We start from the raw sequence: 51,593 nt of genomic DNA, 5'->3' as shown, positions 1-51,593 counted from the left end.
TTTACTGAAATAGATTTTGTTTCTATCGATAAATACTTTTCTATAGATATAACCTAAAAGCAATTCTATAACTATATATTTAACAAACTCAATTATTTAACGATGATTTTAAACTTTGTTAATAATAGGATGTTAATGGATCGATTTTTTTAAAAATTCGAACTGAATTGAACTAAGTCGTTTTACAAAAGTGGACCAATTAACCGATCCATTTTTTATAAAGTGGATCAGTTTGATTTTTTTAAAACATGAATCGATTTTTTTAAAATTGAATCGATTCAGTACGGTGCAATTATTCACTTTTTATTCATATATAGTCGAGTTTTTTAAAAAATTAAACCAAACTGAACCGATCCACTTTGTAAAAGATCGAATAATTGAATTAATTTTATAAAATGATTCAGTTTAGATTTTTTTCAAAATAGATTAAATTTTTTAATACAAGTCGGATCGATTTGGATTAATTTGAATTTTTTGCACACTCTTAATTAATAATTATTTAAAAATCCAGACGATAGTCAATCTTTCCACGAAAAAGTGCATGTGTAAGGATTACAATATACATTTTTGTACGAGATTAAAACATAAAATTGAAACAGCTACGAGCACTTAGTGATCTAAAATTAATTAAATATTTCTTTTTACCCCTTTAAAATAAATAAAAATTAATTTGCTCTTGTACGCCAAAAAAAATGAAACAAGATTGAAAGAAATTTTTTTTTAAAAAAATTAAAAAAAAAAAAAAAGGAAAGGGCAAACCCCAAATCCATTTTCAAAATAATAAATAAAAAGACAAGGGCCTAAACCAGGATGGGCCGGAAAACTCAAATGAGTAGAAATGTAAAACAATTAGAAAGGGCCCTGAAACCATCATTCTCTACACACATAAAAACGGATTGGGCTGAGCTGACCAGACTTGAATGACGCCGAATAAAATGAAGAGCAAAATAAAAATGAAAAAAAAAAAAATATATATATATATATAGGTTCATGATATATACACCTCTTTTTTTCTATAAGTACACCTCCTTTTTTTAAAAAATAATTAAAATTTTAAAATATTTTAAATTTTTTATTTTAAATTTTTTAGTTTTACATCTACAACATTTAATTTAATATTTTTTTTTCACACATCTTTCTTCTTTTTTTCAATTTTTACATGCACCCCCTTATCTTTTCTTCACCCCGCTTATTTTGGTAGCATGTGAAAATTGAAAGAGAAAAAAAAAGTGTATGAATAAGAAGAAGAAAGTAGCAAATTAAAAATTGAAAGTGTAAAATTATTTTTTTTTTTAAATTATAATATTTTATAAATTTTTTTAAAAAATAAAGGAGATGTACTTATAAAAAAAGGAAATATATATATCATGAGCATATATATATATATATATATATTTGCCCTAGTCAACCATCAAATAAATCATAAAATTATACAATTAATAGAAACCTTTATTTAGAATGAAATGAATCATAAAATTTGTTCTAATCAGATCATGGAGTGGAGATTGAATGGGCTAGGCCAATTTATTTAATAATGGTTATTCTATGAAACCCATGGGCTGGTCTTGCGGGTTTTTACATGTGGACTTTTTGGCCCAAATTCATGTGGAATGACTGAGTAAGCTAAGGCTGAATTGACTCAGTTATGGATATATATTCACTGGTCAATATTACATCAAAGATGTGTAAATAATTGAGTTTTGTAACATTTCGAATCGGTATTAATATAATAATAATAATATCATAATTATATAATATTAAAAACTAACAACATAATTTTATAGGTTTTTAAAATTTAAGATATATACCAAAGTTTAAATCCAATATATATTATAATAGTTAAATGTAAATTTCAACAATAAACATCAATATTTATTATTAATAATAAATTTGTATTTATAATATAAAAGAAAATGACAGATAGTTTAGGTAGGTTAATTGCTTCTTTTAAAGGAAAAATATTTTTAAAATAATGTTGAATTAATAAAAAAATTATTGACTCACTCTAAATTAGTTTTTGACCAATATTTCAATTCTATGATCGATTTTTCTTTAAGGTAATTTCTTTATTTATTTAAACTGGTCAAGTTACCATTTCACTGTTTTTCCGATCCAATGGACTGATTTGGTCGATTTTTCAAAACAGATTATGAGACATTGGTTGTGTGTGTAGAAAGAGTGAGAGGCATGCAAATACTACTATATGGTATAAGAAAAGTTAGCTACCATTGGGATTAATGAAAAAACTAAAGACATGAACGATGATATCGAGAGGTGATTTGGGTATAGTTTTGGTTATTGTGTATAATATGTTTGAATAAAAGTTTTAATTTTTTTTTAAGGATTTCTTTGCTTATTTTTTTATTATTATTATTTTTAGTAGAAGTCGAAAGTCCCTTTAAACGGTATCTAAACATGCTTTTCATTAAAGTAGCGACTAGATTGGCACGGAATGTTAATTAAGAGAATTTGTAAAAGATGTGTACAAAAATATAGCGACTCATTTCTTTCTTAAGCTTTTACTTATTGACCAACATTCCGTGTCCTACATATCTAAGAATTTTCTATGGACATTCTTTTTACCTAGTGCTATATTTTGTCTTCCACGTGCATCTAAATTTTACTTTAACTTTTGCTTATTGCTTCCATCGTCCACTTTTGTCACTCACACATCGTGTTCCGTGCAAATCCTTTCTCAAGGGTAGTCATGATTGAACAGTAAAACAACTAGAAGTGTTTTTTTATTTTTTTACACAAGCATTTAAAACTTTGTCTTAAACTAATAGGGTTCGGTTGGTCGGTAAAGTCTAATAAATGAAATAACTAGAAATGGTAATAATAAGTTTTTGGTTTGAAGGGAATATTTTAACTTTATTTTTTTTAAAAGTTTTGTAGATGTCAAATTTTTTTTATTAAGTTAAAAGACTTTCATAAAAAGTTATCGATTAATTTTTTTATTTATATAGAAATTTGTTATCCACAAAATTAGTAAATATTTTACATATCAATAATATAATTTAAAAAATTTAATTTTTTATAACTTTTTTAATAGTTCCTTTTTTATTTTTATTTATTAAGTACTTTTAGGGGCAAAATAAACTTGAGTCATTCTTCTAATATCAATATTTTGACTATAGATTCATTGAGGCTTGTTAAGATCATCAAATTCAAAATTTTATCCTTAAAAAATGTATCTCAATGAATTAAAGGAGTAAGATGTTTATAAATTATGATTTAACTTAACTATTGATGATGTAAAACTTTTACACATATTAAAATAATTATCATTAATAATAAGTAGTGGTTAATATGACATTATTATATTTGGATCATCTTTTATATCATAGAAAAAGAAGTGTATATACATTGGAGATTTATATATATAGTTCCCTTTAATAAATGTACGTACACCTAACATTGTAATATATATATTCACTCTAAAGTCCTTGTGTAAAGCAAGAATGGAAAGATGATTGATTAATCGTGATACATATATGAACCTAGATTTTATTATATACAATAATATATATATATATATATATGAAATTTTGAATATATACTAAATTTTGGAACGATAAAAAATTAATTTCTTTACTTTTTTCTTCTCTTTTATTCTTATTGCATACACTACCTAGCTAAATCACTTTAAAGTAACCCTAGAGAAAATTCCTTTCTTTATAGCTCAGCATAATCGGTGACAAAATTATACTCAAAAGTTCTGCACCTTTCTAAAAACTTCCTATTCAGGGTGACATCTTGATTCATAAATTTAAAAATCATTTCATGATCAGTTGATTAATCTAGACTAAATCCTTTGTTGAAAAACAAACTAATATGGTAATGATGCATTGCATACAGTTTTATGCAGAGGTCATCCTAAAAATTGATCATTGAACTAATTAATTAAGGATACAATATTCAACTATGATCATATGATTAATATTCATATATCAATCTTCTATATATTTATTTAAATTAAAAACATCAACTAAAAGTAAGTATATTTCTTTAATCTTATATCTTATCATATATACAAATACATTTATATAAATACATTTAAAGATGTTTTTGGTACGAAATAACAAGTACAATTTTTTTTTTAGAAATAATAAATTTTTAGATGGATAAAATTATTAGGAACAATAGAATTCTCTCTACTTACTTAATATAGTTGCATTATATTTAAAACTTAAATTTATAAAGATGTTTGAGAATTATCCTATTTGGTCATACTTTTATATATATATATATATATATATATATATATATATATATATATATATATATATTTATTTATTTATTTATTTCTATAACCACCTTAAAACTATACTTTTCAAACTATTTTTACTCTGTCTACCTTTTATCAAAAAACTATCCTTATATTTATACTTATTTGATAACTTACGATTAATTATTCATTTTTTTTAAGTTACATGTTATGTTAGTGCTTTATAAACATAAATGTTACACAAATTAAAGAAATGTGCATGCTTTATATATTTGTTATCCTTTTATTAATAATTGAAATTTCTTATAATTTTCTTATCAGAAGTTCGACTTCTAGTTATATGTAAGAAAATAATTTATTAGAAGAAAGAAAAACATTTTAATAATTATTTAAGAATCAAAATTGATTATGATCGGTTGAGAAATATCATTGTTGAGAAAGAAAAAAAAACTGTGACATTATTAAAAAATAAATTGGGTCTTAAGGTTAGGTCGTCTTCTAAGACCAGCTTTAACTTAATGATAATTTATAAATTTTTTTTATAAAAACTTCATGATAATATTACATGGTTGTGTAGGATTTTGTGTCTTATGAGGAACTATGATGTTTTTATTTATTTATTTATTTATTTGTAAGAATTATGGAGAGCCAACAGTATGATGATGTTGGTCATTTAGGTGTCAGGCCAAACGTAAGAATCTTAAGAAGTGGTCCTAGTTCTCTTGTTAGAATTTAGGTGCCACGTGTCCTTTGTGCCCTCCACAAGGATCTGTCATGTTTATAAGTTGTAAATAAATGGTGATAGTTAAATTTTAAAAACTTCCTGGGATAGCCAGTGAGGATGATGACAAGAAGATGCCTTCTGTCTCGTCCGAAAAGGTAGCCTCTTCCTTTCCTTCTCACTAATAAATGATAGGCTAATCAAGATATAGACAGATACTGTTGCCTATGCACATGCACATGCACTGTCTTTCTGTTATGCCCTTTGTTTAAATACTTTCATAATGTCGTCTATATTAATTGTTATTTTTCTCGTGCCTAACTTTTTCTAAGCATTTTACGAATATGTTGGATTTTTTCGTTAGAGGTATTATTGTTACCGGAAACTACAGGTGTTCGGATGAGAGAATTCAGGTTCTCTTCACATGTTGACGGCGAGAGCTACATGTAATGATATTCTCATATTCAAGTTAAAGAGAAATTTACATCAAGTGTAGAATTAGGTTACAATGATATATAATATTTTATATATAGATGATTAAATTTTGGTTTAAGTATGTTGAAACTATCTTCAATTAGGTTGATTTTTTTAAAAAAAATTTAATTAACTTATTATTATTTTTTCAAATTAGTATATGATATTAGTCTCTCCTCATTAAATGATGACGTGACTAACAGACTATTACATCATCATCCATCTGCTACATTATCTAAAGAGTTGCCACTCTTCCACCGTCGTTAATCGCGACCTCTTTCACCTCAACCTCACTGTGGAAGATGCTCCCCATTCGTGGAAGCCTTGTGCAAATTCAACCCCTGTGTCTTCTCAACGAACACCTTCACGAACGCTGTGTTGTCGTAACTGTTCATCGCGGAGGACACGAGTCCTTGCAACATCGCCTCGCACGAGTCCTCTCCCGAAGGAGAAACCCTAGCCACGAGTTCCTTCGACTCTTCCTCGCTCAGGAAGGGGATCAATCTCACTACTCTCTTCTCCTCTTTGTTCATCCACAACACCGCTTCTAGGAAATCAACGCACCAACGCACGCACTCCCCAAAGAGAAGCTCCAGCGCCACTGGTAATAGATCTAGGGTCGTGGACGGGACAACAAAGTTGTTAATGTAGAGAAGCTCCAGGACGGTGAGGTGCAATTGGATCGAGGCAGTAGCAAGAGCGACAACGAGGTTGAGGCGGGAAGAGGTCGCGATCGATGGCGGTGGAGGAGTGACAACCTTTTAGATGATGTGACAGATACTGTTGGGTGATGACGTGGTAGTCAATCAGCCACGTCATCATTTAACGGAGGGAGACTAACATCATATACTAAATTGAAGAAAAAAAATAGTTAGATAATTAAAATATAAAAAAATTAATAAGTAGTAATTTGAAAACCGATCTAATTATAGGTAGTTTGCAACATATTTAAGCCTTGAATGTATCACTAAACTTAGAGATATATTTGCGTATTTTTCAGGGATATACTAGTGATTATATGAAGATATTGTTTTTGATAATGCATCTAATCCTTGAATTCTAAAAGATGTGGGTGGAGATAATCTTATAGTCGTTGAAATGTCATGTTTGACCTGTCTGAACAAGATACAAGGTCAATTCAACTTGATTGAATTAAGTTATCTAAGTATATATAATGTCAATATTAATTATGAGTATAATTATTAAAGAAGTGAAGATATTTCGTGTCTTTATATTTTATTTAATAAAATATTTAAAAATTATTAATATTTATTATATTAATTGATGTTGTGCTTATCCTCAAATATTAAAATTTTATATCCAAATCTTGAATTTGGAAAAGTAAATAATTTTTAATATTATCTTTTATTATTTAAAAATAAAATTATTTAAAAATATATATACAGAAATTCAAATTATTGTCTTTATATATTATAGATTATTGACATATAAATTTTTTAGTGTCTTAATATTATTAAAAAGAAAATGTGTGGTGGTTTTTAAACAATAAATTTCATCTATTTTTGTATTTAATAAGTTTGGAGAGAAAATGCTAATGAATGACGCTCCAACGAATCATCAAATCATGAACAGATTAAAAGATTTTATATTTATACATTGCATGGCAGATATACTACACTACATATGTATCTAGTCTGGACTAGTACTCTTGTCACCACAAGATTCCAACTATAAACTTTACTCTCATCTCATAAATTCAATTAATTCCACTTCAAATATTAGCTGTCTCAGCCGCGTTTCTCTCATAATTAATTCTTTTTCTAATTTATCACGGTTAATGCAAAATTAATTCTTCTGATTTCAATTAATATTATTAATTCTTCAAAAATACCATTTTTATCTTGACAGATTTTGTTTTCAGCTAAACAGATAAAAGTTATATAAATTATAGATAAATTAATGTTTAAAATCCATTAATAAAAAAATATAGATGCAGGTAAGACATAAGGGCAGTTTTCCTCTTCCCTTTTATTTAAAATTAAAATAAAAGAGCTTGAATAGGCATATTTATTTATTTATTTAGTGAGTTTCGTCTACATTTCATTGAAACCATTGAAAATGAAATGGCATTTATTCACAGTCATTGTCTTTCTCCAATTGAAATGACAACAAATACTGTAGGTCACCGTGTGGACCTACCAAATGATTCCGCGCAACTTTATCCTTACAACCTTATATATTATTTTTTTTAGGAAAAATAAAATATATTAAAAGCCAGTTCAAGGGTACTCCAACCCATATACAGTTAACTTAATAAAGATTAAGACATGCAATAGGTTTCCTTGAACAACAAGAGAACGGATAGTAAAAGTTAAGATATTTAACTTTTAGCCAGTTCCAAGAACGTAGTTTTATCAATTCGACCAGATCATTTGGAGATGTAAATTTATTAGTAAATACATCTTCATTTCTTGTCGATCAAATACAAATTAATAAAAAATACAGTAACTATAGGGAAATTTTATCGGTTATATTAAAACTAACACACATCATTGATCGGTTATGGTCAAATAATTAATAAAAATATATTTCGTCAAGAAAACTATTATTATTATTAATATTATTATATATTTATTTAGATGAAAGTATAGGTGTGGGTGTAAATGAGGGAGTCTTGGTCAGCCTCATCCAAACTACTATCATTCAATGAAATCCTCTTTCTCTCGCTTTCGGTATGGTTCCATTTTCAAACCTTTCAATAATTTAATTTAAAGTGACTTGATTCCCACGAAACTCATCCTATTCACTAATTACCACAATACCCATATTCAGATCTATGCTTGTAGTTTAAAGACTAAACATTTTGTTTACCATCACTATATTTTATTATATTAAAAAATAAGTGTGTTTAAATTAGTTATAAGAATGTATTGTTTTAATTATTTCATAGTCAATTATGTCTATATACAATTGATTGTTGTTAGAAGTAATTATATGAAATGAGTTTTATGTTTAAATATATTTGGTGATAAATTATCTTTACGTTGTATAAAAACTCATTCTATTATAGAATTACTAAAAAAAATATACATAAACTAAAAATAAACTGATCATTTTTAATCATGTGTTCTAAAATTTTGCTTATATTAAAAAAACTGATTTCTTTATAAACTAATTAATATAGATATTTTCTTACAAACTTTTTAACGCTAATTGGGTTCACTATTTCTTACTATTTTCTATTGCATGTTTGATAATATCAATTGCCTCATAAGTTTAAGATTTAACAATAATTTGATTTTTATGTACAAAAAATAAATTATCTATTACTGATTTTATAGTGTGTGATGCATTACTGATGTAATTCTTTTTTCAATATTATCAAATGGTTTATTAATCATTTATTTAATATTTTTAAATTTTTATTTGATCGATTAATTTTATAAAATATAATTATTATAGTTGGAGAATTAATGGCTTGTTTGGTAGGGTGAAAGAAAAAAATAAGAAAGGAAGATTTTTTTTTAAATTTATATTAAAGGAAAACTGTAATTTTTTTAAATGTATTTTCTATCACTTTTACTTGTGTTTTCTCTTTTGACTAAACAAAAAATAAATAAAATTATTATTTATATTCTCTAATTTTTTCTTTTTTATTTAATTTTCTAACCAAATAATTATACAATAATTGATGGAAACCCTCTTATATTAATTTTTTTTAAAAAAATATGCTTTCTAATTTATCTAAAAGCTAATTTCAACTTATAAAAGTATTATATTTTTCTCTAGAAGTTGTATGAAAAAAAAAAACTATTCAAAGAAACCCTACTCCATATCCAAGAATGATAATGGGATCATTAAAACAGCAAGCTCGTGCCAATAAATTTGCCCGTGAGGGTGAGCAAATCTAAACCCACGTAGTAGTTGCTGGGAATTTAATTTCGTACATATATAAAATTTAGAGTTAATCACTTATACATTGTCAGTGTAAAGTTTTTTTACACTAACAATTAATTATATTTTTTAATTATATTATATTATTATAAACACATTTATTTTTAATAGTGACATGACACAATTAAAAGATATAATTAGTTATCAATGTAAAAAAAATTTACACTAATGTATAAGTGATTAACTCTAAAATTTATATCAAACAGATTCATTTTTTTTTTTCATAATGGACAATTGGACATGATTAAATTTATGTAACGATGCGAGTTATCTAAGTTTGCATCCTTAAACATAAATATAATGTGTGAGAATTTGCAGTGCTGACCTAGCTAGTTGATATTCGGGGGCTGTCCTCCAATACTTTTAAAGCATTAATTTTTTGTTTTTGTGTTTTTTCTTTGCATGATTAATTATATAATTAAACCAAAACTTTTATTCTTCTTATAGTCTAATAGCTACTGAAAGTTGACAAAGTCAACTTGTTTGAGAGTTGAACAAAGACTTTTGCTTTGAAAGAAAGAATGGCGTACACTGAAACGCGTAGGTTTTCCTAGAATGAAACTCATCCAGCTAAATGCATCCATCAGCTTTATTTATTTAACTTTAATTGTTCAGCAACTAGTATTATAAATATGTGCATTCCAAGGGAAACAAAATCAATCATGTATAATACACATATGACATAACTATCGATAATTCATTACTGCAAGTGGTAGTCAATTTGGTACTTTTAAATAATTTTGAATTTAAGTCTTTTATTTTTTTTAAAATATTATTGAAAATAAATATTTTGTACTAGTATCATATAATAAAAAAATAGACACATAACTATCAAAGCATGAAATTGTTTAGATTTTGAACACTATGGTAGTTTCGAATTCTAAGTTTCTTTTACCGGTGAATTCAAAGTCTTTAAATATTCAACTATGTTTAATAATTTGAGGAATAGTATTGCTGCATTTTTTTTTAATCTTATTTGAACAGAATTGCGTTCCACACAAAAAACATAGGTGCAGTTTTTTCAATAAATAAAAAATTAAAACACACACAACAAAATTACTTTTCAATAGACCAGCAGAAGGGAATAATAATTATGAGTTTTTAAGTTGGAACTTTATTTCTTTCTATTTCTGAAAAAAAATCTTTAAAGTAAAGTTTGACAAAATAATTATTTCCACAAAATAACTTGTAGTTTTTAAAATTTTAAATTATTTAGAGCTTTTTTATTTTTATTTTTATAACTATAAGTATATTCTCTTTTTTCAATCACATTTTCTTAATCAATAAAATTCGAACATGAAATATTTTTTAAGAAGATCATAGATTTCACTTGGATGAACAAATTTATGGTGTAAAAAATTAAATATATATATATATATATATATTATAAAAAATATATTTTATGAAAAAATATACAAAATAGACTCATATTATAATACAATTTTAATTAGTTTAGACTTTTGTTTTCTTTAATATATAAATTCATTAAAATAAAAATAATTTACATATTTAATGAAAGCACATCAATTTAATACAAACCTCAGCTATTTCATCATTATACACTTAAACAAAGCATCATATAAATTCGTTCAAATGGCCATCATAAAAATTTAAAATATAAATATGATTCTAAATTATTTATTAATTTATAATATACCTGCGTATAAAAAAGTTCCTCAAGCTTTTGTGTATTTTGGTCTAAAAATAAAAAAAATGATAAAAAGTAATCGAAATTAAATATGAAAAAATAATTAACAAGGATTGAGTGTGATTTTGAGTAGTTAATTATAAAGTGTAATAAAAAACAAAATATAAAAAAAAGTGGTATGAAAATATATTATAAAAATATATTTTTAATCCAACTAAATAAATGTTTTTATGCGAAAATATTCAATGATTTGGATTACTTTTTTGAAATAAATCTCATTTTTATTTTGTAAATCATACTAGCAAGAACAATTTTACCATCCTGACTCAATTCAAATAAAATTATCTTTATTAAAATGTCAATAATTTTGTGAAAAAACACATATATCTTATATTAGAGATAATTTTATTTAATTCCAAAATATGTATATATATAATATAATATAATATAATATAATTAGTTGTTCCATCTTCCAATAAGAGTTTTTCATGTATAAAACATAATTTCGGATAAAGAAACTAATCGGTCTGTATTTACAATTATTAATCTGTAACTTAAAGGCTTAAATTAAACAAACCACTTTTTTATTTTATTTTTTATTTATATATATTTTGTGACACTATATAAAAAAGAAGAAAGGTAACCTTGCGAAGTCACTGAGAGGGCAAAATGGTCATTACGCTTCTCCGGCTCCTTTTAAATTGTCTTCTTTCTCCGACGAACTCGCCTTCCAATCTTTTGGGTTTTCATTTGCAAAAGGAATCATCATTCCGTTTGCCATTTGACCTCCTCAATCCCTTCAGATCGAAAGGCCAATTTTTTTTTTTTTTTCAATTTGATATTCATTTCTCTTTCAATTCATCAAAACTTGTCGCAACTAAATTCACCTAAAAATTTAGATTTGCAATATGTGATTAAAACTCGAGGGTAAACAAACAAAAAAAAAAAAATCGACTTTTTGATCCGTTTTGGCGAATTGAGCCCTTTGGACTGTGGAATTCGAGGTACAGGAATCGTGGGCAATGGCATACGAGGAATTTGGAAAAATTTAGGTTCTGTTGTGGTTGTGACTCCGTGGCGATTGTCAGAAACGGTGTCGTTTGGTGCCGGGGAAGCTGGGGACTTGGGGTGGTCGGAAGGACGCCTCTCACGGCGGAGGAGGGATGGATTGTAGGGTTTGTGTGGCCGCCGCCGCCGATTTGTGGGTAAGAGTTGACGGCAACGGCGAGATTGGCGGCGGTTTTAGCCACGAGAGTGAACATGACTTGGCGCTGATGGTTAGCGATTTTTTAGAAAATGGAAGTAGTGGCGCCGAGTCATGGTGTAGCAGTGATAGCGATTCTGGTCATTCTGATTTCGCTCAACTCGCAGAAAAGATTCAGGTGATTATTAAAACCCCTTTGTTTTTACTTTTTGTTTAATGAATTCTTAATTGATTGTATAAAAATGATATCGCTTGTGTTGTGGGCACAAAATGAAATGGAAACTAGATTTTTAAAGCATGTTTGTAATTTTTGCTCAAATTATGATTTTGAGGCTTCCAAAGAAAATTTTAAATGTGCACCGTTGTGTCAATTCGCTGTGGATTGTTTGTGGTGTCTACAGGATTACAGGAACATGAGCTGAATGCATGTTTATTTTCTTAGTCTGTGTAGAATATATGGTAATGAATGGCTAATTCATAGTTTTTGTTTTACCAAATTGCAACCTTTTATTGATTTCTTCTGGATTTTTTGGTCTTTAATTGGGGTATCTTCATAGGCATTGCTGTGATAGAGATTCCTGAGGCACTCTCATGACTGGTAACTAACTGAGGCTTATGATATCTGATACCTAAGATTTCATTTACATGCGTTAGGCTATGTGTAAAACTGTAAATAGCTTAATCAAGCACGTATTCATTAAGCCTATTCATAAGCTTAACTGCGAAATTTGTGAAATAAGCTAAAAAGAAGATATAGGAATGACATAACTCAGGTCACTTTCACAGGCACTTTCAAACGTCCCCTAAAACTAGTTTTTTTGGGGATCATATACATGTGTTTGGCTGAATATTCAAACCTTTCTAAACTGCTAGAGCCCGAGTCTTGACACGTGCTTTTCAATTCTCTTATTTTCATTTGAGTTTTGGGTTTGATTTAGAAAATGCAACATGCAATCTCCTATGTTGTAGGGTAGGGTTGAAAGCAGTTTCTTCCTGTCTCAATTACCTTACACTAGATAATTGGCATATTGGGTTTTGACAGGAAAACAAAATAAGGGAAAAACAGAAAACAGATACCATAGAAATAGAATTGCCTTTCTGTAGTTTACTGTACAAGTGACTGTTTTCCTACTAATTATTTACTTTGGATGAAAGATATTGTTGAAAATAATGACATTTAATTTTCTAAGGAAATAGTATGTTCAGGTATCTCATGTTTCAATGTATCTAGTGTTCATGGGTATTAGTGTCTCGGAAGTTGCATTGCTTATTATTATCGTAGGGAATAGTCTCTGCAAAATCTATCAAGATTCTGTTCATATGGATGATATGCAGAACCTATGCACTACGTATTCTCTTGAGTTGACTAATAAAGCATTTTTCTCTAAATTTTCTGCAAAATATTCTGTTCTACCTTTAAATCAACAAATATTTTAACAACTTACCTGACAATCTTTCATGTCTCATGACACAGATCTGTAAGCTGTCGGTGGCTCAACAAGAGAGTGACTTGCTTTCAGTTGTGCATTCCCTCATACGGTCAATGAATGAGACAAACCTTCAAGTTATGAATTCTGGTCCATGTTATGCTAGCTGTATTAGGTTTTATCTGGTGAAGTTGATGAGACTTTCTGGTTATGATGCTGGTGTTTGTGCATCTAAATGGCAGAGTAGTGGCAAGGTCCCTGGAGGTAAGCCATATTGTGTATATATATATATATATATTTTTATTTTACCACAATTACAATTCTACTTTTGCTTCATGGATGGCACATCCATCATTAAGCTGCCACCATTGGTTTGTTTGTGGTGCTAAATATGAAACTTTATTATTGTCTGCATCAAGTGCTTTTTACCATGTTAAGTAACTAAGAACGTGATTGTATACAAGGTAGAAGTACTTTTGAGGACTTCTCTACTTAAAATGAAAAGTTACTAAACTCACACTTCTAACCTTGTATTCAAACAAGTTCTATGACTGTCAAGAGAAAGTAAAATGGCATACTCTTTTATGTAGTCTTGTTCAACATTTCCAGCGGATTTGTATGCACATGTTTGTGCTTATGCTTTCAGCTGATGTTTGATTGTTGAAACTTGTGGCACAGGTGATCATGAATATATTGATGTTGTGGTCGACAATAATTCTGGAAGCTCAGAGCGATTGATTGTTGATATTGATTTCCGAAGCCACTTTGAAATAGCTAGAGCTGTCGATTCATATGATAGGATATTGAATTCACTTCCGGTTGTCTACATCGGCTCCTTTACCAGGTTGGAAAATTTTCTTGGAATAATGGAGGAAGCTACTAGGACTTCGTTGAAGCAGAATTCTATGCCCCTTCCTCCATGGAGATCATTAGCATATTTGCAAGCCAAGTGGCAGTCGGCGTATGAGAGATACACACATTCAGAAGGCAATAACATTAGCGACGGTGAATGCTTTGACCACAAGCAATGCTGCGGACATCTGAAGAGGCTGCAATCTTGTCTTCAATCGGGAATGGAAATAGAGCGAATGTTGAAGCCTAGAAACAGCGAAAGTAACTGGAGGATGAAGCCTGAGAGATGGCGGCACCCCTTGTTCAGACCTATTTGACATGTACAGATTTTGGCTTTCAAGTTCTCAAGAGACTGAATTAAAAAGATACAGAATTTTTGCGGCTATTTTCCCTCGATTAAATCTTCATCATGCTACCTAATAAGTCTGATCAACAAACCACAGGTTCATATAGGAAGCCTCCTTACCAACAACAATAAACCATTTTATATATGCACTGGTTCTTTGTTTATTGTCCATGTTTGAGGTGTCGCAATTGCAGAATCTAAATTTTGGTTGGTTTCCAGTGATAGTCACCAAACTACTACTGGGTACCCCATTTAATTATGTCTGAGTTATTCCTTGCCTCGTATATTTGTTGGGTCTAGGAATTTTTGGTACCATATGTTATGTTCCTATCCTTCAATACATATTCATATGATTAGTTTTGAGTGATGAACGATAATTTTCTTTTGAGTTTCTGATCTGTTATATCTGTGAATGATTGTTTTTTGAATTTTGATTCAGCACGCAATGAAAAAACAACTTCGAAACTTGCAATATTTAGGTTAAATGTGTGCTAGCTGTCGAACTTCTGTTGCCTGAGTCTTGTTTTAAAGCTTGGTTCTTTCAATTACTTTATTTAACAAGATTTTTGATTCAGAGTTGGTCATCTTAGAGGGGTACCCATGTGATGCACCCAATTCAAGTGCATTTTTTTTTTGTTGTATAAATTAACTATCGACTTGGATGCATATTAATAATGGTTGATTCTTCGAGCACATTCTTTTTATTTATACATCACATATATCTTGAAGCAATTATGTTTGAATCAACTAAGATTTATGTAGAAACATATGTCACATATATCTTATACTTGAAACAATTATGTTTGAAATAATAATAATAATAATAATATAAATTTTTTCAATCTACCTTTATAAAAAAATTACTTAAAAAATATATTAAAAATATATATCAAAACTAGTATTAAATAAACAAATAAAATTATTGAAACAACAACAACAATAATAATAATTTATAATATCCAAATGTATATCTGAATTTTTAATATTTTTAGTAAATTATACATCGTATATTATAACCATTTTTAGTCATGTAAAATTAATTTTTGAAAATACAATCTCAATATTGTTTTTATTTAATTAGCTGACCGTTGTTTTTTTTTTTTTAATAATATGAATATTTTTTTTAATTACTATGCAACATATACATATCATACATCATATATTACAACCACTTTTACTCATGAAAAATTAATTGTTGAAAATACAGTCTCTATTGTTTTTATTTAATTAGCTGGCTGTTATTTTTTTTAATAATATATATATAATAATATATACATATATATATATGTATATATATATATATATATATATATATATATATATATATATATTTGTTACTATGCAATTAAGGAGGTCTTAAATCAATTTGTTAAGTAAGGTGTGTAATTTATTTTTTTTGAAGGGAGTGTGTAAATTCTTTTAAATAATTTGGTTGAGTTAAATTGAAGTAAATCAAAATCAATGTAATTATATTATTTAAAAAATGATAAATATATTATTTAATTGAATTATGTTCTAAAAATAATTTAATTATATTAATTAATTTTTTTATTATCATGATATCACTAAACTAAGTATAAGTGATTATAAGAATTAAAAAATAACAGCAACGAAAATGTAAATGATGTAAGAATAATTATAAAAAATAATTTCATCTTAAAACATATTTAAGCCTTTATTTTTAAAATTGATATTTTTTTTAAATTAAAATTCATAAAATATAATAAATAAATGTAAAATAAATAAATAATAAATGAATTTATTTAAATAATTATTAATAATACTATTAAAACTCGTTATCTTTCATTTAATACCTTATAATAAATGTGCATTCAAATTTCACTTAACATTATGGTGTGTTTGAATGAGACATTTTACAAATTTAAGAAATTTTAAATTCTTGGTATTTGAATTACTTTGATTTCAATTTCTATCATTCTTAAAATATTTTGTTTGGATAAGTCAATTCCAAGTTCTTAAATTTTAAATTATTAAGTTAGATATGATAATTTGATTCTACCATCATAAAATTGATTTTAAAAATATATTTATATGTTAAGATTTTTAAATTAATTTTTATAAAAATAAATATTAGTTAATTTTTAAATATTTAATAATTTTAAAAATTAATATTAGATAATATTTAATAATTTTAAAAATATTTTGGAATACTCAATAATTAAAAACATGAAGAGATAAGAGATAAATAAAATATATAAATGAAATAAGAAGAAAAAAATATGAGAAATTTCAAATTCTAACTTTTTTAGGAGAATTTGAAATTATATTATTTTAAAAATTTTTACAAATGCTTGAATTTCAATTTTTTTTAAAATTCTCCATTCAAACAAGGTATTTCACCTGAAAAAATTTGAAACTCTTCAAATAAATGAATTACTTCATTTAAATTTTCCATCCAAACACACTATAAATGTTTCACAAATTACTCTCACCGGTCCTTTTAAAACACAATTTAAAAGTAAATATTTTATAAGGCTTCTGTTTAATTATTATAAAATGTTAATTATTTTTTATTTTATTTTTTATCCTATTAAAGATTTTAAAAATATGTGTTTTCTTTTATTGGATAATTAAAAGAGAATCCGAGAAATAAATATTTTCTGTTTTATTAAACTCTTCTTTGATTTAGATTTATTGATGCTATAAATTTTGATATGAAGTAATATCTTCACATTTCTCATAAGAATTCAATGATAAGTAAAATTTAGGAACTATCAACCATTATTTAATATACTATAACAACTTGAAAATCACTAAAAAGAAACTAGTATATATATATATATAATATATATTACTCTTATTATTATTTTAATAAAAAAAACTATTATTATTAATATTTTTAACTTTTAATTTATAAAATAATAATAAATATTACTTCTCTTCACATAATTTATCTTTTATACCGTACAAGTACATGAATTAGTAAATTTAATAAAATCAATTAGTATAACTATTTATATTGGTTTCTATGATATAATTAAAAATATCTTATATATAATAAAGACTGAAGAGAGGATTATAATTTATTTTGTAAGCCAATTAATATAATTTATTAAATAAATTAAAATAATATAACAAAAAATAAATGATCTAAAATGTCCTTAATTTTAGTGAGAAAAAGTATATATACCAAATCTTTCTTACTTTATATTCTCTTGTGTACTTATTATAAGACACTTCTAATAAAATTACACAGACCAATATATACACTAATTTTAATTGTTTTATAAAATAAAATCATGATATTTACACCAATTTTAATCTTATTAAATTGCCATTAAAAAATGAATGATATTTGTAACACCCCGAATTTTCTACTAATATAATGTTGATTATTATTTATTTTTGTATAGTTATTTTAGTTAATTAAAGGGTTATAAAATTTTTGTAAAATTATATTTTTTTACGCCGGAACGTGCTGTTCCAAAAATGGAACGGGTCGTTCCAGACGAAGAAAAAATACTATTTTTCGAGTAGCAGAACGGGCCGTTCCAAATATGGAACGGGCCGTTCCAAAGTAATAAAAAGACCCATTTTTGTTTTACAAGAACGGGGCGTTCCCAAATGGAAATGGGTCGTTCCGAGATTTTAAAAATGCCTAAAAAGTTGTGTTAGAAACTGGGCGTTCCAACTATGGTCAATAAGTGTAAACGTGAACCCCAGAACGGGTCGTTCTGCTTTTTGGAAACGGGCCGTTCCGATTTTGGAACGGGCCGTTCCAGTTGAAAATTTTGCACAGATTCGAAGGATCCGGAACGGGCCGTTCCGAATTCAATACGGGTCGTTCCGGGTACACCAGGTTGCCTATAAATAGAGGCAGGGGGGGTGAAACTTTTATAACGGAATGATAAGTGAAAATCTTAGAGAGAGAAAGAGGAAGAGAGAGAGAGAGAGAGAAAGAGAAAGAGAAAGAAAGAGAGGGAAAGAAAGAGGGAATCCAGAGGAGGAGGTCCTGCCCAAGTTTCAACTCCTGCTTATCCAGGTAAGGGGGAGAGTGAGAAACCTCGCTCAGGGGTGTGGGGATAATTGTTGGATAGTCTGTTTGTCGGATTGGCCCCCAATCCCTTGCTGTTGTTCTGTCTTATTTTCTGTTTGCTCTACTTTATTCCTTGTTGGAAATAATAAATGATTATGTAATCCCAATCCCTTGCCGTTGTTCTGTCTTATTTTCTGTTTGCTCTACTTTATTCCTTGTTGTAAATAATAAATGATTATGTCATTAATGTTAAAAATGAATAAGTTTTAATATGAATAAGAATGCCCTTTGTGGATTCCTGTGCGGACCTTATGAGAAGTATTTATGACATGACCATGTAAACTATGGACAAATGACATGAGACCTAAGAATGGACTATTGAGACAAACTGTGATTATAAGAACATGAAAAATGATGACATGATGTACTAAATGAAATTCTGTAATAAGTTAAATATTGAGTCAATGAAATAATGACTGTATGACATGCATCATATGCATATATGACTTCAGGTGTGCCGCTGAGGCCGCATACCGATGATGTAACTTGCTAACAAGGTGTACCTTAGGGTCACCAGTGATGTAACTTGCTAACAAGGTGTACCTTAGGGTCACCAGTGATGTAACCAGGTGTACCTTTGGGTCACCAGTGATGTAACCAGGTGTACCTTAGGGTCACCAGTGATGATATGTGAAACTTCCTTATGGCGCCACATGGATGCATTTATGAGTCGAGTCCATGACATCATAACATGATAAATGAGTATATGTGTGATATTGATTATTTATGTGTATTGTTTATATGTGACTTATATTTGTTGTGCGTGTGTGTGCTATCTAACCTTTATTTCTTCACCTAAAACTGAGTGAGATGTTTCTCACTCCCTTGTTGTTTTTGTACATGTTTAAATTATGATGCAGGTGATCAGCATAATGAGGCTTAAGGCTTCAGTTGGGCATGCTCTGATAGGATGTGACATCGGGGCATAGTTAGCTTAGTTTAATATGTTATTGTTTTAATAACTTTAGTTTCTCTTCTTTTGTAATTTTTAACGAAGAGAAAATGTAGATAAAGTTTATAATCCAAGGAAAATGTATGTTAAGAATTGTAATTTGAACGTTCTTGATAAAAGACCAGAATGAACATCTTTGTTATATTTTTATTACATGATTTGGAAAATATAAATTAATTCCTAACCAGGAGGCACTGCCACCTTTACTGGAGTTAATTTATATTTCCTGTATTATTATATATATATATATATATATATATATATTTCTTGTTGTCACTAAATTGTATTGAAAATCTTAACTTCTTTTCTTTTGTAATTTTTACATTGGAGTTCTGATTTATGAATTATGAATATGAATCTTTTACCTTGTGATATTTGAGACATTTGTCAACTATGAAAGATTTTATTTACTCAAAAAGAAAGAAATTTTTTTTTATTGTTACATTTGTTAATGTTGGGGTAGAAGGGTGTCACAATATTATTCCATATCAAAGTGTAAGTACTAATACCAATAAATGAGAATCAAAAACTCAATAGGTGATTTATTTCTTAATTTCTCTTCACTATTCCAAGAAGCAGAATATATATTTATATATATATATATATATATATATATATATATATATATATATATATATATATATATATATATATATATAAATGAGGAATAATCCATTATTCTAGAAGTAAGTCTACCTAAACTTACTCCGTTTCAATAACTCATGTTTTACATCAAATTTCAACAATCCAATCGTTGAATTTAAAGTTCTTAATGCATTGATTAAATCTGCAAATTTTAAAAAATTGAAAACCATTTGATACTTTATTTCATTAATTCAAATTGACAGATAATCATAAAATTATTTTATACATTAATTTGAATTAACGAAATAAAGCATCAAATGGTTTTCAAATTTTTTAAAAATTTACATATTTAATCTATGTATTAAGAACTTTAAATTCAATGATTGAATCGTTAAAATTTGATGTAGAATATGAGTTATTGAATAGAGTAAGCATAGATAGACTTACTCACATATATATATATATACACTAAAAATAAAACCAATACTTTATAGAAAGTAAAAAAAAACTATCATTTTTTTTCTAAATTATATCTTATAATATATTCCAGAGTGTATTATCACAAAAATTTCAATAAGATATATTATTTTAAAAAAATTAAAATTTATGAATATAATAAATGAATTTTTAATAATCAATGGATGAGGACATGAATTCAAATGCCAATAATTACACTATTAAAACTCCTTATCTTCATCCAACACTTAATAATAAATGTGCATTTAAAACTTATTATCTTTGTATTAAATGTTTCACCAATTAATATCTTTTTTTCCAGAGTAACGAATTTGTAAGAGAATTTGCAGTACTTAAACACATAGTTTTAAAAACCGGACCGGTCATCGAACCGGTTAAGGTACTGGGTCAGTGGGTCAAAGGTTGAACCAGTGGGTCACTAGTTGAACCGCATGACTCGATTTTTATTTATTCTTATTAAAAAAAATTCATATTAAATATATTTAATACTTATAAATTTTAATAAATTCATATCTTATTTTAAATTTCAATTTTTCTATCTTATTTAAAATTATTTTTATTTTTATTTTGTAAAAAACATACATAAAAAATTACATGTTAAACGGTATATTAATACAAATTAAAAATATAAATAATATGTACATATATAATATGCTTGCAATTAATATCACAAAATAATATATGTAATATTTACATAGATATTATATTATTAAATATATAATTTAAAATTAATAATATACTATAAAAGTTATTTAAGTTGTATATATTGCAAACAAATATATTAGAACAAGTAGTCATTGTTATATTTAATAAGACTCCTTGCTTTTTATTAAGAGATTCAATTATTATTATTATTTTTGTGGTTTATGGTCCCTTAAAAAATTTCTAAAAATAAAAAAGTGGTTGAACTGGTTTGACCCACCGCTTCACCGGTTGAACCGGAAAATTTACCGGTTCAATCCGGTTTAAAACGGGTCGACTGCATAATCGGTCCAACTTAAGATTCGGACCGGCTGGACCACCGGTTCCCGGTCCAACCGGTCCGACCGGCCGGTTCGGTCCGAGTTTTAAATCACTGCTTAAACATCATACTCAATCAACTAAGTTAGACCCCCTTATATTAAATAAATGAAAAATATAACTCAAAATAAATTTCTTAAATGTCCTTGGTTTGAGTAGGAAAAAATTAACATACAATATTTTGTTTTTAAAAAATTCAATTCATAAATATAATAAACGAATGTTTAATAACCAATGAATAAATACATGAATTGAAATAGTTGTAGTTTCTAATATAAGAAGAAGAAAAATCCCACTAACTAAAAATGTTAGTTTCATTTACTTAATTTTGCTAATTTTATTTAACCTTTTTTTTCTCTAAATTTCTTAAATATTGATATAAAAAATAAAACAAAATATTAAAAATAAAATCTCAATCAAGTGAAGAAGTAACATTAAGCAAAATAAAATAAATTAAAATATTCTTGAGACTAACAAATACAATTTTATTTTGTTGCTTATATTCATTATAGGAATCTCTATCATCTCCCTATAACACTTACAAACAAATGTGCATTTAAGTCTCATTTTCTATTAAATGTTTCTCAGCAATCAAATATCATATACTCTCGATACGATTTTTTTATGAGATCCAAATTAAAATTATTATTTGATACTTCTTTTGAATTTATATATAAGCGAAAATTGCTTAAAGTTTTTTTTTAAATATAAACAAATTATAATCAAGTTAACTTTATTTAACGTTCTTAACCCAAAATTATTTCTATAGTAATAAATGAGAACATTATTTATTATGAATATAGTTGAAGGATATTTTAGAAAATATAGTGTATATTTTATGTAAAATTGTGAAAACTAAATATATTTAATAAAACCTCTTAATTATGTATATAAAATTAATTATTTTTACTTATATATAAATTTAGATATAGTACTTTCTATAGGAACCAATATCAAATCATTCTTGCATTAATTATTGTTTTACAAAATATACCTTGATATTAAATATTAATAAAAGGTTATTTAAGATTATATTTTACTTCATCCGGTTTTGAATATAACCAAGAAAAAAAATAAATGTTTGTTAATTTTAAATATAAGAAAATATCAACTATATTTACTATATTTTTTATGTAACATAATAAGTGTCACATTAAAAGAAAAAATAAGTTATGTTATTTTTTCAATGCAATATTTATTATCTTTATTTTCATTTATATCTTAATAATATTATGTAAGAAGTAGTGTTTGTGTTGTATCATTTATAGTAAAAAAGATTAATCATAAAGTAAACTTTGTAAAATTATTTTTTTTTTCACTTATTTATCAATTTTCTTGATCTATATAAAATAATTTAAGACAATACTTATTATGAATTGAAGGAAGTATTTAATGATACCCATCTCCAAAATACTTCTTCATTTGTTTGGGATTATATTTTTGACGATCATTTTTATTAGTAATATCCATTTTTTAAAAATGGTAGTTAAAAAAATTATGTTAGTTTTCAAATGAGATTAATGCAATGGCAGTAATCACTTTTTAATTAGAATGATTTTTTTGCGCTTAAGTTCAAAATCAAGGAAATATTTTTTAAATGAAACTTAAGAAATTAAATGATAGTAATTACTTTAATTAGCGTGGAAGAAGTTTTTTCTATTTATATTCGAGAGTGTTCGTATCCATTGGAAACTATTGGGCCGAGGCTGTTAACTCCACATATATTCCCCTTATCTCTTCGTAATAGTTCATCTCCATATCCCTGTCCATAATAAGCCTTCTTCTCATTCTATTCTTTCTGATTGTTTCCCTTTTCCATTCTCACCATTTTAGGGTTTAGGGTTTAAGATTTAAGATTTTGTACTTCAAATTAGAATATTCCAAAAACAATGGTTCTTTATTCACAACTCCGTTTTGTATTATCCAATAGTCCAAAAGAGAAAACCAAGCATACCTATTCGACCCCTTCTCCTTCCGTGATGATTTGCAATAAGCTTTTCGAAGTTTGTTCAATTTTAATTTGCATGCACGAACTGTTTCTATTTGGTTCTTACAAGGATAAAGAAATAAAAATATCATGGAGCATTTAATAAGTATTTGAAAATTGAAGAAACTCCAAAATTTTGTTACAAATGATGAGTGGAGGAGGGTGGTGATGGAAAGACAACGTCCTCCTTCCATCCACAAAGGGCCATAACACCATAGTTTCTTACCATCATGTATGGCTTCATCTGACTCCTTCCTGGCTGGGTAGCTGAAGAACGTCAAGTTGAGAGTGACATGGTATATATATAAATCATTCTTTAATCTATTAATTGATTCATCCATTCACGAGTTAATTTTTCTTAATTATCATTGTGAAATGATATATATTATTTTGTACATGCAGCAGTACTACTATTATGACCCAAGAGGAAAATTTTACAAGACTCAACACCTTTGCGGAGGAGAATGGAGTGATTGTGTTGGACACTTAGATCAATAGGAAACATATTTATCTATGTAATTGGTTTGCTTTTATATATGATCTATGTATGCATGTAGATCGATCGGGTTTTAAACTTTATCGGTTAATGAAATTTCATTTTTTATTACATGTGTGTTGTGCTCTTACTGCTTCCAATATTTTAACCCAAAATAAAGTAAAAACTAAATTCATTAATTTGGAATTATTATTGAATATATTTAAACAAATTACATGTGTTTACCTTATATGTAACTGGTAATTTTTTTATGAATTTTGTTTAAAAATAATAAAAAATAGAAATAATATAAAGGTTATAACTTATATTATATAAATCAAGTGGGATTATATATAATTACAAAAATGGTAAAATAATTTAAAACAAAAATAAAGATCAAAGGTCATTTCAAAATAAGTGGATAGTTATTATTTTGCATAGATATATATTTTTTTCTATTTTATTCTTGAGAAATATGATGGTGAAAAAATGATTAATCTATATCTCTATATTATATATAAAGGGAATACCTTCTTCTTGTTTTCACATTTGTAGACATTTATACCTTTTATTATGTGTTATTTTTTTCATCATCATATCTCTTAAATGTAAAATATAAAAAAAAAAAGTATAAAAAATTAATTATCCACTCTATCAATATAATAACTACCCTCTCATTTTGTAATCATCTTTGGTCTCCAATTTTATTTAAAATTATTTTACTCTTTTCTAATTATATATTACCTCACTTGATTTACATTATATAACCTCTATTATTTTTGTTTTTTTATAATATTTTTAAACAAAATACATAGAAACATAAAATATTTTGACTCTACTAATATATAATAAATGAGTATAAATATTTAAAAAAAATTATTAAAACTAAAGGAGGGTATTCCCTTTATATGTAAAATATAGATAGATTAAGAAGCCTAATTCAATTGATTGAGTATGGTATGTAGATATGTTATAATATCGATTACCTTATATATATAATATTACTTATATAATTGCATTACGTATATTAAAATAATGTAATTATATTAAGGTTAAATGTCTTATTTGGTCCTTTATAAATTTTTTTTGTTTTAATTTAGTCTTTCTTTAATTTTTGATTTTAATTTGGTCCTCAATAATTTAAATTATTGCAATTTGGTACTTCTGTCCAAATTATTTAAACGGAGTTAACTGTTGGTCACGTAAATGTTAGGTGGATGCCACGTAGATGGATGACAAATTTTTCGAATACACCTGGAACCAGAACGGCCCGTTCTGGTTACACTATTGGTGTGTTTAGGGTTTAGGGTTTTCATGAAATTTGACGTCCACCTATGCATCTACGTGGCATCCACCTGGCATCCACATAGCCAACAATTAACTCCGTTTAAATCATTTTGACGGAAGTCCCAAATTGCAATAATTTAAATTATTGGGGACTAAATTGAAACAAAAAATTAGAGTGAGACTAAATTGAAACAATAAAATATTATTAGAGACCAAATAAGGATTTTAACCTTATATTAATTAATACTAAATTATTCAATTTTTTAATCATATTAACACTAAACTAATTGTAGCTAAAGACAAGAAAAAGAAAAAGAACTATTAAAAAATGTCAAAATCTAAAATTATCATTAACAAAAAAAATATATTTAAGTTCTAGTTTAAAAAAATAAAATACATTTTTCTTAACACACTTTTTAATTATTTTTTATAATTTATGTGAAATTAGTTTTTTTCTTCTTATATATAAGTCTAGAGGGATAAATCAGAATTTTGTTTTATAATCCAATAAAATTAACTAGCATAATTACTTATATGTAATTTGGTTAAAAGTGTTATATAATAAAGATTAATTTTTTTTAATCCATGAATATGATCCATACTCAAAATTGATAATCAAGAATTAATTTACGATCCTGGAATATAATTTCTACTGAATAAATATTATTTTAATATAAACAAAAATCAAATCTAAGTATATCAGGTCAACTCCCATATTTCAAGAAAAATCTTAGGATCATTAATCGATCATCAATAAGAACCGGATTAAGTATTATTCATGATTTTTTAAAATGATATTTTTGTTTTTAAAAATTAAAGTTCGTAAATATAATAAATGAATTTAAAATATACAATGAATGAAGGTATGAATTCATATACTCAATAAGTACACTATTAAAACCCATTATCTAGAACACTTAATTATAAATATACATTTAAAATCCATTATCTATCTATTAAATGACTCGGCAATTAATAATTTTTTTATCTATAGAAATTGAATTTGGTGATTAGGAAGTTTACAATACTCGAGAATCATAATCAACCAACAAAACTAGATCCCTTGATATTAAATAAAATAAAAATGAAATAAATAAAAATGATTTGTCTAAAATATTTTTAGTTTGAGGAGAAAAGAAATTAAAATCTACTGCTAGTTTTATTTTTAAAAGTTAAAATTTATAAATATAATATATGAATTTATGATAACCAAAAATGAATAAATACATGAATTCAAATAATCATTAATAACATCTTTAAAATCTATTATCTTTAATAATAAATGTGCATTTAAAATTTATTATCCATTTATTGAATGTCTCATCAATTAATATTTTTTAATTCATAAAAATTGAAAATTTATAATACTCCGCATCCAAGTCACGAGTTAAACCTCTTATTATTAAATTAAAAAAAATGACTTAAAATGAATTATCTAAAATGTCTTTAGTTTGAGTAAATAAAAATTAAAATCTACTAATACTTTTATTTTTAAAAATTAAAATTTATAAATATAACAAATAAATAAATTTTTAATGACCAATGAATAAATGCATGAATTCAAATAAGCGTTATTGACTTCATTAAAATCTATTATCTTTCTTTAACACTTAATAATAAATGTGCATTTAAAATCTATATCTATATATTAAATTAATGTCTTGTTCTAAAAAAAGAAAGTCTATTAAATATCTCTTCAATTATTTCTTTTAATCCATAGAAATCAAACTCAGTAATAGTAGAATTTATAATACTCACATATTCTATTTAACCTAAGCTAATTCTCATTATATTAAATAAATTGATGAAAGAAGAAATAAGTAAAAATGAATTGTCTAAAATGTCTTTAGTTTGAGTAGAAAAAAATTAAGATCTACTAATACTTTTATTTTCCAAATTTAAAATTTATAAATATAATAAATGAATTTATAATAACCAATAAAACAATTAATGAATTCAAACAATCTTTAATTACATCATTAAAATATATTATTTTATTTCAACACTTAATAATAAATGTACATTTAATTCTTACTTTCTCATCAATTAATATAATTTACTCTCTTGAGTTTTTTTTTATTATAAGACTTAAATTGAAAGTATTGATTGATATTCATTTTATAAAATTTATCTAAAATGTTTCTTGCATTAATTATATTTTTTTTATAAGATATGTTCTTAATTTTAAATGTTAATAAAAGGCCATTTAAGATAATATATTATTTTTAAAATAAAATTAAGACTCAAATATACTCCTATCATCATTTATCTTATTTTCAATTTCAATTTAGTCACTTATCTATTAAAATATTTATTTTATCTTATATCTTTTATATTTTAATCAATCATTTTTAATTTTGAACATGATTTTCAATCAATTTGATTAATTCAAAACGTAAAACTTGAAAAATTAGATTCATTTATATAAAAGTTATAAAATTTAATTGATGTTTGAATCTCAAATAAAGATTTGTGTGAAAAATATATCGTATGAACAAATAGAAAGTAATATGAAATAATTTTTTTGAATTTTTTTTTTACTTTTTGAACGTATTTGTATTCGATTTTTATCATATTTATAACACATTTTTATATTAAACTTCAATTGTGTTCAATAACTTTTATGTAATTAAATTCAATGAGACAAGTTTCAAGTCTTAAATTAAAAAAAATTTAAAATTATATCTCAAAATTGAAAACATTTATTATTTTAAAAAGATCAAATCAACATAAATTTAGAAAATAAATATTTTAAAAATAAAAATAAATTTAAAAATATAATATAGAAAAAGTATAATTTAATTTTAAATAAAGTATATTAACTACTTTTAATTACCGTATATTAATTTTTTATATATATTTATATTCAAGACTTGAGTCGTACGTATCCATCGAAAACTCTTGGGCTTAGTCTCTTAGATCATCTGATCTCCTATATATTCTTCATAATAATTCATTCTTTGGTATACTTTGCATTCCCTCCTCTTGTACTCTCCTTCACCATTTGTGCTTGGGAATTAGAATCCAAAAACAATGGTTCTTGTTTCACAACTCCGTTTTGTATTATCCAATAGTCCAAAAGAGCAAAACCAGCATACCTATTCGATCCCTTCTCCTCTCATGATGATTTGCAATAAGCTTTTTGGAGTTTGTTCAATTTTCATTTACATGCACCAACTGTTTCTATTTGGTTCTTACAAGAATAAAGAAATAGAAATATCAGCAAGCATTTAACATGTATTTGAAAATTGAACAGATTCCAAAATTTTGTTGCAAATTGTGATTAGAAGAGAGGGATTGAAGGACAATGAGAATGTATGTTTTTATTCAATTTCCACTCTATGGTGCGCGATGGTGCAAGCACGGGAAAGTATCTGAAGGTGAAGAAAATTAAGTATTTTCACCCCACATAGTCGCATGCATGTGTCGTAGCACCGCCCTCATCACATGCCTTTTGAAGAGAAGAATGAAATGATTGTGTTGAAGACTTAGATGAATAGGTAATATACATATATATAAGTAATTGTTTTGCTTTTATGATCTGTGTTTGTATGTGGAATATGCTTTAAACTTTATGTGCTTCTGTTAATAGAATTCTTTTTCTGGTTTCAACAGGTCTTTATTGTGTTGTGGTCTTATATATTGCTGGGAGTACTTCTAAAGGTGGGGATCCAACAGTGGAATGAAGTTCATCTTTTTATGTTTTCATTCTTCTTGTTCTATCACGTAGTGAAGTATTTTATTTTGTAATTTTGTGTTTGAATTTTAATTTCCACTCTGTTTATATTCTTGAATTTCTGGATCAATCTTCTGTACCTATAGATTTTGTTTTTCCTTTTCTATGCACTTTTATAAACAGACCAAGCCCTTTTGAATTACTTGCTCTCAAATCAAATTTAACCCACGTTATCAACAAATAATTTTTATACTCTTTTTTTTACAAGATTCACTTATAAAGATAGAATCAACATAAAATAAAAGGTTGAGTTTTTTTTCTTCTTCTCATTAGTACAAAAATTTCATCAAAAGATTTCAGTATGAATGTCACGGGGATTTACATAATTACATTGGTTAAAGAGATTTTTTTTAAAAAAAAAATAGTAATCAACAGATTCGGTTCAATATTCTTCCGAGACATAAACGAAAGTAAAAGTAAAGTTAAATACTATACAGGCGCCTATGTTGTGTTGTAACAGTTTTTTTTATTATCACAATGTGTTATAACACTTGTGTATGAACCGATCTTTTATCAATTTAAATTGTGTTTTAACAATGAGTATGGCAAGTTAAAGTATAAAAGAGGGATAAAACGTTAAAAAAAATTTAATTTAAAATAATTTTAATAAAATTTATTTGTTATTAGTGTATAAGGTTAAATTAATATCTGTATCACGTTAACGTAAAAAGATAATATTACAAAAAACAAATCACAAAAAAGATTAAAAAAATTAAAAATTATAAGTATAGAGATTAAAAAGATTCATCTTTAATGACAAAAAAGAATTAAAAAAATAAGTATAAGCACTAAAAAAACTATTTTAAACTACCGGAATTAAAAAGAGAACTAAGTGAAATTATAAGGACAAAAGAAATATTTTAACAAGAAATTACTTTAATTCATTTTAAATAAAGATAGAATATTGTGAATAACACTAAGAGTGTGTTTGGATGAAAAGTTTAAATAAAGTAATTTATTTATTTGAAGAATTTCAAATTTTTAGGTGAAATATTTTGTTTGAACGAAAAATTTACAAAGAATTTGAAATCTAAGGGGGGTGTATTGGTTTAGGATTTCGTAGGATTTTAAAAGACTTTTTTTGAGTAAAAAAGTCCATTGGTATTCAATCAGGATTTTATGTCACTTAAAAACAATTCAGTGGTATTCAATCTGGATTTTTAGGATTTTTTAAAGAGTCCATTAAAATCCACCGGTATTCATTTGAGATTTTTTACAACTTAAAAACAATCCATTGGTATTCAAAAATTTAAGGATTTTAAAGGATTGTTGTGTGAGAGGGATTTTGAAAGACTTTCTAGTGTTATCTATAAATACCAGATTCATAAAACAATCCCATCCAAACCCATCGGATTTTGAAGGATTGTTTGAAATGATTTTTCAAGTGTTTTAAGAATTTTCAAGTGAGTTTTTCATCTTTTTTTTCTATGCTCCTGTCTTCTCCATTTTTTCTCTACTAATAATACTACACTATTGTTCATTGCTCATATATAATACTATTCTCATACCATTCTCCTATTTTGTGAAACTCTAATATGTAAATGATAGTGTCATTGACTTGTTTTATTTTTCTGTTCGTTCTCTTTAATTGACTTACTTTATTTTATTCTATGTAGTTGAATTTGTTCCTTTATATAACACAAAAAAATACTTGAAATTTTAACTTTTAAGTGGTAATTTTTTTTATGACACACGTTAAGAAAAGAAAAAGGTGAAAGATGAAATTGATATCATAATCTCAACAATATATATATATATATATATATATATATATATATATATAAATAAAAGATGAATTTGTTAGGGTTTTTGTGAGTAGAATGAGATAAAAATGGATCTTAGGGGGAAGAACCCTCTTAGCATAAAAATTGCGAATTCTCTCTTTCCCTTGAATTTGTTACTCTTATCCCTCCTCCTTTTATGACTCAACAATTATTTTATTTTTTTTACTATGAATTTTTCTTTTTTATTTTTATATTATGAAATTAAGATTTTTTATATTTTAAAAAAAGAAAATTAACATAAGACATTGCAATATCTAATTTTTTAGGGTTTAGGATTTATGCCTTCATTAACTTATTTTTTAAAAAAGAAAATATTGTTAAAATATTTGTTAGAATAATTTATATTTATAAATATCGTTAAAAATTATCATATATATATATATATATATTCTCTATATCTAAATACTTCTGTTTATATTAAAAAATTATATATCTAAATATTTTTTCAGTATCGAATATACTAATTTTTTATATAAAAAATTATCTTATGTTTCTATATTTTCGTTTTTACATTTTTTTTTATAATAACTGAGGTATTTGATCCATTTGGATAGCAAAAATATATTCGATCTTGTATGATGGTGTGCTTCTAAAAATAATAATATAATTTTATTGATTTTGTCTATTATCCGTAATTATTTATATAACTATTTTTTAACATATATTGTTTTAGTAATTCAAATGGGAGATTCACAAGGAAATAATAAAGAAAAATGAAAAGAGAAGGAAAACTATGAAGCTTGGATTAAGGATGATTCCGATGAATTGTTACAATTGATAGTGGATGCTATAAAAAGAGGATAGAATATTATAGAGAATTATTATTATTATTTATCTAGACATTATTTTTTTTATTTATTATTTTTATCTTTGACTCTTTTTAAATTTGAATGTATAATTTTTTTTAAATCTTATCAAATGTCAAAACTCCACAAAATCCCACAGAATCCATTAAAATCCTAATTTAAAAGTCTTGCAGAATCCATTAAAATCCTGATTTTAAGTCTTGTAGAATCTTGCAAAATCTTAAAAGTAATGAAAATCCTGCAAAGTCTTTTAAAATCCGCAGGATTTTTTTAACTAAAAAAGTCCTTTAAAATCCTAATCCAATACACCCCCCTAAGTATTTGTGAAAATTTTTAAAATAGTAAAATTTCAAATTCTCCTAAAAAAGCAAGAATTTGAAAATTTTCATATTTTTTTCTTATTTTTCTTATATATTTTATCTTATCTTTTATTTCTTTGTGTTTTTAATTATTAAATATTTTTAAAATTATTAAATATTATTTTTTAAAATTATTAAACATTTAAAATTGGCAAATATTTTTTTTATAAAATTTAATTTAAAATTTTCAACATATGAAAATATTTTTAAAATCAATTTTACCGAATCAAATTATCATATATCCAAATTAAGATACATCTTAAAGAATTACAAATTTAAACTTTGTATATTGATAAGAAACTTTTTTATGAGCCTTAAAATTAATGTCACATGGAGATAAATCGAGTGAGTGACAAATTATTGAAACCAAATTTGTAACTTAAAAATAAATAAAGACTAAAAAAAAACATACAAAATATCTTTATTTGTATTTATTTTAATGGTGATTAATATTTATTTTATCATTAATCATATTAACATTAACATGTTTTTTTTAATAATAACCACATATACATTGATGTAGAACGTCGGCAGTGGATCTCCAGAGAAATTTGTGTTATGTATGCGACACATCCAAATCGGCTTAAGCCACTTTTCCAGAATAAGCATATACAAATCACACTACCAAAGTATTTTAAACCATATAAAACCCTAACATATCCTCCCTTAAACTGAATTGCAATTTGCAATCAGTTTAGTCATATATACATTTTAAAAATTCCCATTCTATGCCTTAACCTCTAGCAAGATTCCGATTACAGAGACTTAGTCATGATGTTAGCCACTTGTTCCTGTTTTTTTTTTCCAGGACGCATAACTCACCAGTATTAAGTTGGGCACAAGGGTACAATAAGAACTGGTGATGTTCAAGTACATCTATGAGTTAATGATAAAAAAAGACAAATAACTAGTTTATTACAGTCCTGGGTCTTGATTTTCCTATCCCTAAACACCTCCAACAAGTATAGTTCTAGATCTTAATCTTTCACAATGTATTCTCCTCTTCTATTCACGTTTCTCATTCAGTGCTATATCACAATCACAATACCCTACCATCTTCTATTCCTTCAATTCCCAACCCTCTCTCTTTAAATTTCCAACTCTCTAACAGTAAAACCATTATTGGCACACATTCCCTTCAACTTAATTAAATTCACACTATCATTATGATTAAACTTATATTTAAAATGGGTACTAGGTAACTACCAGTGTGAAGGTACGACATTCGTGAAGCGAAGCGGAGGTGCGTCGCAATCGAGGTAGTTTTTGTGACCTAGCATAGGAGCGAGTAGAGAGTGCCAGAACGAGGAGTCCCTCGCACTTAACTAAAACTGATTGCAATTTAAAATTGTTTTATTAAAAAATTTATTACTGTAAAAAAAAAAAAAACACTCTATCCGTGTAATTAATTTTAAAGAAAAATAATTTTGAACAGACTTAAGTGTAATTTTTGTAAGGGTTGTTTTTTTTTTGGAAAAATGTGGAATGAAAAAGTATAGTTTGAACGGTGGTTACAGGAATAAAGTAATTCAAGAAATATGTATGTTAAATATATAGGGTAATTTTTTTTAATTAATAGTATAAATAATTATATAAATTAAATATAAACACAAGTATAATTTTAGTTATATATATAAATAAATAAAATTATATGATTATATCTATATGTAAAAATATAGTATATGTGAATATAATATTATATATATATATATATATATATATTTATAATTATGATTATTATAACTATAATATAAAATAATGTTATTTAATATAATTAAGTGCAGCGTGGTATTTTGTATGATTAATATAGATGATGTAAAATCACGGTTATAATAACATTTAAATTATAATTCAAAGAATAAATAGCTTAATGATTTATAATATGAAACCATTTTTTTAAAATATTTTTTAATTAAATTGTATATTTTTTATTAAACACGTTATTAGTCCACATCATTGTCAAAATTTCACATCGATTTATAAATTAAAAATTGTATAATTTATACTAATATATAAAGAATCCATCTTATTTACATTTGATATTTCATTATACTTTATTAAAAGAAAATTAAAAAATAAATAATTATTATAGTAACTACCATTAATTTTTATTTAGAGGGTTCGACATTTAATAGTTATACACAGATAAAATATTAGAAGCTTGTGTGTAATTATTCAAAGAGAATATAAGAAGATTTTTTTTATATATAAGAGGTATAATGCTATTTTTATTACTTAATTATCTTTATTATTTAATTTTATTTTTATTTTATTTTTAATTTTTAAATAAAATATAGTATCTTGATGAAACTAGTTTTAACTGGAGAGTCGTTTTATCCTAAATGAAAAATTCACAAGATGGATATTATTTTTTCATCTCGCATAACCCAACCTTAAAAATTTACAAGAGCAAAAATGATTTTGCTCACATGACAATCCGACTGAAAGCTTGTAATGAAATTTCTGTACTAACGAGAAAGAAAAAAGTCAACCTTTTCTTTTATGTTGATTATATCTTTATAAGAGTTATGTGAGAATTTATGTAAACTGAGTGGAAATTAAAACTCAAACACAGAATTACAAATATATAGTACTTTAGTACATGACGAACGATAACAATAAAAATATAAAAAGATGAACTTCATTTCACCAGTGGATCCCAAGTTTAGGTGGACAACACAAAGACCTGTTGAAACCAGAAAAAGGAATTCTATTAATAGAAGCACACAAAGTTTAAAGAATTTCCACATACATAACATATCATAAAAGCAAATCATTACCTATTGATCTAAGTGTCCAACACAATCACTCCAAGCTCCTTAAAAGCGTCAAGCACCTGTTTTTGAGTGGGATAATATTCCCCTTCAGGATCATAATAGCACTGCATGCACAAAATATATATACATTCCCATTGTTGGGAGTACACATGCGGCTATGAGGATGAAGAATGCTTTACTTTCTTCATCTTCAGACACTCTCCGTGATTGCGCCTCTGCGCTTCATTGTAGAGAGTGGAAATTCAATGAAACATTCATTCCCATTGTCCTTCAATCCCTCTCTTCTAATCACAATTTATAACAAAATTTTGGAGTTTCTTCAATTTTCAAATACATGTTATTAAATTCTCGCTGATATTTTTATTTCTTTATTCTTATAAGAACCAAATAGAAACAGATCGTGCATGCAAATGAAAATTGAACAAACTCCAAAAAGCTTGAGAGGAGAAGGGATTGAATAGGTACCCTTGTTTTGCTCTTTTGGACTATTGGATAATACAAAACGGAGTTGTGAATAAAGAACCATTGTTTTTGGATTCTAATTCCTAAGCACTAGTGAATAGTCTGATCTAGGAAAAAATGTCAATCTACAATTGTGAGAAAAGGAAAGTGAAATTAACAATGAGAAAGAATGGGGAAATTCGAAATAGAGGGAAAGAAATTAGACTAAAAACGGAGAAGATTGGCAAGAAGGGTTGTGGACAAAGATATGAAGATGAATTATTATGAAGGGATTAGGGGAATATATATAGAGGTGATCCAAGAGACTGAGCCTGAGTTTCTAATGGATACAAACATATGCTCTACTTAACTCACGAATACAAATAAAATTAAAAAACGTAATACTCTTTCGAGTACTGAATACAAGGATTAAAAAATAGTTTACACTGATTACGAAAATTATATACAAGACTCTTTTTATTTATTTATTTTTATAAGATCTTCTTATTAATTATATATTTTTAAAAATATTTTATTTAATATATAATCTTTTAATTAAGCAAAAGATAATAAATACTTGAATTTAATTAGATAAAATTTTATCTCTTATAAGAATTGGAGAAAATAAATAGACATGTAGATATCTCTTTTTTAAATATTAATTAATTAAATAAAAATTGATTAAGTGAAAAGGGACGAATTTAATGTACTTAATTAAATTAGTTAATTTTCTTAAAAAAGTATGATATAATTTAGTTGAAAGAATATTATAATTAAGAAAGAATATAATAGTTATAATATATATCATTTAATTACACTAATTTTATTTTTAAAAAATGACTTAATTTTCTAAACAACCCTTCCTTAAAACTTGACATTTAGAATACAAAAACACCATTGAAAATGTATACAATCTCAATTAACTAAATAGGTATTACTTATTTTTGAGATAGTGTCTTCAATTGAGAAAACTTAGTTGAGTTTACTCAAATTTAATGCTAACAAACATGATTTTTTTTTAGTTATATTCAAAATAAGAAGAAGTATTTATTAATTTTATTTATAAAAAAATATTATATTAAATGACCCTTTAATGAAATATATTCTATTAATTAAAGAAATTGTTTAATTTGATGCTTACATTTTTAGATAATTTTACTCTTATAATTAATTATCCTTTTATAAAATTATAATTTTTTTATTTTTTATTTGTAAATTTCATATCATGTATTTTTAATAACTATCAACTATTACATAATTTTTATTATTAATTATTTTTTTAAAAATAATTTATAGAAATACAAAGTGTCTCTTATACACTAATTTAATATAAAAAGTACATCTTATCAAGAAAATTAATAAAAAGTATTTTAAATTAATTTTTATTAAAAAGACCACATAACACTTTCAATTGTGTATTATAAAAAAGACGAGAGAGAGTAAAAAGTATTGATTGATAAGACATTTAATAGAAAATAAAATTAACATACACACCTATTATTAAGTGAAAAGATTTTACTGTTGTGGTTAATGAATATTTAAATTCGTGCATATATTTATTATTATTTATTTATTGTTATTATATATTCATTTATTACATTTACAAAAATTAAATTTTAAATAAATATCTACAATTTATCGTTATTATTATTTATTTATTGTTATTATAAATTCAATTATTTATTATTAGTATTTTATTATATTAATTTATTACATTTATAATTTAAACAACTAATATTTTAATATGTGAAATGATAATTATATATAACTAATTTTTTTAATAATTTATATATATATATATATACTATATTTAAGTATATGGATTATATTTAAAATTTGTAAATATAAATATTTTTAAATATATAAATTAAAATTTTGATTTAAGATAAATAATTTATATTATGATACAAGGTTATTTTTAATTGTTGATCATTTATTTAAAAAAATATTAAATTTAAATATAAATAATTATGATAAATAAAAATTAAATTGGATGAGGAGTTAAAAGAATCTTTAAAAATGTTTTCGTCGAAGAAAAAGTTATAAAAATATTCTCACATAAAATAGTTGTTCGTGTTTAATATATAAGTGTTGATTATTCTTAGTTATTTTATTATTTTTATATTTAATTCCAAGGAGAGTCTAGCTTAATTGCTTCAACATGAGACAACAATGTTGTAAATTTTTTTTTTTTTTTTTAAGTAAAGATAAGAAACATTACAAAGATGATCGTAATGAAGATTGAACCTAGGCCTTCATGCTTCTAACTACCTCTGATCCCTTCCCTCCCAACTACTAGGCTAACCCTAGTGGTTTATGTTGTAAATTCCTTTATTGAGTTAGGTTCCTATAGATAAAAAATATATTAATTGAAAAGATATTTAATATAAAGATAATAAATTTTAAATGCACATTTATTATTAAGTATTAGAGGAAGATAATAAAACTTAATGGTGTAGTTATTGAGTTTTGAATTAATGCTTTAGTTCATTGATTATTATAAATTCATTTATTATATTTATAAATTTTAATAATTAATGTGTTTATTTATTTATTAAAAAGTATTTTTTTAATAGTTTCATAAAATTTATTTTTTAATCTCTATGTTTAAAACTTAAAAATATTTTATGCTAGTCCTATTCGTATTTTATTTCCTTTTAATCATTGTTGTCTATTTATATAAGGACTAAAAATAAAATTTATGAAATTTATAGAGATTATAAAGTAATTTTTATGAAATTATAGAATTAAAAATGATATTTTTAGAGATTGAAATGTAATATTTTTTATTTTATAAACTAAAAATTAAATTTCACGAAATTATGAGTCAAAAGGGTAATTAATTAAAATTTTTACAATTAAAATTTATAAAAACTTAAATATGTTTTTAAATTTTGTAAAATGATCAAGTTTTTATTTTATTTCATACAAATTTTTTTAATTTTTTATTCTTTTAAAATTTGTAAACATTATTTTTATTTTTGTAAAATAAGTAAATTTTGGTTTTGGTCCTATAAAAAAATTTATTTGGTATTTATCCTATAAGATCTAAAATCATTTTCTTGCCTCTAACAACGATTTCAAGATAGATTAATAAATTTAGTTTAAAAACATATATTAGATGATCATTTGATCTTTTAATTAATAAATAAGTAGTTAAAAATAATTAGACAATAATAATAAATAATAATAATTCTAAATTTTAGAAACAACAAAACAAGAAAAAAATTATGATGACAAAAATCAAAATTTACTCATTTTACATGAACTAAATATATATATATATATATATATAGATATATATATACTATTTCATAAATATAATAAATAAATTTATAATAATACATGAATGAAGGCAAAAATTTGAATACTCAATAATTATACTTTTTTTTTAACTCCTACACATAATAATAAATGTACATTAAAATTTCATTATTTTTCTATTAAATGTCTCACCAATTAATTTTTCTTGTCCTTGGGAATCGAACTCAATAACAAGAGAGTTTGCCCCACTCACGTAAGTTGTTCAAATAAATGAGTTAGACCCCACTTGATATATAAAATGTCCTTAGTTTAAGCAGAAAATTTTCAAAATTTAATATTTAATTTTAAAAATAAAATTCATAAATATAATAAATGAAAGTATAATAATAAATGAATAAATGCATGGATTCAAATATTCACTAATGACACATTTAATTTTTTTCTTTCTAAATTACATTTTTAGTCTCTATTTTTATCTATATAATTAAAATAGAAATTCTCTTATTTTTAAAGATATGAAATTTTGGACTTATTCACAATTTGATATTTATTGATCGTTAAATTTTTAGGTTATCAAATAATTTATTATAACTTAAATGACGTGATATATAAGAATAAAAATTCAAAAAAATAAAATAATATATATATATATATATATATATATATATATATAAAAGACCTTCTTTTATATTTATTTTTTTAAGTGATTCATGTTTATTTTATTAATAAAAATCTTATTTTCAGTTTATTATTATTTTTATGTCAAATATCATATTACTAAATGTCACATCACTTAATATGAATAAACATTAAAATTTAATGATTAGTAGATATCAATTTAATGGGAAAACAAAATTTCATATTTATAAAATTAAAGACACTAAATATTTTTATTTTAAAATAAATAGACCAAAATTACAAATTGATTAAAATACCAAAAAAGTAAATTTGTCTATTTTCTTTCAATTAATGAATAAATTTTAATTTATTTATATTTTTAATAAACTATTTATTATTAATTTGAATTATTAAGTAATAATTTCATTATGGTATTTTTTTTTGCTTTCACAACATTGTTTTAAGGTTTTTTTAAAATTAATTTGATTCAGTCGAGAGATAAATAAAATCTGACCAAAGATTATTTATACCAAAGATCAAATATAAATATTTTTAAAATTATTGAAGTATAATCTTATTATTTATTATTTATTATTTATTATTTATTATTTATTTTATGTTTATTTTTGAATTCTACCTCTACCCATCCTAAAACAAAACCATTGAAATTTCTGCTCAATACAAGTTAAAGTTGGGGGAAAAGAAACTTAATTTTCGCTGTGCTCGGAATGTTTTCATAGATTAGAGAGAAAATTATTGGTCAAAGACAATCAGCAGTTACAAATTTACAGACTGCATCTTTTGTATTCTTCCTAAACTGAAACTGGAGAAAAGATGAATACTTCCTTAAGAGTACTATAATAAGGCCCCTCTAAACTGAAACTGTGTTCTAACATCTAATAAAACTTCAATATGAATTATTATTCAATCAATAAGTTTCATTTTAAATATAATTAAACTGTGTTCACGAGTAATTTTTCTATTTTATTAATATTTTTATTTAGGTATAATAATATTATATTAAATTTTAAATAAAAGTATTGAAAGAATAAGAATATTTTTCAATTTTATTAATTGTTTGCTTATTTTATTTTAAAATATATAATAAAAAAACTGTTTGAATCGTTTATTACATAAGAAATTTAAATTTTATAATGTTAAAGTTTATTATTTTAATTTGTTTTAAATATAAAAAACATACATCGTTAATAAAAAATATAAATGATGTATTTAAATTTCTGTATAATATAAGAACTTTCTAATTTTTAATTTTTTCCCTATAATTCTTAAAAATTAAAATGAATAAGTCACGTAGAAGAAATAAATACGGTGAAAGAAAACCCCTGTAGAATATTTTAGACTAAATTATATTTTTAACTCTCTTATAATATTAAATTTGTAATTTTAGTCTTTTATTTTTTTTTTCAATTTCAATCATCCAATCCAATTTTATAAAATCAATGAATTTTGTTTCCGTGATTAAAAGTTCATTCATTAATTGTTAAGATTGTGAGGTTAATCATGATCTCACATTAAATAAATTATGTTATAATTAATATTTAATAATATTGAAGTTAAATTTTATTTGTATTTATATTTTTTATCTCTTAAATGTGGTAAAATAAATTATGTTATAATTAATATTTAATAATATTGAAGTTAAATTTTATTTGTATTTATATTTTTTATCTCGTAAATGTAGTAAAATGATATGAATATGTGATGAAAATAAGAATTAAAAGTATAAATCCATCTAAATATTATTAAATATTAATTATGATTTTTTTTTAATGTTAGATCAAGAGAAACGTTACAATTTTAATGATTAAAGGGCAAACATATATACAGTGAAGGAATCAAAATTATAAATTCTATAAAATTGAAAGACTAAAATTGTAGAATTAAAATTTGGAGAATCAAAATTGTTGATTTAATATTATAGAAAAACAAAAAGTACAATTTAATGTAGGCATGATATATTTAATAAAATTCTTTAATGTGAGAAAGAACATGTCATCGAGAATGACCTTTAATGTGATAATAAAAATTATCAATATGAACCTTTATTTATTTATTTATTTACACCAACCCTTATCATCCATCTCTCAAAATTAATCATATAATGTATTGAAAGTCAGGAACATAAGAAATGGTACCAAAACAAAACAGAATTACATGGTGAATACTTGGTGTGTTTATATGTATGTACATAGAAAAGGAAAAACAAAATCTAAGTACATAAGGTTGATTCAGAAATTCAAAACTATAAAGTAAGCGAAAATTAAACAGAATTACATATAAAGTACTTAAAGCTTCGATGATACATGAGATGAACGGAAACAATGAAAACATAAAATGGTGAACTTAATTCCATTAGTCATCGAGTCTGGAATTAATGGCAAAACACGTACTCCCAGCAAGCAGTAAGAGCACAACAAATGAGATTTGTTATATGCATACAGAAATCATAACAGCAAACAAATCACATATATACAAATATATTACCAATTGATAAGAGTCCAACACAATCACCCTCATTTTCCATCTCAAAGGTGTCTGGCACCTTTTGGTGGGACTCGTGAAATTCCCCATTTGGGTCATAGCTAGTCTCATATTTGAAAGTTTTTCATGGTAGAAAATAATAATAATAAAAAAAAGCATGCCATGGCCAATTGAGGTCACATAATGGTACGTGACGGTGCCACTACGACGCATGCGGCTACGAGAGTTTAGATACTTACTTCATCCTCATCTTCTTGTTATGGCGATATCTTCAGTGTCCAGCTTCCTCTGGTCTTTTCCATTGCTTCCATCTCATTGTGTTCCATTGTTGTGAGATTCCACATACATCTCAAAGAATGTTCATTGAATGAAATCAGACATATACATTCTTTTTCAATCCCCCTTTTATTAACGATGATTTGCAAATCATTGTTAAAGAAAGGGTTGAAGGATAATGAAAAAATATGTATTTTTATTCAATTTTCACTCTTTGATCTCTGTGCAATCTCTCTCAATAATAGAGCGTGGTGATAGAAGCAATAGAAGAGATCGAAGGAAGTTGTACGCGAAAAATATCACCATAACAAGAAGATGAAGATGAAATAAAGTATCTTCACCCTCGTATAGCTGCATGCATTGTAGCACCACCGTCTCTTACCATGATATGAGCTCAATTGGCCATGGCTGACTCCATTTTTTCTACCTTCTAAAACTTACAAAATTGGATTAGACTGGCTATGACCTAACTGGGGAGTTTGTTAAGACACAATTACAAAAGTTGCTGGACATCTTTGAGGAGGAGAATGTGGGTGATTGTGTTGGACACTTAGATCAATAGCTAATATATTTATTATGTAATTGGTTTGCTTTTATGATCTATGTATGCATGCAAATGAAAATTGAACAAGCTCCAAAACAAACTTGTCGCAAATTATCATGAGAGGCGAAAGGATTGCATAGGTATGCTGGTTTCACTCTTTTGGACTCTTGGATAATAACGAATATGGGAGTTGTGAGAAAAGAACCATTGTTTTTGGATTCCTCCAAAAGACACAAATGTGAGCTAGTGAATAGTCGGATCTGGGAAAAAAGTGTCCCTAAAATGGTGAAAAGGGAAAGGGAAACAATGAGGAGCAATAGACTGACTGGAGTCGCAAGAAGGGTTATGGGCAGAGATATAGTGATGAATTATTATGAAGAAATAAGGGGGAATGGATATGATCCAAGAGTCTAAGCCCGAGAGTTTCCAATGGATGCAAACATGCTACTCTGTCTCGGGTTTAAATATAAAAAAAACTTGATACACACCAATTAAAGTTATTTAATATCATTAATTTTATTAATTTCATTTTTAAAAAAATATATATTATCTTAAATGTCACTTAATTGAAATTTAATATTTCTTGTCAAAAAATAATTATTAATGCAAGAAACATTTTTAGATTAATGTTTCTATGGTTGATTTTTTTCATGTTAAAATAATATTTGATTAGTAAAAATTATGTTTCTCAAGATTAATTAGTTTTTTATTGTTAATTTTTGTTAGAAATGATAATAAGATGGGGCAAGTAAAGGTTTCAATATCCACGTTTCCATTCCCAAGTTTCTACTTTAAATTCATTCATGTTCTATATCCGATGACTATGAAATTTGTATTTCATTCTCATTCTCATCAAATATACTCGTACTCGTAATGTACCCACGCCAAAAATTAATTATTTTTGATAAAAAAAATTAAAAGAACAAGAATTCTAAGATAGAGTAATAATTATAAAATTATATTAATTAATTTTCATTTAAGATAAATTTAAAATAGAATAAAAATTACATAAATATCAAGTAATTTTTTTTAAAGAAAACTAAATTATTTTTCTAAAAGTTTAAAATGGGGATGGGGACGAGATAGGCACTGGACGGGTAAATATATATTCATTTATGTCTTTGTATACAATTTAATAAATTGTATTACCTTAACTTGTATCTGTTCTCGGTCAAATTTGATATTATCCATCAAAGTTAGAGTAGGCTCAAGCATTATCCCATATATGGATTTATTTTTCACCCCTAATTTTGACTTTTGGCACAATAAAAGACCGTTTTAGTACAAAATTTAAGAAATACAATTAATAAGTGCAATTTCATAAAAAAAATGTAACTTTCTAATATACCCATAAATCTTTAACCACTAGAGTTATCTTTGACTACTATAGTTAGTTTAATGGTTGAGGAAAAAGAGTTGAGGCAGTAAAAGTATAAGGACCTAGGTTCGATTTTAATTACGACAATCTTTATAATTATTCTCATCTTTACAAAAAAAAAATATTGATGCATGTATATTGATATAAAGAATCAATATTTAATGTATACTAATATTGTAAAGCCACAATCAATTTAAAACAAGTTAGAATTATTAAAATATCAAATATAACATATTGATTAATTAGAGTGAGATATTAAATAAAAAAAATGAGATTTAAATGCACATTTATTATTAAATGATGGGGAAGATAATAAACATTAATAATTTCATTGATGAGAGAGTAATTGAATTCACTTATTTATTGAACAGTTAGTATATATTCATTTATTATATTTATCAATTTTAATTTTTTAAATGATTTTTCTAATGTATGCTCTAGGACACACTTTAACAATTATTAAAATTTAGGCTTAATTGTACTTTTGATCCTTCTAATTTAGTGTATGAGTAATTTTGGTCCTCATAATTTGAATTGCTTAATTTTGGTCCATAAATTTAAATAATGGGCAATTTTAGTCCCACAAACAATTTACCATCTAAAATTTAACAGATGTTAATAATGTGAATTTTATGCGAAATAAACATTAATTATATATCATTTAATTTCTTACGTGTCAAATTATTTAATATTCAAATTTTAAATTCAAATAACATTGAAAACAAAATGAAAAAGGTATTGATATCAATCGTAGTGAGAATTTTTCACTAAAATAGAATTTTTTTAAAAAAATTTACCAAAAAAGCATCTGTACCAATTTATTTACCCAAGTAGCACCTTTCACTGTTCACGTTCAGAATTCGGTTCCCGGGGAATCGAATAATGAGCTGTTAATTTTTTTTTTTACGTTTTGGATTTGAGCATGGTGTAAAACTGGATCCAGAATGGCCCGTTCTCCTTCCAGAACGACCCTTTTTCCTTGCAGCACTTGCAGAACGGCCCGTTCTCCTTTTAGAACGGGTCGTTCTGGATGCAAAAAGACACACATGACGATGGATCAAAACGGGCCATTCTGATTGGACGTTCCAGTTTTAAAATTAACAGACTACGCGTGCAAGTAGAACGGCCCGTTCACAGCCAATTCTTCTTGGAGAACGGGCCGTTCCAGTTACAACATTAACACGTATAAGAAAGAGAAATATAAAATAAATGAATTTAAAATTTTTAAAATTTGAATATTAAATAATTTGACACGTAAGAAATTAAATAATATATAATTAATGTTTATTTAGCATAAAATTCCTATCATTAACGTCTGTTAAATTTTGGATGGTAAATTGTTTGTGGGACTAAAATTGCCCATTATTTGAATTTATGGACCAAAATTAAGCAATTCAAATTATGAGGACCAAAATTGCTCCTACACTAAATTAGGGGGACCAAAAGTGTAATTAAGCCTAAAATTTAATATTCAATGTATTTTTTAAGTATATTTAATATATGACGGAGTAAACAATAATAAATAGTATATTAACTTTGATTTTTAAAACTAATTTGATGTCATTTTTAACCCTATCCTTTCATTTGCTTTTTCACTCCAAATCAAATTAATAATGAAACAGATTTTAAAAATCTTTCATTAAAAATATTAGACATTATTTTATATTTTTTTAACTCTATTATATTTTTGTTGCTGTTAGTTTTTTCTATTATTGTCGTTGTCAAGTATGTTTCAAATTATACTAGTGTTATATTACAGTGTGGTATGTTCTTCATTTTCAAGTATTATGTTAGTGTCTATAAATAATTTTATAAAAAATTACTTTTTTGTTTTGATGAAAAAAAAAAATTAAAATTTTAAAAAGAATAAATAACATGTACAAAAATTAAAAATAAAATTAATTTAAATATATTTTTACTCCAAAGGACACAAATTAGAAAAACCGTTTTTTAAAATAAATTTTTAGATTTTTTATATTTTTCGTTGAAACTAAGGATATTTTAGACAATTTATTTTTAATTAATTTATATTTAATATTAATGGGGTTAGTTGATCATGGTGCGTGAGTATTGTAAATTTTATTACCTATAGAGTTGTGAAATAGGTTGAGCCACCTGGCCTAGCCTTCCAGTACAAGCCAAATGACGATTTAGGCTACGCTAGCTTAGCCTATATTTCTTTCAAGTTGTTATTTTTTTGTTCAACCTATTTCATGTTGAACCATCGAGCTATCGAGCCAAATTGGCCTTAATAAAAAAAAAATGATTTTATATAAAACATAAAAAATAATATAAAAAAATAAATCTTTTTTATTTTTTTAAATAATGATTAGAATTTATTATCATTTATTCATTTTAGTAAAAATATGCATGTTTTGAATTTGTGGAGTTGAAAAACAATTAGTTTTGTTTAGCGATGTATGTAATCAGATTAGATGGATTCGTTACCAAATTCATCAAAATTTAATTGGTTGGGATAAGTCAGATTTTAAATTTTACCAATCTCGACTCAATCACTCAATCACGAATAGGTTAGATTGGATTGAGTCAATTAGGTCAATATAATTAAACATAATTTTTTTTATCAAATTTAAATATTTTAAAACAGATACAAATCATTTGATACTTTGTTGCAAATACAATATTATCAATATATGAAGAAAACAATGATACAAACTAAATTCAAAATAAATTTATTTTGTTTATTACATTATTATCAACTCAAACAACCAACGTTAACTGACACAAAATAAAATTTAAAATAAACATGTTCTATTATTACAATACTATCAATACAAAAACATAAAATTTGTTATTAGATAAGAATGATAATTAATGAGTATTATTCTAAACAAGTGACTATCCAAGCACTATTATTATTATTATTATTATTATTAATATTATTATTATTATTATTATTAATATTATTAATCTATATAACTATCTCGGATTAAGCCATGAGTCAAAAAAACATAAAACTCATTACCATACTTGTACAATGTTATATTTTGATTAGGTTGGGCTAGATTTGACCCTAATAGTAAGAAAATATGATTTGGAGTCGGTAAATTAGTTTGGGTCAACTTGAGTTCGTATATTACCCGTAAATGCTTACACTCTTTAATTCTATTAATAAAAGAAAAGATAAGGTTAATAAATTACAAAAAAATAAAAATAAAGAAAAGTTATATATATATATATATATATATATATATATATATATATATATATATATATATATATATATATATATATATATATATATATATGAGAAATCAAATGACTCTAAGAGTAGCTTTTGCTTAAATCACTCCACTCAATATGATGTATATTGAATTTCAAAGATCTAACCATTAAATCAAAAGTTTTTAATGCATAAATCAAATCTACAAATTTTTAAAAATTTTGAAAACTATTTGATACTTCATTTTGTTAATTCAAATTGACGGATAATCATAAAAATATTTAATACATTGATTTGAATTTATATGTCGAAGTATCATATGATTTTCAAATTTTAAAAAAAAATGTGTAAACTTCATCTATACATTAAGAGCATTTAATTTAATGATTGGATTGTTAAAATCTAACATACATAATGAATTATTGAGTAAAGTAACTTAGGCAAGAGTTACTTTTAGAGTCATTTAATCCCTCCTTTTATTTATTATATATATATATATATATATATATATATATAATTTAACTTATTTCTCTTCTTTTTCTGTTATAATTTTTTTTCAAAGATGACAAAAGAAAAAAAAATTATTACAACCCAAAGCTTATATTTTAATATATTATATTTTAATTTATGTTTTTTTAATAATTATTATTTATATTAAATTATTCTTTTATTCTTTTATTTTTCTATTGGATCTGTTTAAAGAATATAGGCTAGCATAGTCTAAATTTATTTGACCTGTTGGATTACGTGGGCCTGATTTTATTTAGGTCATTTTTATAAAGGTCAAACTTGACTTTATTATTGGGCTGGTTAGGTCGGCCCATTAGGTAAAACTTAATTTAACATTTATAATTACATTGTTCAATCCACATAGATAAAAAAAAATTAATTGGTGAGACGTTTAATAAAAATATAATAGATTTAAAATGCACATTTATTATTAAGTGATGGAGGAAGATAATGAGTTTTAATGGTGTAATTATTAAGTATTTTATTTTTTTCCCTTCATTAATGGATTATTATAAATTCATTTATTATACATATGAATCTTAATTTTTATTTTAAAAAATATCATATTGAAAAAATCTTTGATAATATTGAATTCTTTCCTTTTGTAATCGTCACTTTTTTAGTTAAAATTTATTTCTATTTAGTTGTCAATCTAAAAGTTTAAAATAATATTAATTATTTTTTTTATTAATCTTACATTTTAAAAAAACTTATGACATTAATTATTCATATCCATTTAGACTCTCTAATTTTATTGATAAAAGAAAAGATAAATATTAATAAATTAAAATAAAGAAAATAAAAAAATTTATATATATATATATATATATATATATATATATATAAACACATACAAATATAAATTACATCAATAAAATCAATAGTAAAATTTAACTTATTTCTCTTTTTTTTCTTCTACAATTTTTTTTTCAAAGATGATAGAAGGAAAAAAGATTATTACATCCTAAAACTTATATTTCAATGTATTATAGTTTAATTTATATTTTTTAATAATTATTATTTGTATTAAATTATTCTTTTATTTTTATTTTTCTATTGGACTAATCCAAAGTCTGTAAGCTAGTCTAACCTAATTTTATTTAACTTATTGGATTACGCAAGTCTAATTATATTTAGGTCATTTTTATTAAGGCCCAGCTTGACTCGATTATTGGACTGGTGGCCCATCATGTAAGACTTAATCTAATTACCTATAGTTCGTTTCCTATAGATAAGAAAAATAATTGGTGAAATATTTAATAAAAAAGATAATAAATTTAAAATACACATTATTATTAAGTGATGGAGGAAGATAATAAGTTTCAATGGTGTAATTATTAAGTATTTGACTTTTTTGCCTTCATTAATTGATTATTACAAATTTATTTATTGTACATATGAATGTTAAATTTTAAAAACAAAAACATCATATTGAAAAAATCTTTGATCATATTTTATTCTTTCCTTCTATAATCGTAAGTCTTTTAGAAAAAATTTATTTCTATTTAATTATCGTTCTAAAAGTTCAAAATGACATTAATTACTTTTTTTATATAAATTATATATTTATATCTTACTTAACTTTAATTTTAATTATATTTACACATTGATAACGAATACACATTTATCAGGGAGCCAAATGAAAGACGTATATAAGAAAATCTCAAAATTATTTTATAAAAAATTAAAAATATTATTATGTCTCTTGATTTATGTAAAATAATTTTAAAATGATTATGAAAAAAGAATAAAGATAACATAAAGTAAGAAAATTTTGCTATACATTTTCCCACTAAAACTAAGAAAATTTTAGTCTATTTATTTTTTTGTCATGTTTTTTACATAGATAAAAAAAAATTTAATTGGTGAAACATTTAATAGATAAATAATAATTTTAAATACACATTTATTATTAAGTATCGAGGAACATATCAGTTTTAATGGTGAAATTAATGAGTATTCAATTTTTTTATTCATTAATTGATTATTAATTATAAATTTATTTATTATACATACGAATTTTAATTTTTTTAAAAAAAATATCATATTGAAAAATTTGTTTATTTAGTTGTTTAAAAATTCAAAATGAAATTAATTTTTTATTATTAATTATATACTTACATCTTATCAAAATTTTAATTATATTTACACATTAATAAATAATACACATTTATTAGGAAGTCAAATGAAAGAGAGTATAATAGAAAATATTAAAATCATTTTATAAAAAAGAAGATAATTTATTATGTCTCTTGATTTGTGTAAAATAAATTTATCAACTATTAAAAAATAATAAAGATGGTATAAAGTACGAAAAATTTGCTATACCTTTTCCCGCTAAAAGTAAAGACATTTTGGATAATTTAGTTTTTGGCATTTTTTTTTCATTTATTCAATAAATTATATTAATTACTGAAATATTTAATGCAAGTGAGATTTAAATGCACATTTATTATTATATATTAGATGAAGGATAGTGGGTTTTAATAGTGTCATTAATGAGTCTTTTTAATTAATGCATTCATTAATTGATTATCACATTCATTTATTATATTTATTTATAAATTTTATTTTTTAAAATATCAAATTTTAAATTAAAGGTTTAAATGTTTTATATTTTTTTATTATAACTTAATTATATTTTAAGTGTCATAATGGGTTGACATATGGTTCACGATCCGATCTAAGTTTGCTTTTTTGTGACAAGTTTGACACCTTCTACAACTATTAAAATTCTATTTTGGTAGATATATTTACTCAAGAAAGTTTCTTGATGCTATAGGCAAAATTCCTCTAGTAAGATTCTAGTAACCCTAGTTCAGTAAGTAAAGTCCCAAATGAAATTGGACAATATTAAGCTTCAGTGAACTAACTAAGTGGATGGTAATATTTGGTTCAAAAATCCTCAACATACCATTGACTTCATACCAAAAAATCATGGGATGTCATCCCTTATCTATCATTTATGTGTGTATAGAGAATAGATCCATTTACTTCAAAAGTAATTATACTAATACTTACTTTACTCAATAACTTATACTTTATATTAAATTTTAATAATCTAACCGTTGAATTAAATTTTTTAATACATATATCAAGTTTGCAATTTTTTTTTAAATTGAAGACTATTTGATTATTCGTTTCATTAATTTAAATCAACATATAAAATATTTTTATGATTATCCATCAATTTGAATTAATGAGACATATTATCAAATATTTTAAAAATTTGCTGACTTGATTTATTCATTAAAATTTTTTAATTCAATGATTCAATCATTAAAATTTGATGTAGAATATGAGTTATTGAGTCAAGTAAGTCTAAGTAGACTTACCCTTGAAATAAGTAGATTCCTCCTCTTATATATAATCAACAAATTTTTTAAATATTTAAAAATAGTTTGATACTTCATTTCATTAATTCAAATCAACGTATAAAAAGATTATATGATACCTGTCAATTTAAATTAATGAAACATAATATCAAATAGTTTTCAAAATTTATTAAAAATTTGCACACATGATCTATACATGAATAACTTTTAATTTCATGATTGAATTATTTAAATTTGATATAAAACATGAGTTATTGAATGAAGTAAACTCATTTTTGGAGTAAGTATATATATATATATATATATATATATATATATATATATATATATATATATATATATATAAGAGGGAGAATCCACTTACTTCACTTAATAACTTATGTTTCACATCAAATTTTAACGATTTAATTGTTAATTTAAAATT

At 24.6% G+C, this 51,593-nt stretch overlaps 1 protein-coding gene and 2 long non-coding RNA genes across 3 annotated transcripts; 2 read left to right on the top strand and 1 right to left on the bottom strand.

Moving 5' to 3' along the window:
• The first annotated feature begins 11,698 nt into the window (after window positions 1–11,698).
• Window positions 11,699–15,186, top strand: LOC109802100 (cruciferin (DUF506)). Its single transcript, XM_020363313.3, has 3 exons — window positions 11,699–12,368; window positions 13,665–13,881; window positions 14,296–15,186. The coding sequence occupies exons 1-3, from the start codon at window positions 12,150–12,152 to the stop codon at window positions 14,784–14,786; spliced, it is 927 nt and encodes a 308-aa protein (XP_020218902.2). The 5' UTR covers window positions 11,699–12,149; the 3' UTR covers window positions 14,787–15,186.
• Window positions 15,187–28,615: 13,429 nt separating this feature from the next.
• Window positions 28,616–29,533, top strand: LOC145957113 (uncharacterized). The gene is made up of 2 exons (XR_014433531.1): window positions 28,616–29,155; window positions 29,271–29,533. It is a non-coding gene; the product is annotated as an uncharacterized LOC145957113 (long non-coding RNA).
• A 5,152-nt stretch (window positions 29,534–34,685) lies between these two features.
• Window positions 34,686–35,960, bottom strand: LOC145957112 (uncharacterized). The gene is made up of 2 exons (XR_014433530.1): window positions 35,121–35,960; window positions 34,686–35,026 (listed from the first exon to the last, which is right to left on the bottom strand). It is a non-coding gene; the product is annotated as an uncharacterized LOC145957112 (long non-coding RNA).
• Window positions 35,961–51,593: the final 15,633 nt, after the last annotated feature.

The sequence above is a fragment of the Cajanus cajan genome, chromosome 4 (assembly GCF_000230855.2).
Source record: "Cajanus cajan strain Asha chromosome 4, NIPB_CcT2T_4, whole genome shotgun sequence".
Classification (NCBI taxonomy): Eukaryota; Viridiplantae; Streptophyta; class Magnoliopsida; order Fabales; family Fabaceae; genus Cajanus; species Cajanus cajan.
The sequence above is the reverse complement of the archived record's forward strand: the minus strand, read 5'-3'. Positions and strand labels throughout refer to the sequence as shown.

Bases quoted from the DNA above. Each gene is read 5' to 3' on its own strand.
- LOC109802100 (XM_020363313.3), top strand. From the start codon at position 12,150: ATGGATTGTAGGGTTTGTGTGGCCGCCGCCGCCGATTTGTGGGTAAGA. The intron at 12,369-13,664 runs GTGATTATTAAA...CTCATGACACAG, and splicing joins AACTCGCAGAAAAGATTCAG to ATCTGTAAGCTGTCGGTGGC. The intron at 13,882-14,295 runs GTAAGCCATATT...CTTGTGGCACAG, and splicing joins TAGTGGCAAGGTCCCTGGAG to GTGATCATGAATATATTGAT.